Raw genomic sequence first — 72,089 nt, forward strand, 5'->3', positions numbered from 1 at the left:
GTTGGAGATGTATCAGCCCCCCAGGACGTGATTTTTCCACCGGTGCCTAAAACCCCCCAATATGCCGAATTGCGCCGGTTCGGCCCATTTTTTGGCCCGACGATCCCAAGCTGAACCCAGCAGACTGGGGGCGCTTGGGGGATCCGGCGGAAGGAAAAGTGGCACGTGGGCCACCACTGTTAGGCGAAAAACAACTTTTCCCCACCCACATTCGCCCCCGCGCGTTGTAGGACGACACTTTCCCTTTCGCCGCTGTGCCGATCCCGGCGTCGCCCTCCTTCCCTCGACCGCTGGTTTGCTGCTAGAAAGGCCATTTCCCCACCGGAAAGAGAGGGTTTTGATGCGGCAACCTCCATCCTGCTCCTTTACAGCGCTTTGGCCACGCAGGCGAGGGATACCGGCGGATGCGCACCTACCATGCTCGTCTTGTGTTTGGCTATGGACTCCGACGACGAGGAGGCATTCGCGGCGCTGTTGGAGGACAAAGCCAAGGCCGACACCTAGGATGAAGAGCACCTCACGGTCCTCGCCACTCTAGCCAGCCTGTCGCGAGCAATGCAAAGCCACGACAAGGTGGCTCGGTGCCAGGACGCCATAAGAGCAAGAAGAGGCATCGACTGAAGGGATACTGCTTGCTCTACACCGACTACTTTGTCGATGCTCTACTGCACGGCGAGAAAGTATTTCAGCGCCATTGTCGGATGAGCCGAAAGCTCTTCCTCAGGATTGTGAATTCCATCCTGGAGTTTGACAACTACTTCATTTGCAAGATGGATTGCACCGGCACACTTGGATTCACCTCACTCCAGAAGTGCACGATAGCTATGAGGATGCTTGCATACAGAGCTCCCGGTGATATACTCGAAGACTATGGATGCATGGTCGAGTCCACCACCATTGAGTGTTTGTACAAGTTCTGCAGGGCAGTGGTGACCGTGTTTGGACCACAATACTTGCGATTGCCCAATGCTAAAGACACTGCTCGGATTCTAGCACAGAATGTAGCAAGAGGATTTCCTGGGATGCTTTGGAAGCATCGACGGCATGCATTGGGCATGGAAAAATTGTCCATTTGCTTGGCAGGGGATGTACAAAGGCGCCAAAGGAGCTTGCAGTGTGGTACTTGAGGCGGTGGCCACACATGACCTCTTGATTTGGCACTCCTTCTTTGGTACGCCAGGAACTCACAATGACATCAACGTACTGCAGCGCTCAAATGTCTTTGGCAAGCTTATTGAAGGTCATGCTCCTCCGGTGAACTTCGAGGTCAATGGGTGCCACTACAACAAGGGATAAAACCTAGCAGATGGCATTGATGTCACTTGAAGCTACGTCGGTATTTCCCTAAAGAGGAAAGGATGATGCAGCACATCGGCGGTAGGTATTTCCCTCAGATATGAAACCAAGGTTATCGAACCAGTAGGAGAACCAAGCAACACAATGTAAACAGCACCTGCACACAAATAACAACTACTCTCAACCCGATGTGTAAAAGGGGTTGTTAATCCCTTTCGGGTAGCGGCGCCCCAAGATGGGCAAACGGACATGAGAGAGTTGTAAATATTGATAGATCAAATGCCAAATAAAATAAATTGCAGCAAGATATTTTTGTATTTTTGGATTTAATAGATCTGAAAATAAAAGGCAAATAAAATAGATCGTGAACGCAAATAATATGAGAAAGAGACCCCGGGGCCATAGGTTTCACTTGTGGCTTCTCCCGAGAAAAATAGCAAACGGTGGGTAAACAAATTACTGTTGGGCAATTGATAGAACTTAAAATACTCACGACGATATCCGGGCAATGATCATTACATAGGCATCACGTCCAAGATTAGTAGACCGACTCCTGCCTGCATCTACTACTATTACTCCACACATCGACTGCTATCCACCATGCATCTAGTGTATTAAGTTCATGGAGAAACGGAGTAATGCAATAAGAACGATGACATGATGTAGACAAGATCTATCTATGTAGAGATAGACCACATCGTTTTATCCTTAGTAGCAACGATACATACGTGTCGGTTCCCCTTCTGTCACTAGGATCAAGCATCGTAAGATCGAACCCACTACAAAGCACCTCTTTCCATTGCAAGATAAATAGATCAAGTTGGCAAAACAAAACGCAAATATCGGAGAAGAAATAAGAGGCTATAAGAAATCATGCATAAAAGATATCAAATAAACTCAAATACTTCCATGGATATAAAAAGATAGATCTGATCATAAACTCAAAGTTCATATGATCCCAACAAACATATCGCAAAAGAGTTACATCATATGGATCTCCAAGAGACCATTGTATTGAGAATCAAACGAGAGAGAGGAAGCCATCTAGCTACTAACTACGGACCCGAAGGTCTACAAAGAACTACTCACGCATCATCAGAGAGGCACCAATGGAGGTGGTGAACCCCATCCGTGATGGTGTCTAGATTGGATCTGGTGGTTCTGGACTCTACGGTGGCTGGAATTGATTTTCGTCGACTCCCCTAGGGTTTCTAGAATATTGAGGTATTTATAAAGCAAAGAGGTGGTCCGGGGGCACTCGAGGTGGGCACAACCCACCAGGGCCCGCCTGGGCCTCCTGGCGGGCCCTGGTGGGTTGTGCTCTCCTCGGAGCACCCCAGACATAGCCTTGGCCCATTAGGTGTCTTCTAGTCCATAAAAAACCTCTCTAAAGTTTCGTGGCATTTGGACTCCGTTTGGTATTGAATTTGTACAATGTAAAAAACATACAAAAAACAACAGCTGACACTGGGCACTATGTCAATAGGTTAGTACCAAAAAATGATATAAAATGACTATAAAATGATTATAAAACATCCAAGATTCATAATATAGCAGCATGGAACAATCAAAAATTATAGATACATTGGAGACGTATCAGCATCCCCAAGCTTAAATCCTACTCGTCCTCGAGTAGGTAAGTGATAAAAACAGAATTTTTGATTTGGAATGCTGCCTATCATGTCATATCATATTCTTATCTTCATAGCATGGACATTTGGACTTTTATAATGTTCAAAGCAATAGTCTAGTTTTGACATGATAAGTTAAATACTCAAGCATATAAACAAGCAACCATGTCTTCCAAAATACCAACGCTAAAATAAGCTATCCCTAGCCCATCATGCTTGTCGGTGTCAAAACCGGCGGATCTCAGGTAGGGGGTCCCGAACTGTGCGTCTAAGGCGGATGGTAACAGGAGGCAGGGGACACGATGTTTACCCAGGTTCGGGCCCTCTTGATGGAGGTAATACCCTATGTCCTGCTTGATTGTTCTTGATGATATGAGTATTACAAGAGTTGATCTACCACGAGATCGTAGAGGCTAAACCCTAGAAGCTATCCTATGGTATGATTGTATGTTGTCCTACGGACTAAACCCTCCAGTTTATATAGACACCGGAGGGGGCTAGGGTTACACAAGGTCGGTTACAAGGGAGGAGATTTACATATCCATATTGCCTAGCTTTCCTTCCACGCCAAGGAGAGTCCCATCCGGACACGGGACGAAGTCTTCAATCTTGTATCTTCATAGTCCAACAATCCGGCCAAAGGATATATTCTGGCTGTCCGGAGACCCCCTAATCCAGGACTCCCTCAATGCTAATCATTGATCCATTCATGAAACACACTCGCATATTAACTACACTCAATGCTCAAGTACGATCATAGTGTCTCCTAGTTTGTGCTTTTGTAAGAGAAGATGGAGACTCAAATTCATCTTTTTGCATAAAGTAAAAGAAAGGCCCTTCGTAGAGGGAACTAGGGATTTGTAGAGGTGCCAGAGATCAAAGCGAAAAACTTAGAGATAAAAACATTTTGGGAGGTGTATCCATCCCACCAACGAAAACGACTTAAAGTTCCCAACACTTTTCATGCTAGATATATCATAGGCGGTTCCCAAACAGAAAATAAAGCTTATTCCTTTTTCCACCATACTTTCACTTTCCATGGAAAACCGTATCCATGGGTGCCTTCCATACCAACACTTTCCAAGGAATTTATTATTTGACAACATAAAGTAAATTCATTTTTCATTTCGGGACTGGGTATCCCTGATACCTTTGCCTTACTCTCGTGCAATGACAAGTGAATAACCAATCATCGTGAGAATAACACATCTAGCATAGAAAATATTAGCCACCCCTCACCGCTCTGCGAGCGAAACAAGCACACAAAAGAGAAGTTTATTTTGAAAACTAGAGATTGCACATACAAATTTGCTTAGAATGGCAAAAGAATACTGCATATAGGTATATATAGTGGACTCATGTGGCAAAACTGGTTTGAAGGGTTTTGGATGCACAAGTAGTGATCATACTTAGTGCAAAATGAAGGCTTGCAAAAGAGTGAGAAGCGACCAACCACAGAATGAATAATCTCGTAAGCGAGAATTAAGCATAACTAACACCAAATAATGCACCACATGTAGGATATAATTTCATTGCATAATTATTGACTTTCGTGCTTGCATAGGGAATCACAAAACCTTAACACCAATATTCTTACAAAAGCATAATTACTCATCAACATAACTCACATATCACGTCATCATATCTCAAAACTATTACTAAGAATCAAGTTTATTTTGTCCAATGATATTCATGAAAGTTTTTATTATATCCTTCTTGGATATCTACCATTGTGGGACTAATTTTCATATGTTGCTTTTGACAAGCTCAAACAAGTATAAGTGAAGATCATGAGCATAATTTTTTTCTTTCTCTCAAATTAATTTAAGTTAAGCAAGAGAGAATTTCTTGAAAATTTTACTAACTCTCAAATAAATCTAAGTGAAGCAAGAGAGCATTTCTTCAAAAATACTAAAGCATACCGTGCTCAAAAAGATATAAGTGAAGCACTTTGATACGTCCCCAATGTATCTATAATTTTTGATTGTTCCATGCTATTATATTATCCATCTAGGATGTTTTATATGCATTTATATGCTATTTTATATGATTTTTGGGACTAACCTATTAACCTAGAGCCCAGTGCCAGTTTTTGTTTTTTCCTTGTTTTTGAGTATCGCAGAAAAGGAAAACCAAACGGAGTCCAATTGACCTGAAATTTCACGGAGATTATTTTTGGACTAGAAGAAGCCCACGGAGTATCGGAGATGGGCCAGAAGAGTCCCGAGGCACCCACGAGGGTGGGGGTGCGCCCTACCCCCAGGGCGCGCCCCCTACCTCGTGGCCGCCTCGGGGACCCCCCTGACTTGCTCCCGACTCCAACATCTCTTATATATACCCAAACTTCCAGAAAGAAACCTAGATCGGGAGTTCCGCCGCCGCAAGCCTCTGTAGCCACCGAAAACCAATCTAGACCCGTTCCGGCACCCTGTTAGAGGGGAGAACCCCTCTCCGGTGGCCATCTTCATCATCCTGGCGCTCTCCATGACGAGGAGGGAGTAGTTCACCCTCAGGGATGAGGGTATGTACTAGTAGCTCTGTGTTTGATCTCTCTCTCTCTCTCTCTCGTGTTCTTGATTTGGCACGATCTTGATGTATCGCGAGCTTTGCTATTATAGTTGGATCTTATGATGTTTCTCCCCCTCTACTCTCTTGTAATGGATTGAGTTTTCCCTTTGAAGTTATCTTATCGGATTGAGTCTTTAAGTATTTGAGAACACTTGATGTATGTCTTGCATGTGCTTATCTGTGGTGACAATGGGATATTCACGTGATCGACTTGATGTATGTTTTGGTGATCAACTTGCGGGTTCCAAGACCTCGTGAACTTATGCATAGGGGTTGGCACACATTTTCTGCTGGACTCTCCCGTAGAAACTTTGGGGCACTCTTTGAAGTTATTTGTGTTGGTTGAATAGATGAATCTGAGATTGTGTGATGCATATCATATAACCATACCCACAGATACTTGAGGTGACATTGGAGTATCTAGGTGACATTAGGGTTTTGGTTGATTTGTGTCTTAAGGTGTTATTCTAGTACAAACTCTAGGATAGATTGAACGGAAAGAATAGCTTCATGTTATTTTACTACGGACTCTTGAATAGATCGACCAGGAAGAATAACTTTGAGGTGGTTTCGTACCCTACAATAATCTCTTCATTTGTTCTCCACTATTAGTGACTTTGGAGTGACTCTTTGTTGCATGTTGAGGGATAGTTATATGATCCAATTATGTTATTATTGTTGAGAGAAATTGCACTAGTGAAAGTATGAACCCTAGGCCTTGTTTCAACGCATTGCAACACCGTTTTCGCTCACTTTTATCATTAGTTACCTTGCTGTTTTTATATTTTCAGATTACAAAAACCTATATCTACCATCCATATTGCACTTGTATCACCATCTCTTTGCCGAACTAGTGCATGTATACAATTTACCATTGTATTGGGTGTGTTGGGGACACAAGAGACTCTTTGTTGTTTGGTTGCAGGGTTGCTTGAGAGAGACCATCTTCATCCTACGCCCCCACGGATTGATAAACCTTAGGTCATCCACGTGAGGGAAATTTGCTACAGTCCTACAAACCTCCGCACTTGGAGGCCCAACAACGTCTACAAGAAGAAGGTTGTGTAGTAGACATCACACTACAGCAAGTCCATAGCTCATAAAAATTTAAGTGAAGCATAGAGAGCAATTCTAACAAGTCATGACATAATTTTGGCTCTCTCAAATAGGTGTGTCCAGCAAGGAATCAAGACTTAAAACACAAAATACAGCAAGCAAAGACTCATATCATACAAGATGCTCCAAGCAAAACACATAGTACGTGACAAATTAAAATATAGTATCGAGTAAAATACCGATGGTCATTAGAAGAAAGAGGGGATGCCACTCGGGCATCCCCAAGCTTAGTTGCTTGCTCTCTTTTGGATAACAGCTTGGGATGCCGGGGCATCCCCAAGCTTAGGCTCTTCTTACTCCTTATTCCTTCATCCATCGTAAGATAACCCAAAACTTGAAAACTGCAATCACACAAAACTCAACAAAACCTTCATGAGATCCATTAATATAAGAAAATAAATCACTACTATAAGTGTTGTATAAAACCAATTCATATTTTGTTCTTGCATTATATCTACTTTATTTCAAATTTTCTATGGAAAAAACCCATCAAAGAAAATCATAGAGCCATCAAAACAAGCACACAACGCAAAGAAAATAGAATCTGTCAAAAACAGAACAGTCTCAAGTAATCTAGGTATTTCGAATACTTTTGTAACTCCAAAAATTCTGAAAAATTAGGATGGTCTGAGTAATTTTTATATTGATCTACTGTAAAAGGAATGTTTATTTTATCGTTCTCTGGTTAAACATTAGAATTATTTTCGTGAGCGCAAAAGTTTCTACTTTTGTTTTCAGCAAGATGAAACAACTATCACCCAAGAAGATCCTAAAGGCTTTACTTGGCACAGACACTAATTAAAACATAAAAAAACACAATCATAACAGCAACATAATTGTGCTAACACTAAAAAACAAGAAGCAAAAAGAAAAAATAAATTTTATTTATTGGGTTGCCTCCCAACAAGTGCTATAGTTTTATGCCCTTAGCTAGGCATAAAGCAAGGATCTAAGTTTTGTCATCTTTGTTCAACTCTTCAGTCAAACACTTATAATTCTTCAAGGATTTAGCATAAAGATTTTCCATGACAATACTTCTAGGAACAATTTTGAAGAATTCATTTTTGCCCAAGGGATCTCTTATAACTTCAACAAAATCCGGGTGGATACTAATCATCTTAAGATCCCCTTTACTAGAAGTTGCACCCTTGGTCTGGGTAACTTGGGTAGTCTTTCCAATTTTTACGGGAGTTTTTTCAATAGTTTTAGCTGAAGCAAAAGCCGTGCTAAAATTACTAAAGATTTCTTCTAGTTTATCAATCCAAGACGGACTTTCTTCCATTCTTTCATGAATTACGGTTCCCTTTTCTTTTAACAACTTGAAAACTTCTCCCGCTTTTGACCCAATTTTAGTGGAAAAATTATGCATCTTTTTATCCAAGTTTTCAATATGCTCTTCAGTAATCATTTTCTTTTCAATAGCATCTAATCTTTCCATAACATGCTCAAGAGTCAAAGTTGTTTCATTAATCATAAGAGATGGTGATCCCACTAAATTTCCCAAAGCATTGAAAGCATCAAGAGAGGGACACATCAAGAAATTTCCATCGGTAATCGTATCAAGGACGAATCTATACCAAGAGGTGATGCCCACATAAAAGCAACGAAGAAGAACAATGGTAGATTGCTTACAGATAGATCTATTATGAGCATTGCAAATTCTATACCAAGCATCTTTTAAATTTTCTCATCCCCTTTGTTTAAAGTTGAGAACCTTGTTCTCGGGAGTGCACACAATAGAGATAGAACTATCCATGATGATAACAATGGTAAACAAGATTGCACACAAAAACATATCCGGCAAAAAAACGGTGAACGAAAAAGAGGGGCGAATAAAACGACAAATTTTTGTGAAGTGGGGGAGAGGAAAACGAGAGGCAAATGGCAAATAATGTAAATTACGAGGAGATCAGATTTGTGATTAGGAACCTGGTATATGTTGAAGATCCTCCCCGGCAAAGGCGCCAGAAATTGGCACGTGGCTGGGAGACTATCTTGACTTGATCCTCCCCGACAATGGCGCCAGGCACATGGTCGGGAGATTATCTTGACTTGATCCTCCCCGGCAACGATGCCAGAAGTTCCTTTTGATGTCGCTTGAAGCTACGTCGGTATTTCCCCAGAGAGGAAGGGATGATGCAGCACAGCGGCGGTAGGTATTTCCCTTAGATATGAAACCAAGGTTATCGAACCAGTAGGAGAACCAAGCAACACAAAGTAAACAACACCTGCACAGAAATAACAGCTACTCGCAACCCGACGTGTAAAAGGGGTTGTCAATCCCTTTCGGGTAGCGGCGCCCCAAGATGGGCAAACGAACGTGAGAGAGTTGTAAATATTGATAGATCGAATGCCAAATGAAATAAATCGCAGCAAGGTATTTTTTGGATTTAATAGAAATGAAAATAAAAGGCAAATAAAATAGATCATGAAGGCAAATAATATGAGAAAGAGACCCGGGGGCCGTAGGTTTCTGATACATCTCCGTCGTATCTACTTTTCCAAACACTTTTGCCCTTGTTTTGGACTCTAACTTGTATGATTTGAATGGAACTAACCCGGACTGGCGCTGTTTTCAGCAGAATTACCATGGTGTTGTTTTATGTGCAGAAAACAAATATTCTCGGAATGACCTGAAACTCCACGGAACATCTTAGAAAAAACAATAAAAAATCCTCGCCAAAAATGAAGACCAGGGGGCCCACACCCTTCTCACGAGGGTGGGGGGCGCCCCCCCCCTAAGGCGTGCCCCCTACCTCGTGGGCCCCCTGGAAACCCTCTGACGCCAACTCCAACTCTATATATTTGCTTTCGGAGAGAAAAAATAAAAGGAGAAGAAATCATCATGTTTTACGATCCGGAGCTGCCACCAAGCCCTAAAACCTCTCGGGAGGGCTGATCTGGAGTCCGTTCGGAGCTCCGAAGAGGGGGATTCGCCGCTGTCGTCGTCATCAACCATCCTCCATCACCAATTTCATGATGCTCACCGCCGTGCGTGAGTAATTCCATCGTAGGCTTGCTGGACGGTGATGGGTTGGATGAGATTTATCATGTAATCGAGTTAGTTTTGTTAGGGTTTGATCCCTAGTATCCATTATGTTCTGAGATTGATGTTGCTATGACTTTGCTATGCTTAATGCTTGTCACTAGGGCCCGAGTGCCATGATTTCAGATCTGAACCTATTATGTTTTCATGAATATATGTGAGTTCTTGATCCTATCTTGCAAGTCTATAGTCACATACTATGTGTTATGATCCGGCAACCCCGAAGTGACAATAATCGGGACCACTCCCGGTGATGACCATAGTTTGAGGAGTTCATGTATTCACTATGTGCTAATGCTTTGTTCGGGTTCTTTATTAAAAGGAGGCCTTAATATCCCTTAGTTTCCAATAGGACCCCGCTGCCACGGGAGGGTAGGACAAAAGATGGCATGCAAGTTCTTTTCCATAAGCACGTATGACTATATACGGAATAAATGCCTACATTACATTGATGAATTGGAGCTAGTTCTGTGTCACCCTATGTTATGACTGTTACATGATGAACCGCATCCGGCATAATTATCCATCACTGATCTGGTGCCTACGAGTTTTCCATATACTGGTTTACGCTTATTTCCTTTCCCGCTGCTACTGTTATAATCACTACAAAATACCAAAAACATTACTTTTGCTATCTTTACTTTTGTTGCCGCTACCACCACTATCATATTACTTTGCTACTAAACACTTTGCTGCAGATACTAAGTTTCCAGGTGTGGTTGAATTGATAACTCAGCTGCTAATACTTGAGAATTTTCTTTGGCTCCCCTTGTGTCGAATCAATAAATTTGGGTTGAATACTCTACCCTTGAAAGCTGTTGCGATCCCCTATACTTGTGGGTTGTCAAGACTAATTTCTGGCGCCGTTGCCGGGGAGCATAGCTCTATTCTTTGAGTCACTTGGGATTTATATCTGCTGGACACTATGATGAACTTGAGAGATCCAAAAACCAAGATCTATCCCTCAACTATGAGGGGAGGTAAGGAACTGCCATCTAGCTCTGGACTTGATTCACCTTCTGTTATGAGTAAGTTTGTGACACCTACACCTACTTCTGCTATTCGTTCTGATATGTCGCATGTTATTGATGATGCCACTTCTGCTATGCATGATACTTATGATGAAACTGCTTCTATGCCTGATACTACTGTGCCCCTTAGTGAGTTTCTTGATGAAAAAATTGCTAGGGCTAGAGAAAAAGAAATTATTGAATCTGAATACGATGGTGATAGTGATGATGAAAATATGCCAGTTATTCCTGAGGGCTATCTTTTTGATATGAAATCCTCTGCCGCTATTTTTGCTTGCAAAGATAGATATGAGCTTAAGAGGTTATTAATTAAATGGAACAAAGAATCACTTAGAGATAAAATGAGACCCGACCCTGCTTTTGCTACTTCACCTATATGTGTTCCTGATAAGGATTATGAATTCTCTGTTGATCCTGATATAATTACTTTGGTTGAATCTGATCCGTTTTATGGCTATGAATCTGAAACTGTTGTGGCACATCTTACTAAGTTAAATGATATAGCTGCCCTGTTCACTAATGATGAGAGATCACGTTACCTTTATATACTTAAAATATTTCCGTTCTCATTAAAGGGTGATGCTAAGATATGGTTTAATTCTCTTGATCCTGGTTGTGTGCGTAGTCCCGAGGATATGATTTATTACTTCTTTGCTAAATATTTCCCTGCTCATAAGAAACAAGCTGCTTTGAGGGAAATATACAACTTCATGCAAATTAAAGAAGAGAGTCTCCCACAAGCTTGGGGGAGGCTTCTCAAGTTACTTAATGCTTTGCTTGATCATCCTCTTAAGAAACCTAAAATACTTGATATCTTTTATAATGGACTAACCGATGCTTCCAGAGATTACCTGGATAGTTGTGCTGGTTCTCTTTTCAAGGAAAGAACATCGGATGAAGCTGAAATACTATTGAATAATATGTTGACAAATGAAAATAATTGGGCACCTCCTGAGCTAGCTCCGGAGCCATCTCCTGCTCCAATTACTAAGCCTATTCCTAAACCAACTCTAAAGAAGAGAGGTGTTCTATTTCTCAGTCCCGAAGATATGCAAGAGGCAAAGAAATCTATGAAAGAAAAAGGTATTAAAGCTGAAGACATTAAGAATTTACCTCCTGTTGGGAATATTACTATTGGGCGTAAACCGGTCTATGTGGGCCGGATTAACTTCATCAGTAACTCAAGAGTGTTAAAGCCCAAGAAGATAGATGAGGGCCTGAGGCCCATAGTCGGTTTAAGACTTGTAGCCGTAAACCGACATCTGTATGTAAAATTGTATTGTAAGATAGGAATAAGGAGAGACCAACCCGGATACGAATATGAACCGGTGTTAGGACTCTGTGAACCGATGGGCGTCACCCGTATATATAAGGGGACGACCCGGCGGTGGTTTAGAAGGACAGAAAACAGCTCGAGACTTAGGCGAAGCTTGTTTTCTCCCTAGTCATCGAAACCTCATCAATCCCATCACAACTAGACGTAGGCTTTTACCTTCATCGAAGGGGCCGAACTAGTATAAACCCTCTTGCTTCCCTGTGTCCGCTTTAACCCCTTCGAGCTAATCCGTTGCGATGGCCTCACGACTAAGTCCTTTCTCTAGGACGTCTGCCGTGACAAAACCACGACAGTTGGGGCCCACCGTGGGGCTATCGCACGATGGTTTCAAGTTCTTGGAGGGCCGCTTTGAAAGACTCGAGGGCTACGCTGTGGGCCGGATGACTAAGAGTCGTCGCGGCAAGCTCTACATCGACGACGCAGGATGGGGCCCTGAGGCCGGCTCAGTTGAGTATGGGTACCGGGTCCCCTTTGGTGGCATACACGTTTTCATCGGCAAGATCGGTGAACCGGGCCCTGAGCCGGACATCTGCACCGACCCCGTCGAAACGGCTCAGCGTGCGCGATCCGCCCGGGTTAAACCGGCCATGAAGCGTGCCTTCGTGGGAGTCATCCATGGAGGAACTTATGAGGATGGATCGGAATCTCGCGGCGAGACCGTCGTTTATTCCGGCGATGAGTCATCAACCAGAGAAACTGAATCTCTATATCAGCTACAAGATGGCCGGAATGGGGGCTGTTCCAATGGCGACAGTATTCCGGACCCCTCTGATCTACCCAACCGAGTTGGAATATTCATGGCCGGCACACAAGCAGCGCTTCATTCTTTGACCGCTGCGCCAATAACCTCCGGTTCAGTAGCAGCGACGGCTACCGGGGCAGGAGGCTCTGTACGCCCGCCGGCTCAAGTTCTATCAGATCTATTTGATGCACTGGCTGTTCTTATGGCAGAAGCTAACCCGGCGGATCAGGACGTCCACAACGTGGAGATTGCAAAGGTGAGGGAACAGATCACCCAGGCCAAGGCGGACCTGGTAGCTGAGAATGCCAGGATGACCGCAGAGCGGGCCGCCTTAGACGCACAAGCCTACAGGCTCATGTTGGACCAGAACGCGTCGCATGAAGTCATGAAGAGGAAGTACCGATCCCGTTTGCCTTCGGTTTTCGAGGCCAGAGTCCTTTTCAACACCCCAGGAGCAGGAACTAGTAATCCGCTGGAGGTAAACCGGGCGGAAGCTCCTGGGACCGGCGCGCCGGTTCAGCCCCATCTGATGGATCTCCCTCGTCAAAACACTGTTATACCTCAGGCTGTTTCAACACCTCCGGGTCACTACTCCAACCTGATGGACAATCTCGTTGCCGCTGCTGCACGGCTGGAGGCCATTCCAATTGAAGGTGACTCGCCGCAGGCGGTAGAGACACGACGGGTCAAGGAGCTTCTTAGGACAGCTTTGGTCCAACAGGAAGCATACTCGTACAGCCACGACCGGATCCACTCGACGCCTCGCCCAAGCCGGAGCTATAGCAGGCATATGGATGAACCGGCAGTGTCAAGTAATGAACGACGTGGAGCACCCCGCGGCAACAACCCGGCGGGTGGTGCTGATAACACTCAGGAAGTGGTGGACCAGGCCCGAGCGCGCAGGGAGGCCGAGTTAGCCGCACAGTATCAGGCTCGGCAGCTTACGCTGGTTTGTCCAACTATCTCGGTCGAACCTGGTGTTACTTCTAGTTCTTTGGGGGTGCCTTGCCTTGTCCCCGCTTTACGCAATGTGCGCCCGCCCAAGGATTTCAAAGGCCCGCGCAAGGTACCAAATTACACGGCGGATCAACCTCCAGAGACATGGGTGGAGAGCTATGAGATGGCCATGGAGATGCTTGATGTGGATGATGCGGCATGTGCGAAATAATTCACCATGATGCTCGAAGGAACGGCCCGTACTTGGCTAAAAAGCTTACCGGCCAATTCTATCAGTTCATGGGCCCAATTACGAGCCCGGTTTATCAGTAATTTCAAGGATACATGTAAGAAGCCTATGTCGATAGTGGACTTAGCTGCCTGCGTCCAGGAGGAAGGAGAATCGACGACTCATTGGGTGCGCCGGGTCTCACAAGTGTTGCATTCATCAGACCGCATCAACGCTGACACTGCAGTCATAACCCTAGAAGGCAACTACCGGTTTGGGCCCCTAAAGCTGAAGTTGGGACGGATGAAGCACCATTGCACTGACATGGGGACCCTCATGGCTGCTTTGGTAAAGTATGCTGATTCTGATAGTACCAAGGATCTCGAATCTGATGATGACAAGGCAGGGAAGGGAAAGAGGAACAGCAACTCCAAAGGTCAGCAGCATCACTCGGCAGGCAATGGTAGCGGAGGCAAGCGTAAAGCGGATGGTAACATGGACTTTGTGGCTAATACCAACGCGCAGGACAAGGGCCAGCGACGCAAGGGTAAACCGCCAAATTGCAGTGGGGCACCCAACCCTAACCCGGACCGCCTAAATTATCTACTGAACCAGCCCTGTCCAAGACATGGGACGAAGGAGGTGGCAGCAAACCACCTTTGGAAGGATTACTACATTATGCAAGAGTTCAAGAATTCTAATGCTTTCCGGTATGATCCCGGCTCCGGCGGTGGCTCAGGATCTGGGCCGGGATACGGTGGAGGAAATTCCGTTTCAGGATTTAACGGTAATCCGGGCGGACATAACAATCAAAATAATCAGAACAACCAGGGTGGTTACAACCAGCAGCAGCAACAGTCGGGTTACCAGAGCAACCCAAACCAGTTGAATAGTGGGCAGTACAATGTCTTCACCACTAGCTTGGACAAGCGAGACCGGAAGGTTCAGAGGCAGGCAGTCAACTCTGTTGAACCGGCTGTGCCTCGTTATCTATGCTGGTCTGAACAGCCAATCATATGGAGCAGAGAGGATCACCCTCCCCAGGTTGATAATCCGGGTCAGTTGGCTCTGGTGGTGGCGCCTCAGGTGGGAGGTTACAAGTTCACCAAGGTGCTCATGGATGGAGGGAGCAGCATTAATATCTTGTACTATGAGACCTTCCATCGTATGGGACTAACAGATAAAATCTCAAACAGTCCAATACGGTGTTCCACAGTGTGGTACCTGGCAAGTCAGCATATCCTATTGGTAAGATAGCTCTGGAAGTGGCCTTTGGAGATGATCATGATTCCAGGTCGGAAACATTGACGTTTGAAGTGGTGAAAATCCAAAGTCCATATCACGCCCTGTTTGGGCGACCGGCCTACGCCAAGTTTATGGCACAACCCTATTATGTGTATTTGCAGCTCAAGATGCCGGGTCACAAGGGGACAATAACGGTTCACGGAAGCCATAAAATCGCTTTGGAGTGCGAGGAAGGAGATGCGGCCTACGCAGAGTCGGTTTGTGCCACCAAGGAGCTGAAGTATTATAAGGACAATGTTGATCCGGCGGACATAACTCCATTAAAGAAGCCAACTACGGAGCATGATCCAGCCCTAAAGTTCAAATCGGCAGCTGAAACTAAGCTTGTTGACTTCGTACCTGGCGATTCATCCAAGCAGTTCAGCATCAGTGCCAACTTGGATCCGAAATAGGAAAGCACGCTCATCGAGTTCATCCGTGAGAATCGGGACATTTTTGCATGGAAGCCCTCTGACATGCCAGGTGTACCGAGGCAACTCGCTGAGCACACCCTTAATGTGGATCCTAAATACAAACCGGTGAAACAATTCCTCCGCCGGTTTAGCGAAGAAAGACGCAAGGCGATTGGAGAAGAGGTAGCCAGGCTCTTAGCAGCTGGCTTTATTATTGAAGTTTTCCACCCTGAGTGGCTTGCCAATCCGGTGCCGGTCCTTAAGAAAAACGGCACCTGGCGCATGTGTGTGGATTACACAGATCTTAATAAGGCTTGTCCAGCAGATCCTTTTGCCCTCCCCCATATTGATCAAATTATTGATGCTATGGCGGGTTGTGAGCGTTTGAGTTTTTTGGATGCATATTCTGGCTATCATCAGATCAAAATGGCAGTTAAGGACCAGGAGAAGACGGCATTCATAACTCCCTTTGGAGCCTTCTACTATGTGTCTATGCCCTTTGGGCTCAAGAGTGCCCAGGCAACTTATCAACGGTGTGTACAAAATTGTCTTCACAAGCAGATTGGCCGTAATGTACATGCTTACGTGGATGATATCGTGGTTAAGTCAAGGGAGAAGGAGACTCTGGTTGACGACTTGAAGGAAACCTTTGATAACCTGAGGACATACACGATGATGCTTAATTCGGCCAAGTGTGTCTTTGGTGTACCGGCAGGCAAGTTATTGGGTTTTCTGGTGTCCAACAGGGGAATCGAGGCTAATCCGGAGAAGATCACAGCCATCACCTCCCTGGCTAAACCGAAGTGTATCAATGATGTTCAACGCCTGGCAGGCCGGATTGCCGCGTTAAGCCGGTTTATCAGCCGCCTTGGTGAGAAGGCAATCCCTTTGTATCAGATGTTGAAGAAGACGGATCAATTTGTCTGGAGTTCTGCTGCTAATAAAGCATTTGAGGACTTAAAGCGGCAATTGGCCAATCCGCCTGTGCTCGCCGCTCCCATTGACAAGGAGCCGTTGCTGCTATATGTTGCTGCCAATGCTCGTGCGGTCAGTGTGGCTATTGTGGTGGAGCGAAAAGAGGCAGGCAAGGAGCATCCGGTTCAACGTCCGGTCTATTATATCAGTGAGGTACTCATTGAGTCCAAGCAAAGGTATCCGCATTGGAAGAAGCTAGTATATGGAGTTTTTATGGCAAGCCGGAAGCTTAAGCAATACTTCCAAGGGCACCCCATTACGGTGGTCAGTTCTGCTCCCTTGGGGGATATCATCCAGAACCGGGAAGCGACTGGCCGGATTGCCAAGTGGGCTATAGAGCTTGGGCCGCACGGGTTGAAGTATGTGCCTCAGATGACGGTTAAGTCTCAAGCACTTGTTGATTTCATCAATGATTGGACGGAACTACAAGCACCTGAAGAAAAGCCAGATCACACATATTGGACCATCCATTTTGATGGATCCAGGCAATTGGAAGGCTCGGGGGCTGGAGTCGTATTAACTTCCCCACGAGGTGATAAGTTTCGTTACGTTCTCCGCTTAATGTTCCCTTGTACTAACAATGCAGCTGAGTATGAAGCCCTGCTCCATGGTCTCCAGATGGCTAAGGAGATGAATCTAAGTCGAGTTAAGTGCTTCAGTGACTCGGACCTCGTGGCTCAACAAGTGTCTGGCACTTGGGATTCCAAGGACCCACTCATGGCAGCATATCATCGTGAGGTGGATATTGTTGCAGGTCACTTTAAAGGCTATCAGGTGGACCACGTGGACCGACGGAAGAATGAAGCGGCGGACGCTTTAAGCCGGCTGGGCTCTCAGCGCAAACCGGTCCCGCCCAATGTTTTTCTAGATGTGCTGCACAACCCGTCGGTCAAGCTCCCTGGTGAAGCGGATTTGGCTATTCTTGATCGGAGGCTCAATTGGTGGCAGCTCTTCATGTCATTCTGGATTGGACGCTTCCTTACCTGGAGTACATGAACCGGGGCGAGTTACCAGAGGATGAGACTCTGGCCCGACAGATAATCCGGCGGTCCAAGTCCATGACTATTGTCAATGGCGAGTTGCATCATTGTAGTGTATCAGGGGCATTTCAATGTTGTGTGTCTCCTGAAGAAGGCTGTGAAATTTTGCGTGAGATCCACGAAGGAGATTGTGGTCACCACGCCGGTTCAAAATCTTTGGTGGCTAAAACGTTCCGCCATGGCTTCTATTGGTTAACTGCTCATGCTGATGCGGAGGATCTGGTCAAACAATGTGACGGTTGCCAAAAGTTTTCAAGACGTGCTCATGTGCCGGCTCAAGAATTGAGAATGATTCCAATTACTTGGCCGTTTGCGACTTGGGGGCTGGATATGGTTGGTCCTTTCAAAAGGTCCAAAGATAAGAAGACCCACCTCCTGGTGACGGTTGACAAGTTTACAAAGTGGGTGGAGGCAGAACCTGTTAGCAAGTGTGATGTGGCCACGGTGGTTCAGTTCATCAAAAAAGTGATTTTCCGGTTTGGCTTCCCACACAGTATCATCACAGATAATGGTACCAATTTGTCCAAGGGTGCCATGAAGGAGTTCTGTGAACGGGAGCACATCCGGCTTGACGTTTCATCCGTAGCGCACCCACAGTCCAATGGTCAAGCAGAAAGGGCTAATCAAGAGATCTTGAGAGGCATCAAGCCCCGGCTGATGGTTCCTTTGCAGAGAACACCGGGTTGTTGGGTAGAAGAGTTACCATCTGTGTTATGGAGCATCAATACCACACCCAACAGATCAACAGGATACACACCATTCTTCATGGTCTATGGAGCAGAGGCGGTTCTCCCTAGTGATATCCGTCATGATTCACCTCGTGTGGCGGCTTATGTTGAAGCGGACAACGAGACAGCACGACAAGATGCTTTGGACTGGTTGGATGAAGAGCGTGACATAGCAGCTGCTCGCTCGGTGATTTACCAACAGGATCTTCATCGTTATCACAATCGCCGAGTTAGAACCAGAACCTTTCAAGAGGGAGATTTGGTGCTTCAGCTCATCCAAGATCAGACTGATATGCATAAGTTATCCCCACCCTGGGAGGTACCTTTTGTGGTCAGCAAGAATCTGCACAATGGGTCATACTATCTGATCGATATTCGAGAGCATAAAGACTCACGTAGATCAGAGGAGGAGACCAACAGGCCGTGGAACATAGCTCATCTTCGGCCTTACTATACCTGAGCCATTGGCTCTACTTATGTACATATTACGACGATGTATATATTATGATTAATATAATAAACCGGAACCTCAGCTAAAGCGGGGTATCTGTTCTTTTACATCATGTGTGGTTACACGGAGTTGTTCTAAAGCGGCCTCCGGTTTACCCCTTGAGTTAGCTTTTCAAAGCATCATGTAATATCACTTGGGGGTTTGGTCGTATCCGAACCAATGCAACACCTTTTGATAGGCGAAAGCCACCAGATCACTTGGGGACATGGTCAAGTCTGAACCAGTCACGCCTCTTGATCGGCCTAAGGCCACAGAATCACTTGGGGGCTTGGTCGAACCCGAACCATTGCCACGCCTCTTGATCGGCATAAATGCCACAGTTTCATTTGGGGACCTGGCTGACTTGAACCATAGCTACACCTATCGGGAGCTTGGTCGTGTCCGACCATGGTAATGCCATCTGATCGGCTCAAATAAGCCTCTTTTTGCAAACGGTTTTATCATTGCCTTTGCTTCACAATTTTCTTTGATAGATATTTCTTTCTTTTTCTTGCATTTTTTAAACCGACAAAGTTTTAAACCGGTTCAAACTGTCAATTGACGGAACACGGTCCATTTTTAATCCGGAGACTATTTACCCGGTTTGATTTTTTATTAACATCTTATTACGGAGTAACACTGTGTTTTATTATAACCCGGCATGGTTTACATGGTAAACCAGCATTATATATATACAGGAGCTGCTATCTCCTCCAACAGTGTGGGTTTATAAACCTCCGCTTCAAGATTGGCCAAGCCAACTTCATGCCCAACGATGGCAGGTATTATGTATCCCAAAGATTTGATCGTATGCTTAAATTTCAGATATTTTGATTTCACATATGCAGACATCATACTCCGCCTAACGGTACAACCGTGGTGGCACTTTAAGATTTTTTGTATTGCAGAAAATACTTTGGAAAGTTCATCACCCAAAGGAAGAACAAGTTGCAGTAATTATGCAAGTAGGCGTATCAAAATCAAGAGTATCGGCTAGCCTATTACAAGGCAACATGGTGCCCAAAATAAGATCATTGTTTTTTCGCAAAGGAGAAGCAGTTTAAACCGGCTTTCGGTTCAAGCTTGGTCACCAGCCTGGCCTGATGGTTGTGGGTCATCCCGCGCCGCTTCAACTTCAGCTTCTCTACCCAGTGGCTGGAAATCAACAGTTGTCCAGTCGATTCCCATTAATGCTTGAAAGACAGCTTCATCATGGATCAGCAACGATGGTTCAATATCGGGAGCATAAGTATGCTTACGGATTGGAGGGATAAGATTTTCCGCTTCAAGAATTGGTGCAACTACTCGCTTGTTTTGGTTGTCATATTGGGCTTGATAATGAGACAAGTCTGCTTCTTCAACCAATTCACAAGCTAGCGGACGCACCTCCCGGTTTATTGCTCGCAGATCCGCTTCACTAAACTCTAACCCGTCTTCCTTCAAGCTGGGATAGCGCTGAGCCACTTCAATAGGATCAAAATCCGGCACCCAAGCTTTTGCCCGGATTAAGGCATTGATCGCACCGGTTCGAGAAGCAGATTTCTTCAGCTCTTCAACCTGGGTAGGAAGCATCGACAATCTCTTCAGAGTGTCCTGAATCAAAGTGGGCGCCGGATTGTTGTGGGATGCAGTAGAGATGATCCGCTGTGCACCAGTGTATAGTTGTTCGATCAATGTGTAGGCGGCTTTCAATTTCTTCCGCACATCTGACCCCAAGTGACCAATGCGTGTCCCTGAAATATTACAAAGGGTTAACAAACCGGCAGCTCTATAAGACGGCCGAATCAATCCAGAAATCAAACCAGCTTACCAAAGATAGCAGCGGTCATGGCATGCACTTTCCGCTTTATGCTGGTCAGTTCGTCCACCACAGGTTTCAGTGCAGCCTCGTCATCTTCTGCTCGTTTGGTTAAAGCGGATTTTTCAGTGGCCCAATCCGCCCGCTCCTTCTTGAAGCCCTCCTTAAGCTGTTCCATGGCGCTTAAAGCGCTGGTTAATTCCTCTTTTGCTTTGGAGGTTTCAGCTTGTTGGCACTTCAGATTTTCTTGCAGATCAGCGATTTGGTTTTCCCTTTTGTTCAGCTCAGCATGCATATAGACAGTCATACGATTCAGATAACGGTACAAGAATTGAAGTACCAACCACATAACAAGTTATGCCCTTGGTACTTGGGGGCTAATGAATATTTGCTCTTCAATTATTCAGAAAAGTCCCAAGCTCAATACAAGTATTCAACTTGGCACTTGGGGGCTAATGGCTATTTGTTCAGCTAATACTGCTGCTACAACCTTGATTACCTAAAGTCCCGGTTTAACTACACTAAGTTGAAATGGCCCTTGGGGGCTATATCAACAAATTCAGAAAACATTGAAGTCTGCATTGACAAGTTCCGGTTTGAACAGAGATTCTAAACCGGCCCTTGGGGCTAGGAGAGTTGACAGATTGAAGTACATACGCAGATAAGCATATGGAAGTTACCTCATATTTCTCTTTCATCATATTAACCAGACCAGCTTCATAGTCACGGCTGGTGTACAGCCGGTTCAGATAGCCGGAATGGAGATCTTGGGCGTTCAGAGCGGCATAAGTTGTCAGATCGGCATTCCATTTTCCCTTGCCAATGGCAGCAAATTCTTCCTTGGCAGTGTGTCTGGATAAAGCAACGGGATTGCCTGGCTCTGTGCGACCAATGCCAGTAATGACAACATCATCATCCTTGGCATTACCGGTTTGCACTGGGGCCGTTGGCTTATCAGTAGGCTTTGATGGACTGGTGGATTTCTCAATCCGGATGGGGCTTGTGGGCTGGTTGACAGGGCCTGAGGTGTCAGTAGGCCTTTCTTCAGCAATAAAATCGTCATCCTGCTGTGGTGGATCATTGGGTATATCTTCATGAATAGCCGCTTCAAGATCTGGTGTTTTACCCGGTTCAGGGACGGCGTCCTCCCCGGCCGCTTTATCCAGGCGAGCCTTCTTGCTCGGCCTAGGCTTGGCCCTGAAAGGAATAACAAAGTCAAATACAGCATATGTTCCAAGGTGATGTACCAGAAATATTATGATAAGTATAGCTTACCCAAGCACCGTTTTGAGCGGTGGCAGCTGAGTAGCCGATGACTCGCCAGAGGATGAGTGGGAAGTAACCTGATAATCGGAGTCAGATGGATTAAGAGATTGACGAAAATAGCCCGCTTTAGGACAAGCACTGACAAGCAAATTAGAGACCTCTGAACGGCGTTTCCGAACATGACTGTTCGGTAAACCGGCGGAGGTAACAACATGGCCGCTATGCCGGGTTGTGCGGCGAGCTTCGTGCTATTGGGTCTTCATAAGAAATTTGGGATCCAAGTAAGCAAGAGGATGAGAAAATTTAACCTTCCGGTTTGCCTGACGGGTTTTTAGCAAAGGCAAAGGGTTTGAATCGGAAGAGAGAGTAATTACCTCTGCAGCATCAGCATGGCTGGTTTCGGCATCATCCTAACAAATATCATCATCAATAAGGCGTGTGAAAAATAAGCCAAGTGAGTCAAGCTCTACCTCAAGGTCCGGATTACCCACATCATCATCAGCGGCCGGATCAGAAGATGCAGTGGTTTTCTTCTTATGAGCAGGCCGTTTCATGACTTTAGTCTTTGGCCGGGTTGGTCTTTCCGGTTTGTCTGTTTTTTCTGGCTTCTCCTGTGGAAGCTTCTTGCTCCAAAACGGATCATTGCCCTGTTTAAACAGACATTGATATTAAACAATGACCAGATATATCAATAACAGGTTCAGTAAAAAGAAAAATCAAACTCTTACAGCTGGCGGTTTGTTGGTGGCACAGAAGGGAAGCAGGCCAGTTCGAGCACAGATGTGTTCCGGTTCATTCAGCATTTTATTCATAGCCTCTGTGATTTCTTCGTCGGTGAGCTGGATGTTAGCATGTCGCAGTGGGTCATCAACACTGCCAGTATACTCGCACATCAAACCGGAGCGCTGACTAAGGGGCAGTATGCTCCACGATATCCAACAGCGAGCGAGATCAACCCCTATTAAACCGTTGGCCATGAAGGCTCTGAGCTTGGATAGTTGAGGAGCGTATTTGCTTCTCTCCTTGGCAGTCAACCTTTGCGGAAAGGGGTGTGTATTGCTAAGACGCTCCGGACGAAAGCCAGGCAAAGGATTTTCATCAGCAGGGGAGGTGTCTTTGCAATAGAACCATGTTTGATTCCACTCTTTGGGGTGGCTGTGCAGTTTGGCGTGAGGGTATGTGACCTCTTTCCTTTTCTGAATCGCCACACCACCCAATACCGTATTGGAACCGTCAGTAAACTCAGTGCGGCAGTTTAGATGGAAGCAGTCTCTGAACAACTCAACTGTGGACTCCTCTTGAAAGAACACCTCACAGAGCACTTGGAAGTGACACATGTTTGTAACAGAGTCGGGGCCAGTGTCTTGTGGGCGGAGTTGAAAATTGGCTAAAACATCCCGGTAAAATTTAGAACCGGGCGGCTTAAAGCCCCGGGCTAAGTGATCTACGAAAACGACAACCTCTCCTTCTTGAGGTGTGGGAGGGCATTCTTTGCCAGGGACCCTCCAATGGATGGTATTTTTGCTGCCTAAGGCGCCGATCAGGACTAAATTGTTCAGTTGAGTCTTTGTGATGGGAGAAGGAACCCAGTTGCACTCATATACTTGCTTGGCCATGATGAAATCTACAAGATAGGTGATTCCGGTTCAAGAATGCATTGATTAAAGTACACTGGTATGTACAATGTTAAACCGGAGACAGCTCTATCTAAACCGGAGTTTTATGAAGCAACAGCATCTGGCGGTTCAACAAGGGGACTAATGGTATATACCGGTTTGTTAATTTTTTCTACACCAAGTTAAACCGCCGGATCTAAGCATTGAAACAGTTGAGATTGCGGATGGGTAAGTGTACAGAAACAGATTTCACAAGATTTCTCTACAGCGATGGATCTGAAGCAAGCTCAGAAAAGAAGGAAAATATTCAAAAGCTCAAAGCAGAACAATATTGAATCAATGGGCGGAAATATATGTGAGATCTATGGTTTTAGGCATGAAACTAAAGGCGGATACTAAAAGTTATCACTACACAGAGAAGGGTTTCACAGATGTATCCAGGAGCTAGCATACGAACATGAACAGGTGATGAACACAGCAAGAACACGAACCCCTAGAACAGATCTATGTTGAGAAGAGCAGAAGACCTACCAGAGCTGAGGAAGATGCGGAAGGTCGCCACAGTTTTCTGGTACGCTCAGGTTGATGCAGCGGCCAAAGTCGATGCAGAAGACGACAGCGGCGGCGGAGCTCTGAGACTGGCGATGCGAGGAAGACGAAGAGGAAGGGCATGAAGGGGAGAAAAGAAATGACCCTTCGGCCCTATTTATAAGGCAAAAAGACATGTGTCAGGCGCGTGAATCCAGGAACTGAAAATTTCGGAAGCGGAGCTGTCGCCTCGGTTGTTGTGAGTTTATTAAACAAGGAGATATCATGGATGTTTTCTTTATGACAGATGACGTCATGTCGGCTTACAGCAACTGGAGAGGATGACATCATGGCGGTTCAGCAACTACGAGAAGATGTTGAAGATGAAGATTTTGCTAAGGATTGACATGAACCCGTTTAAATAATCTGGGGCCTAATGTTGGGAATATTACTATTGGGCGTAAACCTGTCTATGTGGGCCAGATTAACTTCATCAGTAACTCAAGAGTGTTAAAGCCCAAGAAGATAGATGAGGGCCGGAGGCCCGTAGTCGGTTTAAGACTTGTTGCCGTAAACCGGCATCTGTATGTAAAATTGTATTGTAAGATAGGAATAAGGAGAGACCAACCCGGATACGAATATGAACCAGTGTTAGGACTCTGTGAACCGACGGGCGTCACCCGTATATATAAGGGGACGACCCGGCGGCGGTTTAGAAGGACAGACAACAGCTCGAGACTTAGGCGAAGCTTGTTTGCTCCCTAGTCATCGAAACCTCATCAATCTCATCACAACTAGACGTAGGCTTTTACCTTCATCGAAGGGGCCGAACTAGTATAAACCCTCTTGCGTCCCTGTGTCCACTTTAACACCTTCGAGCTAACCCATTGCGATGGCCTCACGACTAAGTCCTTTCTCTAGGACATCTACCGTGACAAAACCACGACACCTTCTATTGAAGAAATACATGGTCTTAATTCACCGCCTGTTGAAGAAACATATGATCTTAATTATTTATTTACTGAAGAACCTCCTGATCCCAATATCCCGACACAGGTAGTAAAGGTAAATTCTCTCTATAGATATGATAAAGCTGAAGTCCCTCCTACTAAAATTGCTAGTCAGCCCTTGGATGAGTTTGATAACTTTATGTTTAAGCAAGACGACTTCAATGCTTATTTTGGTAGACAATTAAAAGAAAATGCTTATATGATTAGGCGCTTGGGTGACTATATGGCTGATATTAAAGGTGAATTTAAACTTGTTAGCAAACATGCTTCTATGGTTACCACTCAAGTAGAACAAGTACTTAAGGCTCAAAAAGAAGTGCTTGATGAAATGAATAGTAAGAAAAATGATTATGCTGTTAGAGTGGCTACTAGAACTGGTAGAATGACTCAGGAACCTTTGTATCCTGAAGGCCACCCTAAGAGAATCGAGCAAGATTCTCCAAGAAATAATATTGATGTTCCTAGTTCTTCTAAAAAGAAGAAGAAGAAGAAGAAGAAGAAGAAGAAAAATGATAGAACTGTGCAAACTTCTAGTGAACCTATTGCTGAACCACCTGATAATCCAAATGATATTTCTATGTCTGATGCTGAAACACAATCTGGTAATGAACATGAACCTAGTAAAAATATTAATGATGATGTTCATGATGATGCTCAACCTAGTAATGGTAATGATGTAGAAATTGAACCTGCTATTGATCTTGATAACCCACAATCAAAGAATCAACGTTATGATAAAAGAGATTTTATTGCTAGGAAACAGGGTAAAGAAAGGGAACCTTGGGTTCAGAAACCCATGCCTTTTCCTCCGAAACCATCCAGGAAAAAGGATGATGAGGATTTTGAGCGCTTCGCTAAAATGATTAGGCCTATCTTTTTGCGTATGAGATTAACTGATGTGCTCAAAACAAATCCTTATGCTAAATATATGAAGGATATCATTACTAATAAAAGAAAGATACCGGAAGCTGAAATTTCCACCATGCTTGCTAATTATACTTTTAAGGGTGGAATGACAAAGAAACTTGGAGACCCCGGAGTACCTACTATACCTTGCTCCATTAAAAGAAATTATATTAAAACTGCTTTATGTGATCTTGGAGCCGGTGTTAGTGTTATGCCTCTCTCTTTATATCGTAGACTTGACTTGAATAAGCTAACACCTATTGAAATATCTTTACAAATGGCCAATAAATCAACTGCTATACCTGTCGGTATTTGTGAGGATGTGCCTGTTGTAGTTGCAAACGTTACTATTTTAACGGACTTTGTTATTCTTGATATTCCTGAGGATGATAGTATGTCTATTATTCTTGGAAGACCTTTTCTTAATACTGCAGGGGCTGTTATTGATTGCAACAAAGGCAATGTCACTTTTCATGTTAATGGTAATGAGCATACGGTACACTTTCCGAGGAAACAACCTCAAGTTCATAGTATCAACTCTATTCGGAAAATTCCATCGATTATATTTGGAGGTTTTGAATTTCCTCTTCCTACTGTCAAAAAGAAATATGATATTCTTATTATTGGGGATGTGCATATCCCCGTTGAGGTAACTTAGTGTTATTCAAAATTTATCCAGTTTCATGACTATTGGAATGAGTTTGTTAACAAGACTTGATCAACCTTGTTAGTGGATTCTTTTTGATGAGCATGAGAAGGATGAAACTAGAAGCACAAACCTTCTGTACCCCACTTTTAATTTTTGTTATTTATATTAAATAAAGTAAAAATAGTATTTTTTCTGTCTGTTTCCTGACTTATCCGTGCAATATAAAAATATCCCGAAAATAAAAGTCCTCAGAATGCCATGCCAATTTAATATGATTTTTCGAGAATATTTGAGGATTTACTGTGCACAAATTACCGCGGAGGAGCTGCCACCTGGTCACGAGGGTGGTGGGCGCGCCCCCCCTATAGGGCGCGCCCCGCTGCCTTGTGGGCCCACGGTGGCCCTCCTCCACTTATCCCAGCACCCATCTTCTTCCTCTGTCTCACACAAACCCGAAAAACTAACTCAAGCACGAGTTCCAGCCACTTTTGTTGTGATTTTCGATCTCCTTGCTCAAAGCACCTCTCGCAAAACTGCTTGGGGAGATTGTTCCTTGGTATGTGACTCCTCCATTGGTCCAATTAGTTTTTGTTCTAGTGCTTTATTCTTTGCGAATTTGTGTTGCATAGGTGACCATGTTCTTGAGCTTGCATGTCAAATTTATATGGTTCCAAGTAGTTCTAATGCTTGATATAGGCTCTAGGCACTTGTAGGAGTAGATGCTATCAATATTATTGAGTTTGGTTTACTTTTCTTTTGAAGTTACTAAAAATTTCAGATTGTTTCAGAAAAATAATGAGGAGATTTTTTAGGGGCTCGTCGAGCCAAAGCTCGAAGGAAAAGGCACCGAAGCCTAAGTATAATTTGTCGCGCACCGCGGAGATTCGGGCGTGTGAATGGCCTTCTGAAGATTTCTTGAGAGCAGCCGGTATCTATGAAGATTTTCATGAATTGGCTCACAATGCAGGCCTCACCGCTTTCCTCCACGACCAATGCGATCAGTATCTCTTACTCACAAATACTTTTGTGCAAAACTTTCATTTTCATTCTAGGAACTCACCACCTACGGTGGAGTTTCATTTATATGATGAGCATAAGGAGATGTCACTTTATGATTTCTGTCGGATTTGTTTAATCCCTTTTGAGGGCAAGACAGAAGAACCACATCATGATGATATGGCTGGGTTTATTGATACCATCACTATAGGAGAAACTAGAAAGGTTTCTGATGCACGAATCACTAGCATACATTTTCCTATTTTACGTTACTTTGCAATATTTGCTAGTCATTGTTTAATTGGACGTGGAAACAGTGGAAACCTTAGTATCCCTGATATAATTATTCTGCACCATGGTTTATACAGTGATAACACTTTTAGTATGGGCGGTATTATTGCTAGACGGTTAAGTATGAACCGTACTAAGGGTCCCATCTTCGGAGGCGTCTATGCCACACGCCTAGCCGCACATTTTAACATACCTATTAGGCATGCTGAGAAGGAAGAAAAGGTGTTGCCCGTGTTTATCTAGATCATAAAAGTATGGTGGCACATGATTTTATTGTTAAGAATAGGGCAGGAGAACTTAAATATCAATTGTTCTTTAACAAACATCATCCTGAGACAATTACCCTGCCTGCTCCTTCTTTGTTTAATTTTGTAGGACCCTACCTCGTTACGTGGGCTGCCGTACAAGCTTACAAGAATCCTGCACCAACCCCGGAACAGGAACCACAAGATGAACCTCCACGACAATCTGTTTATTCTTGGGATCCATAGATGACTGTCAGCCAGTGGCAGTCAGAGTCTTCTTCTTCATCACAGTATGATCCAAACTATTCCTCCTCATCACAGTACGACCCCAACAACTATTATTATGGATATCCGCCAGGCCAGCCGTGGCCATAAACCAACTTAGGCCAAAAGCCTAAGCTTGGGGGAGTACGTATTTCTCACTAACATTACATTTATATTCACACACACTCATTGCTAGATGTCGGTGCTCATACTTTTTCATTGTAATATCCATGCTAGTTTATTTTCTTTTTCCTGCTTTCTTCTTTTGTATTTGTTAAACCTTAAGAAAAACAAAAAATTAAGTAGTAGTTTATTTTTCTGCTGTAGTAGTAATAATTAAAAAGAAAACCCAAAAATATTTCCCGTTCTTCTTTTGCTTGTTGGGAGCTTTCCCGTGTAAATAGTTTTATTTCTTTTCTTTTCTTTGGGGGTCGGTAGGAGAAGACCATAATTAAATTGTTGAAGTGGCTCTTATATGCATTATTGTTGATTTAACCAAGAGCCCGTATTGCCTTGTCTTCTCTAGTTTATTGAATGCTCGCAGATTCCAGCTTAGTCCAATGCACGTGCACTCTTATTATTATTCACACCATTCGGTCGTGCAAGTGAAAGGCAATTATGATGATATATGATGGACTGACTGAGATGAGAAAAGCTGGTATGAACTCGACCTATTTTGTTTTTGTAAATATGATGAGTCCCTCGTTCTTGATTCAGCTTATTATGAATAAACATGTTTGCAATGACAATTAGAGATCATAGTTGCTTATGCCATGCTTGATTAGCTATGAGTTATAATGGTTTACCTTGTGTGCTAACATGCTATTGAGATGATTATGATGTGGTATGATGGGGTGGTATCCTCTTTTGAATGATTTAAGTGACTTGACTTGGCACATGTTCACGCATGTAGTTGAAACAAAATCAACATAGCCTTCATGATATTTATGTTCATGGTGGATTATATCCTACTCATGCTTGCATCCAATGTTTATTAATTTTAATGCATGTACATGGCTATTGTCGCTCTCTAGTTGGTCGCTTCCCAGTCTTTTGCTAGCCTTCACCTGTACTAAGCGGGAATACTGCTTGTGCATCCAATCCCTTAAACCCCAAAGTTATTCCAGATGAGTCCACCATACCTTCCTATATGCGGTATCTACCTGCCGTTCCAAGTAAATTTGTATGTGCCAAACTCTAAACCTTCAAATAAACATTCTGTTTTGTATGCTCAAATAGCTCATGTATCAACAAAGGATGTCCTTATCTTCCGTGTTAGGCGGGTTATTCTCAAGAGGAGTGGACTCCGCTCCTCACTCACGAGAAAATGGCTAGTCACCGGGATGCCCAGTCCCATGCTTTATGCAAACTAAATCAAAATTAATTGCAAACAAAACTCCCCCTGGGACCTGATGTATGTTGGAGGCACTCGTTGTTTCGAGCAAGCCATGGATTGATGCTTGTTGGTGGAGGGGGAGTATAAACTTTACCATTCTGTTTGGGAACCGCCTATAATGTGTTTAGCATGGAAGATATCATCATCTCTTAGTTGTTACGTTGACAATGAAAGTATATCGCTCAAAATGCAATTTATCTCTATTTCAAAACCGAGCTCTGGCACCTCTACAAATCCCTGTTTCCCTCTACGAAGGGCCTATCCGTTTACTTTTATGTTGAGTCATCACCCTCTTATTAAAAAGCATTAGCTGGAGAGCACAACCATCATTTGCATTCATTACTGTTAATTTATATTGGGTATGACTATGATTGGATCTCTTTTACCATGAATTACAATTTCTAGTCAGTCCTTGATCTTTAAAGGTGCTCTGCATTTATGTTTTGTGGTCTCAAAAAGGGCTAGCGTGATACCATCTTGTTATATCATATTATGATTGTTTTGAGAAAGTGTTGTCATCCGAGATTCATTATTATGACTTGCTAGTTGATTATGCTATTGATATGAGTAATTGTGAGACCTAAGAATTATTGCAAATGTGGTTAGTTATGATCTATGCTGAAAACTTGAATGCTGGCTTGACATAGTTACAACAACAAGAGCAAACAGAGTTTGTAAAAGTTTTTATTTCTTTCTTTCAGTTTGTCAACTGAATTGCTTGAGGACAAGCAAGGGTTTAAGCTTGGGGGAGTTGATACGTCTCCGTCGTATCTACTTTTCCAAACACTTTTGCCCTTGTTTTGGACTCTAACTTGTATGATTTGAATGGAACTAACCCGGACTGACGCTGTTTTCAGCAGAATTACCATGGTGTTGTTTTATGTGCAGAAAACAAATATTCTCGGAATGACCTGAAACTCCACGGAACATCTTATAAAAAACAATAAAAAATCCTCTCCAAAGATGAAGACCAGGGGGCCCACACCCTTCTCACGAGGGTGGGGGGCACCCCCCCAGGGCACGCCCCCTACCTCGAGGGCCCCCCTAGAAACCCTCTGACGCCAACTCCAACTATATATATTTGTTTCGGAGAGAAAAAAATAAAAGGAGAAGAAATCATCACGTTTTACGATACGGAGCCGTCGCCAAGCCCCAAAACCTCTCGAGAGGGCTGATTTGGAGTCCGTTCGGGCCTCCGGAGAGGGGGATTCGTCGCCGTCGTCATCATCAACCATCCTCCATCACCAATTTCATGATGCTCACCGTCGTGCGTGAGTAATTCCATCGTAGGCTTGCTGGACGGTGATGGGTTGGATGAGATTTATCATGTAATCGAGTTAGTTTTGTTAGGGTTTGATCCCTAATATCCATTATGTTCTGAGATTGATGTTGCTATGACTTTTCTATGCTTAATGCTTGTCACTAGGGCCCGAGTGCCATGATTTCAGATCTGAACCTATTATGTTTTCATGAATATATGTGAGTTCTTGATCCTATCTTGCAAGTCTATAGTCACCTACTATGTGTTATGATCCGGCAACCCCGAAGTGACAATAATTGGGACCACTCCCGGTGATGACAATAGTTTGAGGAGTTCATGTATTCACTATGTTCTAATGCTTTGTTCTGGTTCTCTATTAAAAGGAGGCATTAATATTCCTTAGTTTCCAATAGGACCCCGCTGCCACGGGAGGGTAGGACAAAAGATGGCATGCAAGTTCTTTTCCATAAGCACGTATGACTATATACGGAATACATGCCTACATTACATTGATGAATTGGAGCTAGTTCTGTGTCACCCTATGTTATGACTGTTACATGATGAACCACATCCGGCATAATTATCGATCACTGATCCGGTGCCTACGAGTTTTCCATATACTGGTTTACGCTTATTTACTTTCCCGCTGCTACTGTTATAATCACTACAAAATACCAAAAACATTACTTTTGCTGTCTTTACTTTTGTTGCCGCTACCACCACTATCATATTACTTTGCTACTAAACACTTTGCTGCAGATACTAAGTTTCCAGGTGTGGTTGAATTGACAACTCAGCTGCTAATACTTGAGAATATTCTTTGGCTCCCCTTGTGTCGAATAAATAAATTTGGGTTGAATACTCTACCCTCGAAAGCCGTTGCGATCCCCTATACTTGTGGGTTATCAGTTTCACTAGTGGCTTCTCTCAAGAAAAATAGCAAACGGTGGGTAAACAAATTACTATTGGGCAATTGATAGAACTTGAAATACTCATGATGATATTTACGCAATGATCATTACATAGGCATCACGTCCAAGATTAGTAGACCGACTCCTACCTGCATCTACTACTATTACTCCACACATCGACCGCTATCCAGCATGCATCTAGTGTATTAAGTTCATGGAGAAATGGATTAATACAATAAGAACGATGACATGAAGTAGAGAAGATCTATCTATGTAGAGATAGACCCCATCGTTTTATCCTTAGTAGCAATGATACATACGTGTCGGTTCCCCTTCTATCACTGGGATCAAGCACCGTAAGATTGAACCCACTACAAAGCACCTCTTCCCATTGCAAGATAAATAGATCAAGTTGGACAAAAAAAAACCAAATATCGGCGAAGAAATACGAGGCTATAAGCAATCATGCATAAAAGATATCAAAGAAACTCAAATACTTTCATGGATATAAAAAGATAGATCTCATCATAAACTCAAAGTTCATCCGATCGCAACAAACACACCGCAAAAGAGTTACATCATATGGATCTCCAAGAGACCATTGTATTGAGAATCAAACAAGAGAGAGGAAGCAATCTAGCTACTAACTATGGACCCGAGGGTCTATAAAGAACTACTCACGCATCATAGGAGAGGCACCAATGGAGGTGGTGAATCCCATCCGTGATTGTGTCTAGATTGGATCTGGTGACTCTACGGCGGCTGAAATTGATTTTTGTCGACTCCCCTAGGGTTTCTGGAATATTGGGGTATTTATAGAGCAAAGAGGCGGTCCGGGGGTACCTGAGGTGGGCACAACCCACCAGGGTGTGCCTGGGCCTCCTGGCGTGCCCTGGTGGGCTGTGCTCTCCTCGGAGCACCCCAGGTGTAGCCTTGGCCCATTTGGTGTCTTCTGGTCCATAAAAAATCTCCGTAAAGTTTCGTGTCATTTGGACTCCGTTTGGTATTGACTTCCTGCGATGTAAAAACATGCAAAAAAAACAGCAAATGGCACTTGGCACTATGTCAATAGGTTAGTACCAAAAAATGATATAAAATGACTATAAAATTATTATAAAACATCCAAAGTTGATAATATAACAACATGGAACAATAAAAAATTATAGATATGTTGGAGACGTATCAGGCATCTATTCGAGATGGTCCACATTTGTGAAGACTATCTCAAACCCTGTTCTAGGAGGCAAGAACTTCTACTTTGCCAAGTGTAAGGAGGCTTGCAGGAAGGATGTTGAGCGGGCATTTGGTGTGCTACAATCTTGATTTGCTGTTGTCCGGTACTCCGCCCTGACCTTGTCGAAATATCAAATGTGGGAAGTCATGACTTGCTGTGTCATCTTGCATAACATGATCATTGCTAGCGAGCAAGAAGAGCTAGTGTTTGACACTGAACCATATTACATGCAGGGGCCTCTTGCCCAAATTGATCACCAGCTACCAGCATCATGAACTTCCTGATAACCCACAAATATAGGGGATCACAACAGTTTTCGAGGGTAGAGTATTCAACCCAAATTTATAGATTCGACACAAGGGGAGCCAAAGAATATTTGAAGGTATTAGCAGCTGAGTTGTCAATTCAACCACACCTGGAGATTAATTATCTGCAGCAAAGTGATCAGTAGCAAAGTAATATGATAGTTTTGATAATAGTGACAGCAGTAGTTTTGTAACAAGTGCAATAGTGATGATAGCAGTAGTAACTTAGCAAGAATAATATAAGATAAATTCGTAGGCATTGGATCGGTGACTTGTTGGATGATATTCATCATGAGACAGTTATAACCTAGGGCGATACAACACTAGATCCACTTCATCAATATAATGTAGGCATGTATTCCGTAAATAGTCATACGTGCTTATGGAAAGAACTTGCATGCCATCTTTTGTCCTACCCTCCCGTGGCAGCAGGGTCCAATTGGAAACTAAGGGATATTAAGGCCTCCTTTTAATAGAGTACCGGAACAAAGCATTAACACATAGTGAATACATGAACTCCTCAAACTACGGTCATCACCGGGAGTGGTCCCGACTATTGTCACTCTGGAGTTGCCGGATCATAACACGTAGGTGATTATAACTTGCAAGATCGGATCTAGAACATGGATATAATGGTGATAACATAAATGGTTCAGATCTGAAATCATGGCACCCGGGCCCAAAGTGACAAGCATTAAGCATGTCAAAGTCATAGCAACATCAATCTTAGAACATAGTGGATACTAGAGTTTGTCGACAAGACACTGTACAGAAGAAGACTCAACGGTGTGAAATTGAAGTGTATTCACCGGGAAGACGGACAAAAGCTGTTGGCGGAGATACATGGAGGCATATGTGGACACCACATTGGCGCAAGAGCACTTGTCAGCAAAGCATTCGGGCAAGGTTTCTTTTGGCCGACAGCCCTCCAGGATGCAACTGCACAAGTAACCAAGTGTGAAGCGTGCCAGTTCCATTCCAAGCAGATACATCAACCAGCTCAAGCTCTCCAGACGATCCCTTTATCCTGGCCATTTTCGGTCTGGGGGCTCGACATCCTCGGTCCCTTCCCCCGAGCAGTCGGGGGCTTTGAGTACTTGTACGTAGCAATCGACAAGTTCACAAAGTGGCCGGAAGTGGAACCAGTGAGGAAGGTGACAGCACAATCAGCAGTCAAGTTCTTCAGGTCGATTGTTTGCCGCTTCGGGATCCCTAACAGGATAATCACCGACAACGGTACGCAATTTACGAGCCGCACCTTCATGCAGTACGTCCAAGATCTTGGCGCCAAGGTCTGCTTCGCTTCTGTTGCCCACCCGAGAAGCAACGGTCAAGCGAAGAGGGCAAATGCTGAAGTGCTGCGCGGGCTCAAGACCAGAACTTTCGACAGGCTGCACAAGTGCGGAAGAAACTGGATCAAGGAGCTGCCGGTGGTTCTTTGGTCGATCAGGACGACGCCAAATCGAGCCACTGGCCAGACACCTTTCGCTTTCGTCTATCGAGCAGAGGCAGTTATCCCCATGGAACTCGTATACGGGTCACCTCGAGTGCTCGCTTATGATGAGCTTGAGCAAGAGCAGCTGCGACAAGATGACGCGCTGCTCCTTGAGGAAGATCGTCTTAAGGCTGTTGTGCGAGCTGCTCGCTACCAGCAAGCTTTGCGCCGCTACCATAGCCGCAAAGTTAATGCCAGAAGTCTCGAGGAAGGCGACCTTGTTCTTCGGCATGTTCAGTCCGCCAAGAATTCCAACAAGTTGACGCCAAAGTGGGAAGGCCCTTACCGGGTGAAACGAGTCACTAGGCCTGGCGCTGTCCGCCTTGAGACCGAAGATGGCATTCCGGTGAGCAACTCCTGGAACATTGAGCATCTTCGTAAGGTTTACCCATAAGGCGCAGTTGCCGGAACCCGTTCCGGCAACCACCTTTTGTACAAGTCTTGCCGCTGTTGCATGTAATCCTTTGTACAAAGCCGGGCGCAGACCCCGTGCATAAGTAAAGCTCATGTGCTCCGCACATTTTGTCGATTTCATGCTTTTTATTTTTGGCACATATGATCTGACACTTTGTGCAGCACCTACTCCACGGTAAGCAATAACGAGCCGTAAGGCTCCATATCTTTATTTTCTCTTCTTTCTTCTTTCTCAAGGAAAGGAAGGTTCCCTCGCCCACAAGTTTGCCGGGGGGAAAGGAGAAGATAATGGTATGGACCAGGCGTCGTTCAAGAAAATCTTGCCTTGCCGGGAAGCAGACAACAGAAAAGCTAAGTTGCCAAAATTTGAGCAATCAGATTTTTAAAATTTTTAAAGTTATCTTCCTTGAACGACCGTGCTTTGTATGGAAAACCTGTGCGCGGAGGAACCAGCTCGTAGCTAGTGGCGCCCTTACTTTGTTTCGAGTCCGCTCAACAACTTAAGTGAGCTGCGACTAGTTGTCGCGCCCTTACTTTGTTTCGAGTCCGCTCAACAACTTAAGTGAGCTACGACTAGTTGCGACAAGGTTTCTTGTCGGCAGCGGCACCGCCAGCAGGCTGCTGACGTCCCGCACTCAGCGCTCGCGGCTAAGGTGCCTGCGCCGGCAAGTTCCCTAAAAGCGTAGGGTAAAAGCATACAAAGAAAGGAGTCAAGTAAAGGGAATAACATTGCAATGGCTACCCAAAATAGAGTCATATTACAAAATAGATTGTCGCAACTCTAACAGATCGTTTTCATAACTTGATCGACAGCGACAAGAAAAAGGAGGAAACAGGCGGCCTAGTCTGCACGATCACCCTCAATCCTCTTGATCCCGCTCACCTTGTCCACAATGGGTGCGACAAGGGCCTTGAGCTCCTCCAGATCGGCATCCGGCGGCAAGGTCCTGAGGACATTGGTGAGGCGGAGGCCCGGGTTGCGGAAGGCCACCTTCATCAACACCTTCTGAAGGGCTCCCGCGCAGATCTTGCGCGACTCGTCGGCCATCTTCTTTGGGATCCTCTCCCGGAGTCGCTGGAGGGTCGTCGCCACGCCCTTGAAGAACAAGACGAGCTTGGCGCTGGGCTGGAGGTTCTCGTCGGAGGGATACCCGAGATCCTCCATCCCCAGCTACGCCAGCTCCTTGTCGATGTCTGTGGCGGCATTCACAAGACTCTCCGTCCAGTGCTCCACAGTTTCCCTGAAGGCATTTTCGGTGGTGGCAACACTTTCTAGCAGCGCCTTGTCGGCCTTGATCTCCTCCCTCAAGGCCGCCTCCTGCTTCTTGGCGCCGTCCAGAGTCTTGGTCAGAGCAGTCAGCTTCAACTCAAGATTCGCATTGGAGTCCTTGGCGGCGCTGAGCTCTTTGCCCTTCTCGGCGAGATCGGCCTCCAGCTGCGCCACCTTCGTCTCCAGCTCCTTCTTGGCGGCCTCGGCGGCGGCGACAGCGTCCTCTGCTTGCCTGAGGGCTCCGCCAAGTCTTTCCTCGCGCGCGGCAAGCTCCTCCTCATGGGCGTCAAGATTGACCTTCCGCTGCGCCAGATCGCCCTCCTCCGTGGATAGCTTCACAGCAGCAAGCCGCTGTTGCTCTTCGACTTCAGCTTTTTCGAGGAGGAAGGCCTTCTGCGCTTCGTCGAGTTGCTCCCGCTCCTCCGCCAGGGACCGGAGAGCTTCCCGGTGGAAACCCCCGAGCTCTTCCGCGCGCTTCTCGATGTCTGCTCCCGCCTTCGCGACAAGAGCCTCGCGGGACTCCAGCTTGGCTTGCCGCGCGCGGTAGAGCGACACCAGCTTCCGCAGCAGCCGCTCCTCCTCAGGCTCGTTGCTGCTGCTACTCGGCGCGTCGACCAGCGTCAGTCCCGTGGAGGCGAGCACTTCCCCGTCGAAGATCTCTCCCTCGACCGGCGCCCTGGAGCTTGAAGCCCAGGGGAGGTTGATGAAGACGTCGTCACCGGCCTTCAAGTAGACGCCAGGCTGGGGCTCTTCAGAGCCGGGCGCTGCGGCAGCGGCGGACGGGTCGGCGGTCGATGTAGCGCCTGGCGCTCCTGTGGCCTCAGGGCTGTCAGTGCGATCGCCAGACCCCTCGCCAGCTGCTGCGGCGGCAGCCTTGGCGGCCTCTGTGCCGGCGGGATCGCCAGCGCCGGCTGCTTCTTCGGCGGCAACCTCGGTCTCCATCGGCTCCGTAGCAGATGGATCTGACAGCCGGAAAGGGGAGAAGAGTCAAGCAAAAATCCAATAAAAAGAAGATCAAGAGAAGAAGAACCCAAGGGAAGCCTTGAAGCGAAGGGATTACCTATGCCGGGTTTTGCAGTCGCGGTCCCCGCCGTCGGGGGGCCGCTGGTGCTGTCCCTTGCCGGAGAACCCTCCCTTGCCGAGGACTTCTCCCTTACCAGAAAGCCCTCCCTTGCCAGAGAGCTCACCCTTGTCGGAGGATTCTCCCTTGGCTCCTGGTGGGGCTGCTCTGCTCCTACACAAATCAGCAATCAAATGTCAGCAATGACAGAGTACCCATGCGCACCTCACAGCGGAAAGCAAACCATATACTTACGCTGGGGGCTGCTCTGGAGAAGGGTTGCCGGGTCCGGCAAGGTTGTCTCGGGCGCGCCCCCCGCCGTCGCGGTGGGTTCGTCCTCGATGACGATCACCGGGACCTTGGCCCTCTTTGCTGCTCTCTGGGCCAGAGTCCTAAAGAGGAACAAGTTCAGAGAAAAGCAAGTGAGAAACAAGAAAAACAGCAAGGATTGAAGAAACACAAGTATAGCAAGAGAAGCTTACTCTTCTTCTTCTTCCTCGTCGGAGCTGAACGCGGAGAAGTTGAAGTCTGGCGCGCGCCCGGTTCGAGGAGGCGGAGGAGAAGCTTCCCTTGGCCGCTTGGCGGGAGCAGTGGCGGTGGTCTGAGACGACCCCGCTCCGGCTGCCGGCGCGGCATGAGCAGCGGCAGGAACTGAAGCGGTGGTCCGGCTAGACTCCGCTCCAGTTGCCGTCGCAGCATGAGGCGCTCCCGCGGCAACGGTGTTTGCCGCGGTGGAGCGTGTCACGCGGCGTGGCGACTGTTGACCCGCTTGCCGCTCCGCCACGTCACCGGCCTTGCGGAGACGCCTTCTTGGTGGGGATGGAGGCTCTGGTTGCGGCGAGCTGCCTGAAGATGAGGAGGAAGAAGAGTTGATGTCCAGCGAGCCGCTCGTATCCTTGGCGGGCTCGCTCGGCTCGGCGTCACGCCCGGCAAGCTCCTTCTTGCCGGCGGGCTCCCCTCGCTCGGCACGGCTTGCCGCCTCTGCTGCATCTGCCTCCTCCACGGTGAATCCAAAGTCGCCCACAGCTGCGGCTGCCGCCGCCTCTTCCAGCCTAGTGGCGATGAGTGCCATCTCCGCATCGGTGGTGTCGCGGGTGAGGCCATCCTTCTCATCGGAGCGGATCGGCACTTCCACCAAGTCATCGAAGAACTGCTGCACGACGTCGTCTGCGGGCTCCTGCCAAGTTTGCACAATTCCATGCGAGTCGCACTCCGGCATCATTGCACGGATGCGGTCGAGCAAGGAATTGTTGCACAGCGGAACGACGCCCCCCGGCAACCTGAAAACCTCGGGATGTTGGGGGTCATACTTGAACAGCTCCTGCAGCATCGCGTTGAGCTCCAGGACGGTGAAGTTGTAGTTGAGGCCCGGCCGCAGCCTCATGATATCTGCCGCATTCTTGAACTCCCAAGTGGGCCTCCCCGTTCTTGCAGGGGGGCGATGCGGCGGCGAAGAAAGTCTGCGCCAACAGCGCCTACAGTAAGCCCGGCAAGCCTGAGGCGTAGGATCCGAGTGACAGCAATCTTCAGCCTGTCGTCTTCTGGGGCCACGTCACTCCAATCGCTGTCGCGTGCTACTAGGGTTTTGCGCCGGGTGGTGAATGGCTGTGGGTTCTCCTCGTCAATCCAGCACCAGTCTGCTCTCCATTCCTCCCACTTGCCGCGGAATTCTCCCTCCATATACGTTTCCTTCTTGCCGGCCCTTGAGATCCAGGCGATTCCGCCAGATAGAGGCTCTCCTCTCTCTACTCGGGGTATGAAGAAGTGGCGGAAGAGGGCTACGTTGAGATGGACTCCGACAAAGTTTTCGCAGAGATGTGCGAAAACTGCCATCGTCAGAACGACATTGGGGGTGAAGTCAAGGAGGTGGAATCCGTAGGTATTCATGATGTCGCAGAAGAACTCAGAGAAGGGCGGGCAGAGCCCGCAGTAGAAGAACAATGCGAAGAAGGGGTATCCGTTTGGGGCCTTCTTCCAAGCGGCGGCAGGGAGTACCTTTGTGCGCGGATGCGCGCGCGTCTCCGTCGACCAGAAGAGGTAGAATCTCTCCCTCAGCTCCTTCACGGCAAGCTTGGGGGGAAGACGGCCCGCTCCTTCCGCAGCGTCGCAAGCCGCTGCGCCTCGGTCGACTTCACGCCCTTCCCCTTGTCGGCTTTTGGAGCCATGGCGGAAGTGGTGGAGGAGGTCAACGGCGTTGGTGGTGCTGGTGGCGATGGGGGGCGGAGCGCTGCTCTCTCTTTCTCAGCTTTGAGGAGGCGAGGGAGCGGCGGAGATTTCTGAGATTGGAAGCAGCAACTGGCAAATGGGCGAGCTGCCCCTGTTTCCTCTGCTTATAAAGAGGGAGGGGGCGGACGTTTCGCATTTCCGAATAAAGAAACCACCCACGATCTCTCCCACGGCGCCACATTCAACGCCGTAACCTAGGTCGCGCGTGCCCGTGCCCTATTTTGGGCCTGGCCCAACAGCGCTCGGCACCGTGTATGGCCCAGGCCCGGGGGCTCCTGTCGGTGTACTAGAGTAGGGGTACCCTAGTATCCCGAACTTGTGCACGGGCAGTCGCAGCGTCCCGCGGCAAGGCTTGCCGGGTGACCGCCAAGGTCCTCCGTGGTTCCTTTGGAGCCATTCAAGAACAAAGTATCCAAGTCAAGGAGACAAGACCCCGGCAAGAGGAGCTTGCCGGGAAGGGCAACAAAAGCATCTCAAGACCCCGGCAAGAGGAGCTTGCCGGGAAGGCCACCCAAGGCATCTCAAGGAACTTGCCGCGGCGCGCCACGCGCCCCGGCAAGGCCCGGTGAGCGACAAGCTCCCGGACGCGACACGACAACGACCGCGGCAAGGCACTTGCTACGGCAAGGCACTTGCCGCGGCAAGGCACCACCCTGTGCCCGCACTCCAGCACATCCACCAAGGTGTCGCTCTGGGACCCTTCCAGGCGTACGTGGCGGGAGGCTGTGCAGCCAGGGGTGCGCGGTGGCAAGCGGCGCTAACAAGATTACCATCGTGGCAAGCAGTGGCATCCCTGACGGTCCCTTTTGCACTGTTTAGGCGACGCAGACGGGCATTTAATGCCCTTGTCCCCTGCCGTCAGGGTTAGGTATGATACACTGTAGCAGGTAGCTATACCTACCGCAGCACCTTTCCATTTTTACCCTTGTCTACGTTGCCACCTGTTGGTGATCCCTTGAGCATATAAAAGGAGGCCCAGGTGCAACGTAGAGGGGGTTAGCTGGTTGGCTGGTGAACGGGCTAGCTAGTTAGCTAGTTCAGAGAACACTCCCGCTCGGTCTCGTTAGCTGCTGGTGTGTACTGTAGCACTCCGCGCTCCCGAGCAAGAAATCAATACAAACCACAAAGCAGGAGTAGGGTTTTACGCATCCGTGCGGCCCGAACCTGGGTAAACTGCTCGCATGTCTCGCCTCGATCCGCTCTTTGCACGGCCTCCGCCCTCACCGAATCGAAAGGGACTCGGCCCGCCGGTCCCATAGGTGTTCGTGGATCAGTCCCCCGACAAACACCATGGTAGTTCTGCTGAAAACAACGTCAGTCCGGGGTTAGTTTGTTCAAATCATGCAAATTAGAGTCCAACACAAGAGGAAATGTGTTAGGAAAAGTAGATACGTTGGAGACGTATAAACTCCCCCAAGGTTAAACCTTTGCTTGTCCTCAAGCAATTCAGTTGATAATCTAAAAGTGAAAAAGAAAAACTTTTACGAACTCTTTTACTCTTGTTTGCATAAATAAGCTTAAACAACACCCAGGTTTTCAGCCAACATTATAACTAACCATGCCGACAATAACTCTTAAATATTATATTAACTCATATCAATAACATAATCAGCTAGCGAGCAATAATAAGATATCTCAAACGGCAACACATTATCAAAACAACCATGATATAATATGACAATAGTGGTATCTCGCTAGCCCTTTATGAGACCGCAAAACATAAATGCAGAGCACCTCCAAAGTCCAAGCAGCGACTAAACATTGTAACTCATGGAAGAAAAGATCCAGTCATGATGCACCCAACATTAGCTACACACAATGCATAAGTCATGACATCAGTGCTCTCAGGTTCTGGCACTTGTTTTAGAAGGTGATGACACAACATGAAAGTAAATAGATAGTCCCTTCGTAGAGGGAAGCGGTGATTTGCAGAGGTGCTAGAGCTCAAGTTTCTAAAACAGAGGTAAATGGTATTATGAGACATGCACCCTTCTCATTTACTTCATGACTATCAGTTATCAATATCTTCCATGCTAAGCACGCTAGTGGCAATTCCCAAGCGATAAAAGTAAAGGTTTTGATACATCGGGAGTTTTTTCTGATTATTTGTAAGCTTTTTCTATTTGAAGTTAGGCACTGGGCATCCCTATTACTGCCCTTTTCTCATGCGATGGCGAGTGAATAAACACTCGACCTGAGAATAACCTGCTGATACGTCTCCAACATATCTATAATTTTTGATTGCTCCATGCTATATTATCTACTGTTTTGGACATTATTGGGCTTTATTATCCACTTTTATATTATTTTTGGTACTAACCTATTAACCGGAGGCCCAGCCCAGAATTGCTGTTTTTTTGCCTATTTTAGGGTTTTGAAGAAATGGAATATCAAACGGAGTCCAAACGGAATGAAACCTTCGGGAATGTGATTTTCTCACCGAACATGGTCCAGGAGACTTGGACCCTACGTCAAGCAACCAACAGGGAGGCCACGAGGTAGGGGGCGCGCCTACCCCCCAGGCGCGCCCTCCACCCTCATGGGCCCCCTGTTGCTCCATCGACGTACTTCTTCCTCCTATATATACTTACGTACCCCCAAATGATCAGATACAGAGCCAAAACCCTAATTCCACCGCCATAACTTTCTGTATCCACAAGATCCCATCTTGGGGCCTGTTCCGGAGGTCCGCCGGAGGGGGCATCGATCACGGAGGGCTTCTACATCAACACCATAGCCTCTCTGATGAAGTGTGAGTAGTTTACCTCAGACCTACGGGTCCTTAGTTATTAGCTAGATGGATTCTTCTCTCTTTTTGGATCTCAATTCAAAGTTCCCCCCTCTCTTGTGGAGATCTATTCGATGTAATCTTCTTTTGTGGTGTGTTTGTTGAGACCGATGAATTGTGGGTTTATGATCAAGTTTATCTATGAACAATATTTGAATCTTGTCTGAATTCTTTTATGTATGATTGGTTATCTTTGCAAGTCTCTTCAAATTATCAGTTTGGTTTGGCCTACTAGGTTGATCTTTCTTGCAATGGGAGAAGTGCTTATCTTTGGGTTCAATCTTGCGGTGTCCTTTCCCAGTGATAGTAGGAGCAGCAAGGCACGTATTGTATTGTTGCCATCGAGGATAACAAGATGGGGTTTTCATCATATTGCATGAGTTTATCCCTCTACATCATGTCATCTTGCTTAAAGCGTTACTCTGTTCTCTTGAACTTAATACTCTAGATGCATGCTGGATAGCGGTTGATGTGTGGAGTAATAGTAGTAGATGCAGGCAGGAGTCAGTCTACTTGTCTCGGACGTGATGCCTATATACATGATCATACCTAGATATTCTCATAACTATGCTCAATTCTGTCAATTGCTCAACAGTAATTCGTTCACCCACCGAAAAATACCTATGCTCTTGAGAGAAGCCACTAGTGAAACCTATGTCCCCTGTGTCTATTGATGTCTACTACATGACCTTCTTCTTGTAGACGTTGTTGGGCCTCCAAGTGGAGAGGTTTGTAGGACAGTAGCAAATTTCCCTCAAGTGGATGACCTAAGGTTTATCAATCTGTAGGAGGCGTAGGATGAAGATGGTCTCTCTCAAGCAACCCTACAACCAAATAACAAAGAGTCTCTTGTGTCCCCAACACACCCAATACAATGGTAAATTGTATAGGTGCACTAGTTCGGCGAAGAGATGGTGATACAAGTGGTATATGGATAGTGGATAAAGGTATTTGTAATATGAAAATATATAAATAGCAAGGTAACTAGTGATAAAAGTGAGCGTAAACGGTATTGCAATGATAGTAAATAAGGCCTAGGGTTCATACTTTCACTAGTGCAAGTCCTCTCAACAATAACATAATTGGATCACATAACTATCCCTCAACATGCAACAAAGAGTCACTCCAAAGTCACTAATAGCGCAGAACGAACGAAGAGATTGTGGTAGGGTACGAAACCACCTCAAAGTTATTCTTTCCAATCAATCTGTTGGGCTATTCCTATAAGTGTCACAAACAGCCCTAGAGTTCGTACTAGAATAACACCTTAAGACACAAATCAACCAAAACCCTAATTTCACCTAGATACTCCAATGTCACCTCAAGTATCCGTGGGTATGATTATACGATATGCATCACACAATCTCAGATTCATGTATTCAACCTACACATAGAACCTCAAAGAGTGCCCCAAAGTTCCTACCGAAGAATCACGACGAAAACGTGTGCCAACCCCTATGCATAGGTTCATGGGCGGAACCCGCAAGTTGATCACCAAAACATACATCAAGTGAATCACGTGATATCCCATTGTCACCACATATACGCATGGCAAGACATACATCAAGTGTTCTCAAATCTTTAAAGACTCAATCCGATAAGATAACTTCAAAGGGAGAACTCAATTCATTACAAGAGAGTAGAGTGGGGAGAAAAAATCATAAGATCCAACTATAATAGCAAAGCTCGCGATACATCAAGATCGTATCACCTCAAGAACACGAGAGAGAGAGAGAGAGAGAGAGAGAGAGAGAGAGAGATCAAACACATAGCTACTAGTACATACCCTCGGCCCCGAGGGAGAACTACTCCCTCATCATCATGGGGAGCACCGGGATGATAAAGATGGCCACCGGAGAGGGATTGCCCCCTCCGGCAGGGTGCCATAACGGGTCTAGATTGGCTTCCGGTGGCTACGGAGGCTTCTGGCGGCGGAACTCTCGATCTATTGTGCTCCCGGATGTTTTTAGGGTATATGGAGATATATAGGTGGAAGAAGTATGTCAGAGGGGCCACGAGGGGCCCACGAGGGTGGAGGGCGCGCCCTAGGGGGGTGGGCGTGCCCCCCTACCTCGTGGCCTCCTCGAAGCTTCCCTTACATGCACTTCAAGTCTTTTGGGCTTCTTTCCTTCCAAAAATGAGTTCCGTGAAGTTTCAGGTCAATTGGACTCCGTGTGATTTTCCTTTTCTTCGAAAACCTAAAACAAGGTAAAAACAGAAACTAGCATTGGGCTCTGGGTTAATAGGTTAGTCCCAAAAATGATATAAAAGTGTATAAAAAAGCCCATAAACATCTAAAACAGTAGATAATATAGCATGGAGCAATCAAAAATTATAGATACGTTGGAGACGTATCAACATCCCCAAGCTTAATTCCTGCTCGTCCTCGAGTAGGTAAATGATAAAAATAGAATTTTTGCTGCGGAGTGCTACTTGGCATAATTTCAATGTAATTCTTCTTAATTGTGGCATGAATATTCAGATCCGAAAGATTCAAGATAAAAGTTCATATTGACATAAAAATAATAATACTTCAAGCATACTAACAAAGTAATCATGTCTTCTCAAAATAACATGGCCAAAGAAAGTTATCCCTACAAAATCATATAGTCTGGCTATGCTCCATCTTCACCACACAAAATATTTAAATCATGCACAACCCCGATGACAAGCCAAGCAATTGTTTCATACTTTTGATGTTCTCAAACTTTTTCGATCTTCACGCAATACATGAGCGTGAGCCATGGATATAAAACTATAGGTGGAATAGAGTAGTGGTTGTGGAGAAGACAAAAAGGAGAAGATAGTCTCACATCAACTAGGCGTATCAACGGGCTATGGAGATGCCCATCAATAGATATCAATGTGAGTGAGTAAGGATTGCCATGCAATGGACGCACTAGAGCTATAAATGTATGAAATCTCAACAAAAGAAACTAGTGGGTGTGCATCCAACTCGCTTGCTCACGAAGACCTAGGGCATTTTGAGGAAGCCCGTCATTGGAATATACAAGCCAAGTTCTATAATGAAAGATTCCCACTAGTATATGAAAGTGACAACATAGGAGACTCTCTATCATTAAGATCATGGTGCTACTTTGAAGCACAAGTGTGGTAAAAGGATAGTAGCATTGCCCCTTCTCTCTTTTTCTCTCATTTTTTTATTTGGGCCTTTTCTCTTTTTTGATGGCCTCTTTTTTTTCGTCCGGAGTCTCATCCCGACTTATGGGGGAATCATAGTCTCCATCATCCTTTCCTCACTGGGACAGTGCTCTAATAATGATGATCATCACACTTTTATTTACTTACAACTCAAGAATTACAACTCGATACTTAGAACAAAATATGACTCTATATGAATGCCTCCGGCGGTGTACCGGGATGTGCAATGATGCATGAGTGACATGTATGAAAGAATTATGAACGGTGGCTTTGCCACAAATACAATGTCAACTACATGATCATGCATAACAATATGACAATGATGAAGCATGTCATAATAATGGAACAGTGGAAAGTTGCATGGCAATATATCTCGGAATGGCTATGGAAATGCCATAATAGGTAGGTATGGTGGCTGTTTTGAGGAAGGTATATGGTGGGTGTAAGATACCGGCGAAAGGTGTGCGGTATTAGAGAGGCTAGCAAAGGTGGAAGGGTGAGAGTGCGTATAATCCATATACCTTCCTCCAAAAATTATGAAAGAAAATTCAAACTCTAGTAAATTTATCATATCTTAATATGCAAAAGGTTTCAACGTGTTATCACATTCTAACTTTTCTAGGGATTATTGCAACAGCGGTAAACTTTCTGTTTTCAAACAACAACATGAAGACTTGTAAAATAGGCATAGTAAAGGCTATTAATGCCACTTTTATTGAAATAAAAGATGCAAAACAATTTTATAAATAACAGAAAGCAAATCCTAACAAAATAAATTGACGCTCCAAGAAAAACACATATCATGTGGTAAATAAAAATATAGCTCCAAGTAAAGTTACCGATGGAAGTAGACGAAAGAGGGGATGCCTTCCGGGGCATCCCCAAGCTTAGGCTCTTGGTTGTCCTTGAATATTACCTTGGAATGCCTTGGGAATCCCCAAGTTTAGTCTCTTGCCACTCCTTATTCCATATTCCATCGAATCTTTACTCAAAACTTGAAAACTTCACAACACAAAACTTAACAGAAAACTCGTAAGCTCCATTAGTATAAGAAAATAAATCACCACTTAGGTACTGTTGTGAACTAATTCTAAATTCATAGTGGTGTAATATCTACTTTATTACAACTTCTCTATGGTTTATAAACTATTTTACTAGCCATAGATTCATCAAAATAAGTAAACAACACATGAAAAACAGAATCTGTCAAAAACAGAACAGTCTGTAGTAATATGTAACTAACGCAAACTTTTGGAACCCCAAAAATTCTAAAATAAATTGCAGGACCTGATTAATATATCTATTAATCATCTGCAAAAAGAATTAACTAAATATCACTCTCCAATAAAAAATTGCAGCAATTCTCGTGAGCGCTAAAGTTTCTGTTTTTGACAGCATGATCAACAAGACTTTCCCCAAGTCTTCCCAACGGTTCTACTTGGAACATACACTAGTTAAAACATAAAAACTCAATCATAACAGAGGCTAGATAAATTATTTATTACTAAACAGGAGCAAAAAGTAAGGAACGAAAATAAATTTGGGTTGCATCCCAACAAGCGCTATCGTTTAACGCCCCTAGCTAGGCATGATGGTTTCAATGATGCTCACATAAACGATAAGAATTGAAACATAAAGAGAGCATCATGAAGAATATTACTAGCACATTTAAGTCTAACCCACTTCCTATGCATAGGGATTTTGTGAGCAAACAACTTGTGGGAACAATAATCAACTAGCATAGGAGGGCAAAACAAGCATAACTTCAAAACTTTAAGCACATAGAGAGGAAACTTGATATTATTGCAATTCCTACAAGCATAAGTTCCTCCCTCATAATAATTTTCAGTAGCATCATGAAATAATTTCAACAATATAACCAGCACCTAAAGCATTCTTTTCATGATCTACAAGCATAGAAAATTTACTACTCTCCACATAAGCAAAATTCTTCTCGTGAATAATAGTGGGAGCAAACTCAACAAAATAATTATCATGTGAGGCATAATCCAATTGAAAACTAAAATCATGATGACAAGTTTCATGGATATAATTATTCTTTATAGCATACATGTCATCACAATAATCATCATAGATAGCAACTTTGTTCTCATAATCAATTGGAACCTCTTCCGGAATAGTGGATTCATCACAAAATAAAGTCATGACCTCTCCAAATCTAGTTTCATCAATATAATCATCATAAATAGGAGGCATGCTTTCATCATAATAAATTTGCTCATCAAAACTTGGGGGACAAAAAATATCATCTTCATCAAACATAGCTTCCCTAAGCTTGTGGCTTTGCATATAATTAGCATCATGGATATTTAAGGAATTCATACTAACAACATTGCAATCATGCTCATCATTCAAATATTTAGTGACAAACATTCTAATGCATTCTTCTTCTAGCACTTGAGCACAATTATCGGAATCCTTATTTTCATGATAGATACTAAAAAGATGAAGCATATGAGGTAACCTTAATTCTATATTTTTTATAATTTTCTTTTATAAACTAAACTAGTGATAAAACAAGAAACTAAAAGACTCGATTGCAAGATCTAAAGATATACCTTCAAGCACTCACCTCCCCGGCAACGGCGCCAGAAAAGAGCTTGATGTCTACTACACAACCTTCTTCTTGTAGACGTTGTTGGGCCTCCAAGTGCAGAGGTTTGTAGGACAGTAGCAAATTTCCCTCAAGTGGATGACCTAAGGTTTATCAATCCGTAGGAGGCGTAGGATGAAGATGGTCTCTCTCAAGCAACCCTGCAACCAAATAACAAAGAGTCTCTTGTGTCCCCAACACACCCAATACAATGCTAAATTGTATAGGTGCACTAGTTCGGCGAAGAGATGGTGATACAAGTGGTATATGGATAGTGGATAAAGGTATTTGTAATATGAAAATATAAAAACAGCAAGGTAACTAATGATAAAAGTGAGCGTAAACGGTATTGCAATGATAGTAAACAAGGCCTAGGGTTCATACTTTCACTAGTGTAAGTCCTCTCAACAATAACATAATTGGATCACATAACTATCCCTCAACATGCAACAAAGAGTCACTCCAAAGTCACTAATAGCGCAGAACAAACGAAGAGATTATGGTAGGGTACGAAACCAGCTCAAAGTTATTATTTCCAATCAATCTGTTGGGCTATTCCTATAAATGTCACAAACAGCCCTAGAGTTCGCACTAGAATAACACCTTAAAACACAAATCAACCAAAACCCTAATGTCACCTAGATACTCCAATGTCACATCAAGTATCCGTGGGTATGATTATATGATATGCATCACACAATTTCAGATTCATCTATTCAACCTACACACAAAACCTCAAAGAGTGCCCCAAAGTTCCTACCGGAGAATCACGACGAAAACGTGTGCCAACCCCTATGCATAGGTTCATGGGAGGAACCCGCAAGTTGATCACCAAAACATACATCAAGTGAATCACGTGATATCCCATTGTCACCACAGATACGCACGGTAAGACATACATCAAGTGTTCTCAAATCTTTAAAGACTCAATCCGATAAGATAACTTCAAAGGGAGAACTCAATTCATTACAAGAGAGTAGAGGGGGGATAAAACATCATAAGATCCAACTATAATAGCAAAGATCGCGATACATCAAGATCGTATCACCTCAAGAACACGAGAGAGAGAGAGAGAGAGAGATCAAACACATAGCTACTAGTACATACCCTCACCCCCGAGGGAGAACTACTCCCTCCTCGTCATGGAGAGCACCGAGATGATGAAGATGGCCACCGGAGAGGGATTGCCCCCTCTAGCAGGGTGCCGGAATGGGTCTAGATTGGCTTTCGGTGGCTCCGGAGGCTTCTGGCAGCGGAACTCCCGATCTATAGTGCTCCCGGATGTTTTTAGGGTATATGAAGATATATAGGCGGAAGAAGTACATCAGGGGGGCACGAGGGGCCCACGAGGGTGGAGGGCGCACCCTAGGGGGGTGGGCGCGCCCCCTACCTCATGGCCTCCTCGAAGCTTCCCTTACGTGCACTTCAAGTCTTCTCGGCTTCTTTCCTTCCAAAAATGAGTTCCGTGAAGTTTCAGGTCAATTGGACTCCGTGTGATTTTCCTTTTCTTCGAAACCCTAAAACAAGGTAAAAACAAAAACTGGCACTGGGCTCTGGGTTAATAGGTTAGTCCCAAAAAATGATATAAAAGTGTATAATAAAGCCCATAAACATCCAAAACAGTAGATAATATAGCATGGAGCAATCAAAAATTATAGATACGTTGGAGACGTATCATCTATCTTCATCATATTAATCTTCCAATACTTAGTTATTTTCATTGCTTTTATTTTACTTTGCATCTTTATCATAAAAATACCAAAAATATTATCTTATCATATCTATCAGATCTCACTCTCGAAAGTGACAGTGTAGGGATTGACAACCCCTTATCGCGTTGGTTGCAGGATTTATTTGTTTTGTGTAGGTGCGAGGGACTCACGCATAGCCTCCTACTGGATTGATACCTTGGTTCTCAAAATCTAATGGAAATACTTACGCTACTTTGCTGCACCACCCTTTCCTCTTCAAGGGAAAACCAACGCAAGTGCTCAAGAGGTAGCAAGAAGGATTTCTGGCGCCGTTACCGGGGAGGTCTACGCAAAAGTCAAACATACCAAGTACCCATCACAAACCCTTATCTCCCGCATTACATTATTTGCCATTTGCCCCACTTCACCCTTGCCGTTTTATTCGCCCTCTCTCTCTATCCTCCCTCTGTTTCCCGTTTGCCTCTTTTTGCCCATTTCTTGTTTGCTTGTGTGTTGGATTGCTTGCTTGTCACGATGGCTCAAGATAACACTAAATTGTGTGACTTTACCAATACCAACAACAATGATTTTATTAGCACTTCGATTGCTCCTCTTACCGATGTTGAATCTTGTGAAATTAATGCTGCCTTGCTGAATCTTGTCATGAAAGATCTGTTTTCCGGCCTTCCTAGTGAAGATGCCGCTACCCATCTAAATAGCTTCGTTGATTTGTGTGCTATGCAAAAGAAGAAAGATGTTGATAATGACATTGTTAAATTGAAGCTATTTCCTTTTTCGCTTAGAGATCGTGCTAAAGCTTGGTTTTCGTCTTTGCCTAAAAATAGTATTGATTCATGGAATAAGTGCAAAGATGCTTTTATCTCTAAGTATTTTCCTCCCGCTAAGATCATCTCTCTTAGAAACCATATTATGAATTTTAAGCAACTTGATCATGAACATGTTGCACAAGCTTGGGAGAGGATGAAATTAATGATACGTAATTGCCCTACTCATGGTTTGAATTTGTGGATCATTATACAAAAATTTTATGCCGGATTGAATTTTGCTTCTAGAAATCTTTTAGATTCGGCCGCGAGAGGCACTTTTATGGAAATCACTTTAGGAGAAGCTACTAAACTCCTAGATAATATTATGGTTAATTATTCTCAATGTCACACTGAAAGATCTACTAATAAGAAAGTGCATGCGATAGAAGAAATTAATGTTTTGAGTGGAAAGATGGATGAACGTATGAAATTATTTGCTAATAAAAGTGTTTCTTCTGATCCTAATGATATGCCTTTGTATACTTTGATTGACAATAATAATGAATCTATGGATGTGAATTTTGTTGGTAGGAACAATTTTGGTAACAACGCGTATAGAGGAAACTTTAATCCTAGGCCTTATCCTAGCAATTCCTCTAATAATTATGGTAATTCCTACAACAATTCTTATGGAAATTATAATAATATGCCCTCTGATTTTGAATCTAATATTAAAGAATTTATTACTTCGCAAAAGAATTTCAATGCTTTGATTGAAGAAAAATTGCTTAAGATTGATGAGTTGGCTAGGAACGTTGATAGAATTTCTCTTGATGTTGATTCGTTGAAACTTAGATCTATTCCACCTAAGCATGATATGAATGAGTCTCTCAAAGCCATGAGAATTTCCATTGATGAGTGCAAAGAAAGAACCGCTAGGATGCGTGCTAAGAAAGATTCCTTTATAAAAGCGTGTTCTTCTAGTTACCATGATAATAAAGATGAAGATCTAAAAGTTATTGATGTGTCCCCTATTAAATCCTTGTTTTGCAATATGAATCTTGATAATTATGGGACTGAATATGATCCACCTTTACCTAGACGGCATTCCAAAAATTCGGAGTCTTTAGATCTTGATGCTAAAATTGTTAAAAGTGGGATTGAAGAAGACAAAACTTTAAATATTTATGAACCCACTATTTTGGATTTCAAGGAATTTAATTATAATAGCTGCTATTTGATAGATTGTATTTCCTTGTTACAATCTGTGCTAAATTCTCCTCATGCTTATAGCCAAAATAAAGCTTTTACCAAACATATCGTTGATGCTTTGTTGCAATCTTATGAAGAAAACCTTGAGTTGGAAGTTTCTATCCCTAGAAAACTTTATGATCAGTGGGAACCCACTATTAAAATTAATATTAAAGATCATGAATGCTATGCTTTGTGTGATTTGGGTGCTAGCGTTTCCACGATTCCAAAGACTTTGTGTGATTTGTTAGGTTTCCGTAATTTTGATGATTGCTCTCTAAACTTGCACCTTGTGGATTCCACTATTAAGAAACCTATGAGAAGAATTAATGATGTTCTTATTGTTGCCAATAGGAATTATGTGCCCATAGATTTTATTGTTCTTGACATAGATTGCAATCCTTCATGTCATATTATTCTTGGTAGACCTTTCCTTAGAACGATTGGTGCAATTATTGATATGAAGGAAGGAAATATTAGGTTTAAATTTCCGTTAAGGAAAGGCATGGAACACTTTCCTAGAAAGAAAATTAAATTACCTTATGAATCTATTATGAGAGCCACTTATGGATTGCCTACCAAAGATGGCAATACCTAGATCTATCCTTGCTTTGTATGCCTAGCTAGGGGCGTTAAACGATAGCGCTTGTTGGGAGGCAACCCAATTTTATTTTTATTCCTTGCTTTTTGATCCTGTTTAGTAATAAATAATTTATCTAGCCTCTGTTTTGGTTGTGTTTTTTGTGTTTAATTAGTGTTTGTGCCAAGTAGAACCGTTGGGAAGACTTGGGGAAAGTCTTGTTAACCTTGCTGTAAAAAATATAAACTTTAGCGCTACCGAGAACTGCTGCCATTTTTACTTGGAAAGTGATATTTAGTTAATTATTTTTTCAGATGATTAATAGATACATTACTCACGTCCAGAATTTATTTTAGAATTTTTGGGGTTCCAGATCTTGCGCTAGCTACATATTACTACAGACTGTTATGTTTTTGACAGATTCTGTTTTTCGTGTGTTGTTTGCTTATTTTGATGAATCTATGGCTAGTAAAATAGTTTATAAACAATAGAGAAGTTGGAATACAGTAGGTTTAACACCAATATAAATAAAGAATGAGTTCATTACAGTACCTTGAAGTGATCTTTTGTTTTCTTTCGCCGACGGAGCTCACGAGATTTTCTACTTTAAGTTTTGTGTTGTGAAGTTTTCAAGTTTTGGGTAAAGATTTGATGGATTATGGAACAAGGAGTGGCAAGAGGCTAAGCTTGTGGATGCCCATGGCACCCCCAAGATAATCTAAGGACACCTAAAAGCCAAAGCTTGGGGATGCCCCGGAAGTCATCCCCTCTTTCGTCTACTTCTATCGGTAACTTTAGTTGGAGCTATATTTTTATTCACCACATGATATGTGTTTTGCTTGGAGCATCTTGTATGATTTGAGTCTTTATTTGTTAGTTTACCACAATCATCCTTGCTGTACACACCTTTTGAGAGAGACACACATGATTCAGAAATTATTAGAATACTCTATGTGCTTCACTTATATCTTTTGAGTTATATAGTTTTGCTCTAGTACTTCACTTATATCTTTTAGAGCACGGTGGTGGATTTGTCTTATAGAAACTATGATCTCTCATGCTTCACTTAGATTAATTTGAGAGTCTTAAATAGCATGGTAACTTGCTTAAATAATCGTAATATGCTAGGTATACAAGATTAATAATAAAATTCTCTTATGAGTGTGTTGAATACTATGAGAAGTTTGATACTTGATAATTGTTTTGAGATATGGAGATGGTTATATTAGAGTCATGCTAGTTGAGTAGTTGTGAATTTGAGAAATACTTGTGTTAAAGTTTGTGATTCTCGTAGCATGCACGTATTGTGAACCGTTATGTGATGAAGTCGGAGCATGATTTATTTATTGATTGTCTTCCTTATGAGTGGCAGTCGGGGACGAGCGATGGTCTTTTCCTACCAATCTATCCCCCTAGGAGCATGCGCGTGTCGGTGTACTAGAATAGGGGTACCCTAGTACCCCGAACTTGTGCACGGGCAGTTGCAGCACCCCGCGGCAAGGCTTGCCGGGTGAACGCCAAGATCCTCCATGGTTCCCTTGGAGCCATTCAAGAACAAAGTATTTAAGCTCAGGAGACAAGGCCCCGACAAGAGGAGCTTGCCGGGAAGGCCAACCAGGACACTCCAAGGAACTTGCCGCGACGCGCCTCGCGCTCCGGCAAGGCAACAAGGCCCCGGCAAGAGGAGCTTGCTGGGAAGACCAACCAAGGTACCTCAAGGCCCGGTAAGCGACAAGCCTCCGGACCAGACAAGATAACAGTAGCAGCAAGGTGCTTGCCACGGCACGCGGCCACTCTGTGCCCACGCTCCAGCGCATCCACCAACGTGTCGCCCTGGGGGCTTCTCCAGGCGTGTGTGGCGGGAGGCTGTGCAGCCAGCGGTGCGCAGGGACATGCGAAGCTGACAAGATCGCCATCGTGGCGAACGGTGGCGCCCCTAACGGTCCTTTTCTGCACTGTTTGGGCGATGCAGACGGGCACTTAATGCCCTTGTCCCCTGCCGTCAGGGTTAGGTAGGGTGCACTGTACAAGTAGCTGTACCAACCACCTCACTTTTTACATTTGTACCCTTCTCTACGTTGCCACCTGTCGGTGACCCCTTTGGCGTATAAAAGGAGGCCCATGCGCAACGTAGGGGGGGTTCGGGGGGGTTGGTTTTGACTCATTTGTAACCCAGAAAGACACTACGCTCTCTCTCTAAAGCAAGAACAGAATAGAACCAGACAAGCAGCAGTAGGAGTATTATCTCTCCGGAGAGCTCCGAAGCTGGGTAAACTGCTCGTGTGCTTCGCCTCGATCTGCTCTTCGTGCGATCTCCGCCCCCCGCCGAACCGAAAGGGGCCCGGTCTGCCGGCCCCATAGGTGTTCGAGGATCAGTTTCCCCGACATCTGTGGCGCGCCAGGTAGGGGGCGTTGAGATTGTGTGAACCTGATCCGGCATTCACACGAGCTAGATCTTCATTCCCTTCATCAACATGCCACCGAAGAAGAAGACTTCGGTGGCAACCGCTCCATCCACGTCACTTCCGCCACCGTTGGAGCAAACGGGTGGTGGAATGGACGCCGGCGGAAGAATGGACGTCGACGAGGAAGCCCATGATGCCGCCAGGTCCAAGAACAAGGCTGCACAAACATCGGCGACTGTACATGTTCCACGCCACACTCAGGAGGCGCAAGACCAACAGCGTCATGGCACTAGCAGTGCCATACGCATGATAGGCCAAGACCAAGCTGGTGGATCTCGGGGCGCTCAAGACCAGCATGCATGCCAGCGTGCTGGCACGAGCGGGGCACGGTCACCTGGACGGGATACTGCTCCTTCCAACATAGTTAGAAGTCCGAGCACGTCCCGCTCCTCGCGCCGTCCGCCACTGCCACCCACCACTCCAGCAGAAGCTTTGGCGCGAGCTCAACTTCTCCTAGATTACCCTCCAACGTCGGACAAGATCGACGAATGGAGGGCCACGATTCAGAGTCTCATCGGCTACGCCAACGACGACACTCCACAGCGGCCGAGCGCGTCACCGCCGCGGCAGGGTTGCCAGGCGCGACCGGTGGCGACGAAACGGGTGGAGGTGCAACTACCATGCAATCACCGCCCCGAAGGCCAAGATCTCTGACTCGCCGGATCCACCTCGACAGCGACTCCACTGCATCGTCGGATCCACGAGCTCGTCGCGATCAGCGCCAAGTCCTTCATGATCGGCAACAAGAAGACGCTCGAACTCGCATCGAGCGCCGAAGAGAAGCGCGACGTCAATCCGACAAGCGCGCTGGGCCCTCTGATGACATGCATGCGCCAGGGGAACCAGGCGATCTGCCGTACGCGGTAGGTTGCCCTGCGTTCACTCGTGAGCTGCGGCAAGTCCAGTGGCCCAGCACGAAAAACTTCAAGCCAGACGTACCGGAGAAGTACGACGACAAGACGCATCCATCAGAGTTCCTCGGCATCTACACCATCGCGGTGCAGGCTACCGGGGGACGGGATGACAAGATCCTTGCCAGCTACTTCCCGCTGGTGCTCAAGCCCAACGTCAGATCTTGGCTCATGCACTTGCCGGACAACTCAATATCCTCTTGGGCTGATCTGTGCCATCAATTCGTCGGCGCCTTCACAGGCGGACACAAGCCTCATGGTCAGGAGAGTGTGAAGGAAATATGCCCTAGAGGCAATAATAAAGTTATTATTTATTTCCTTATTTTATGATAAATGTTTATTATTCATGCTAGAATTGTATTAACCGAAAACATAATACATGTGTGAATACATAGACAAACATAGTGTCACTAGTATGCCTCTACTTGACTAGCTCGTTAATCAAAGATGGTTATGTTTCCTAACCATGAACAAAGAGTTGTTATTTGATTAACGAGGTCACATCATTAGTAGAATGATCTGATTGACATGACCCATTCCATTAGCTTAGCACCCGATCGTTTAGTATGTTGCTATTGCTTTCTTCATGACTTATACATGTTCCTATGACTATGAGATTATGTAACTCCCGTTTACCGGAGGAACACTTTGGGTACTACCAAACGTCACAACGTAACTGGGTGATTATAAAGGAGTACTACAGGTGTCTCCAATGGTCGATGTTGGGTTGGCGTATTTCGAGATTAGGATTTGTCACTCCGATTGTCGGAGAGGTATCTCTGGGCCCTCTCGGTAATACACATCACATAAGCCTTGCAAGCATTACAACTAATATGTTAGTTGTGAGATGATGTATTACGGAACGAGTAAAGAGACTTGCCGGTAACGAGATTGAACTAGGTATTGGATACCGACGATCGAATCTCGGGCAAGTAACATACCGATGACAAAGGGAACAACGTATGTTGTTATGCGGTCTGACCGATAAAGATCTTCGTAGAATATGTAGGAGCCAATATGGGCATCCAGGTCCCGCTATTGGTTATTGACCGGAGACGTGTCTCGGTCATGTCTACATTGTTCTCGAACCCGTAGGGTCCGCACGCTTAAGGTTACGATGACAGTTATATTATGAGTTTATGCATTTTGATGTACCGAAGGTTGTTCGGAGTCCCGGATGTGATCACGGACATGACGAGGAGTCTCGAAATGGTCGAGACATAAAGATTGATATATTGGAAGCCTATGTTTGGACATCGGAAGTGTTCCGGGTGAAATCGGGATTTTACCGGGTTACCGAGAGGGTTACCGGAACCCCCCGGGAGCTATTTGGGCCATAGTGGGCCTTAGTGGAAAAGAGAAGGGGCTGCCCTAGATGGGCTGCGCGCCCCCCCCCTTCCCCTAGTCCTATTAGGACTAGGAGAGGTGGCCGGCCCCCTCCTCCTCTTTTCCCCTCCGAGGAATCCTAGTTGGACTAGGATTGGAGGGGGAATCCTACTCCCAGAAGGAGTAGGACTCTCCTGCGCCTCCCCCCCTTGGCCGGCCAGCCTCCCCTCCTCTCCTCCTTTATATACGGAGGCAGGGGCACCTCTAAACACACAAGTTGACACAAGTTGATCCACGTGATCAATTCCTTAGCCGTGTGCGGTGCCCCCTGCCACCATAATCCTCAATAATATTGTAGCGGAGTTTAGGCGAAGCCCTGCTGCTGTAGTTCATCAAGATCGTCACCACGCCGTCGTGCTGACGGAACTCTTCCCCGACACTTTGCTGGATCGGAGTCCGGGGATCGTCATCGAGCTGAACGTGTGCTCGAACTCGGAGGTGCCGTAGTTTCGGTGCTTGATCGGTTGGATCGTGAAGACGTACGACTACTTCCTCTACGTCGTGTCATCGCTTCCGCAGTCGGTCTGCGTAGGGTACGTAGACAATACTCTTCCCCTCGTTGCTATGCATCACATGATCTTTCGTGTGCGTAGGAAATTTTTTGAAATTACTACGAAACCCAACAGTGGTATCAGAGCCAGGTTAATGATGTTGATGTTACATGCACGAGTAGAACACAAGTAAGTTGTGGACGATACAAGTCATACTGCCTACCAGCATGTCATACTTTGGTTCGGCGGTATTGTTGGACGAGACGACCCGGACCAACCTTACGCGTACGCTTACGCGAGACCGGTTCCCTCGACGTGCTTTGCACAGAGATGGCTTGCGGGCGACTGCCTCTCCAACTTTAGTTGAACCAAGTATGGCTACGCCCGGTCCTTGCGAAGGTTAAAACGGAGTCTATTTGACAAACTATCGTTGTGGTTTTGATGCGTAGGTGAGATTGGTTCTTACTTAAGCCCGTAGCAGCCACGTAAAACATGCAACAACAAAGTAGAGGACGTCTAACTTGTTTTTGCAGGGCATGTTGTGATGTGATATGGTCAAGGCATGATGCTGAATTTTATTGTATGAGATGATCATGTTTTGTAAACAAGTTATCGGCAACTGGCAGGAGCCATATGGTTGTCGCTTTATTGTATGCAATGCAATCGCGATGTAATGCTTTACTTTATTACTAAACGGTAGTGATAGTCGTGGAAGCATAAGATTGGCGAGACGACAACGATGCTACGATGGAGATCAAGGTGTCGCGCCGGTGACGATGGTGATCATGACGGTGCTTCGGAGATAGAGATCACAAGCACAAGATGATGATGGCCATATCATATCACTTATATTGATTGCATGTGATGTTTATCTTTTTATGCATCTTATCTTGCTTTGATTGACGGTAGCATTATAAGATGATCTCTCACTAAATTATCAAGAAGTGTTCTCCCTGAGTATGCACCGTTGCCAAAGTTCGTCGTGCCCAGACACCACGTGATGATCGGGTGTGATAAGCTCTACGTCCATCTACAACGGGTGCAAGCCAGTTTTGCACACGCAGAATACTCAGGTTAAACTTGACGAGCCTAGCATATGCAGATATGGCCTCGGAACACGGAGACCAAAAGGTCGAGCGTGAATCATATAGTAGATATGATCAACATAACGATGTTCACCATTGAAAACTACTCCATCTCACGTGATGATCGGTTATGGTTTAGTTGATTTGGATCACGTGATCACTTAGAGGATTAGAGGGATGTCTATCTAAGTGGGAGTTCTTAAGTAATATGATTAAATTGAACTTAAATTTATCATGAACTTAGTCCTGGTAGTATTTTGCAAATCATGTTGTAGATCAATAGCTCGCGTTGTTGCTTCCCTGTGTTTATTTTGATATGTTCCTAGAGAAAATTATGTTGAAAAATGTTAGTAGCAATGTTGCGGATTTGATCCATGATCTGAGGTTAAATCCTCATTGCTGCACAGAAGAATTATGTCCTTGATGCACCGCTAGGTGATAGACCTATTGTAGGAGCAGATGCAAACGTTATGAACGTTTAGCTAGCTCAATATGATGACTACTTGATAGTTTAAGTGCACCATGCTTAACGGCTTAGAATCGGGACTTCAAAGACGTTTTGAACGTCATGGACCATATGAGATGTTCCAGGAGTTGAAGTTAATATTTCAAGCAAATACCCGAGTTGTGAGATATGAAGTCTGCAACAAGTTCTATAGCTAAAAGATGGAGGAGAATCGCTCAACTAGTGAGCATGTGCTTAGATTGTCTGGGTACTACAATCGCTTGAATCAAGTGGGAGTTAATCTTCCAGATAAGATAGTGATTGACAGAATTCTCTAGTCACCATCACCAAGTTAGTAGAACTTCGTGATGAACTATAGTATGCAAGGGATGACAAAAATGATTCCCGAGCTCTTCGTGATGTTGAAATCGACGAAGGTAGAAATCAAGAAAGAGCATCAAGTGTTGATGGTTAACAAGACCACTAGTTTCAAGAAAAGGGCAAAGGGATAGAAGGGAACTTCAAGAAGAACGGCAAGCAAGTTGCTACTCAAGTGAAGAAGCCCAAGTCTGGTCCTAAGCCTGAGACTAAGTGCTTCTACTGCAAAGGGATTGGTCACTGGAAGCGGAATTACCCCAAGTAATTGGCGGATAAGAAGGATGGCAAAGTGAACATAAGTATATTTGATATACATGTTATTGATGTGTACTTTACTAGTGTTTATAGCAACCCCTAAGTATTTGATACTAGTTCAGTTGCTAAGATTAGTAACTTGAAACGGGAGTTGCAGAATAAACAGAGACTAGTTAAGGGTGTAGTGACGATGTGTGTTGGAAGTGGTTCCAAGATTGATATGATCATCATCGCACACTCCCTATAATTTTGGGATTAGTGTTGAACCTAAATAAGTGTTATTTTGTGTTTGCGTTGAGCATGAATATGATTTGATCATATTTATTGTAATACGGTTATTCATTTAAGTAAGAGAATAAATTGTTGTTCTGTTTACGTGAATAAAACCTTATATGGTCATACACCCAATGAAAATAGTTCGTTGGATCTCAATCGTAGTGATACACATAATCATAATATTGAAACCAAAAGATGCAAAGTTAATAATGATAGTGCAACTTATTTGTGGCACTGCCGTTTAGGTCATATTGGTGTAAAGCGCATGAAGAAACTCCATGCTGATGGATTTTGGAATCACTTGATTATGAATCACTTGATGCTTGCAAACCATGCCTCATGGGCAAGATGACTAAGACTCCGTTCTCCGGAGCGAGCAACTGACTTATTGGAAATAATACATACTGATGTATGCGGTCCGATGAGTGTTAAGGCTCACGGCAAGTATCGTTATTTTCTGTACTTCACAGATGATTTGAGCAGATATGGATATATCTACTTAATGAAGCATAAGTCTGAAACATTTGAAAAGTTCAAAGAATTTCAGAGTGAAGTTGAAAATCATCGTAACAAGAAAATAAAGTTTCTACGATCTGATCGTGGAGGAGAATATTTGAGTTACGAGTTTGGTGTACATTTGAAAAACTGTGGAATAGTTTCGCAACTCACGCCCCCCGGAACACCACAGCGTAATGGTGTGTCCGAACGTCGTAATCGTACTTTACTAGATATGGTGCGATCTATGATGTCTCTTACAGATTTACCGCTATCATTTTGGGGATATGCTTTAGAGACGGCCGCATTCACGTTAAATAGGGCACCATCAAAATCCGTTGAGACGACGCCTTATGAACTATGGTTTGGCAAGAAACCGAAGTTGTCGTTTCTTAAAGTTTGGGGCTGCGATGCTTATGTGAAAAAGCTTCAACCTGATAAGCTCGAACCCAAATCGGAGAAATGTGTATTCATAGGATACCCAAAGGAAACTGTTGGGTACACCTTCTATCACAGATCCGAAGGCAAAACATTCGTTGCTAAGAATGGATCATTTCTAGAGAAGGAGTTTCTCTCGAAAGAAGTGAGTGGGAGGAAAGTAGAACTTGACGAGGTAACTGTACCTGCTCCCTTACTGGAGAGTAGTTCATCACAGAAAACTGTTTCAGTGACACCTACACCGGTTAGTGAGGAAGCCAATGATAATGATCATGAAACTTCAGATCAAGATACTACTGAACCACGTAGATCAACCAGAGTAAGATCCGCGCCAGAGTGGTACGGAAATCCTGTTCTGGAAGTCATGCTACTAGATCATGATGAACCTACGAACTATGAAGAAGCGATGGTGAGCCCAGATTCCGCAAAGTGGCTTGAAGCCATGAAATCTGAGATGGGATCCATGTATGAGAACAAAGTATGGACTTTGGTTGACTTGCCCGATAATCGGCAAGCAACTGAGAATAAATGGATTTTTAAGAAGAAGACTGACGCTGATGGTAATGTTACTGTCTACAAAGCTCGACTTGTCGCAAAAAGGTTTTCGGCAAGTTCAAGGGATTGACTACGATGAGACCTTCTCACCCGTAGCGATGCTTAAAGTCCGTCCGAATCATGTTAGCAATTGCCGCATTTTATGATTATGAAATTTGGCAGATGGATGTTAAAACTGCATTCCTGAATGGATTTCTGGAAGAAGAGTTGTATATGATGCAACCAGAAGGTTTTGTCGATCCAAAGGGAGCTAACAAAATGTGCAAACTCCAGCGATCCATCTGTGGACTGGTGCAAGCATCTCAGAGTTGGAATATACACTTTGATGAGTTGATCAAAGCATATAGTTTTATACAGACTTGCGGTGAAGCCTGTAGTTACGAGAAAGTGAGTGGGAGCACTACAACATTTCTGACAAGTATATGTGAATGACATATTGTTGATCGGAAATAATGTAGAATTATTCTGTAAAGCATAAAGGAGTGTTTGAAAGGAGTTTTTCAAAGAAAGGCTTCAGTGAAGCTGCTTACATATTGAGCTTCAAGATCTATAGAGATAGATCAAAACGCTTGATAAGTTTTTTCAATGAGTACATACCTTGACAAGATTTTGAAGTAGTTCAAAATGGAGCAGTCAAAGAAAGAGTTCTTGCCTGTATTACAAGGTGTGAAGTTGAGTAAGACTCAAAGCCCGACCACGGCAGAAGATAGAAAGAGAATGAAAGTCATTCCCTATGCCTTGGCCATAGGTTCTATAAAGTATGTCATGCTGTGTACCAGATCTATTGTACACCCTGCACTGATTTGGCAAGGGAGTACAATAGTGATCTAGAAGTAGATCACTGGACAGCGGTCAGAATTATCCTTAGTGAAATAAGGATATGTTTCTCGATTATGGACGTGACAAAAGGTTCGTCGTAAAAGGATTACGTCGATGCAAGTTTTTGACACTGATCCAGATGATTCTAAGTCTCAATCTGGATACATATTGAAAGTGGGAGCAATTAGCTAGAGTAGCTCCGTACAGAGCATTGCAGACATAGAATTTTGCAAAATACATACGGATCTGAATTTGGCAGGCCCGTTGACTAAATTTTTCTCACAAGAAAAACATGATCACTCTTTGGGTGTCAATCACATAGTGATGTGAACTAGATTACTGAATCTAGTAAACCCTTTTGGGTGTTGGTCACATGATGATGTGAACTATCGATGTTAATCACATGGTGATGTGATCTAGATTATTGACTCTAGTGCAAGTGGGAGACTGAAGGAAATATGCCCTAGAGGCAATAATAAAGTTATTATTTATTTCCTTATTTTATGATAAATGTTTATTATTCATGCTAGAATTGTATTAACCGGAAACATAATACATGTGTGAATACATAGACAAACATAGTGTCACTAGTATGCCTCTACTTGACTAGCTCGTTAATCAAAGATGGTTATGTTTCCTAACCATGAACAAAGAGTTGTTATTTGATTAACGAGGTCACATCATTAGTAGAATGATCTGATTGACATGACCCATTCCATTAGCTTAGCACCCGATCGTTTAGTATGTTGCTATTGCTTTCTTCATGACTTATACATGTTCCTATGACTATGAGATTATGTAACTCCCGTTTACCGGAGGAACACTTTGGGTACTACCAAACGTCACAACGTAACTGGGTGATTATAAAGGAGTACTACAGGTGTCTCCAATGGTCGATGTTGGGTTGGCGTATTTCGAGATTAGGATTTGTCACTCCGATTGTCGGAGAGGTATCTCTGGGCCCTCTCGGTAATACACATCACATAAGCCTTGCAAGCATTACAACTGATATGTTAGTTGTGAGATGATGTATTACGGAACGAGTAAAGAGACTTGCCGGTAACGAGATTGAACTAGGTATTGGATACCGACGATCGAATCTCGGGCAAGTAACATACCGATGACAAAGGGAACAACGTATGTTGTTATGCGGTCTGACCGATAAAGATCTTCGTAGAATATGTAGGAGCCAATATGGGCATCCAGGTCCCGCTATTGGTTATTGACCGGAGACGTGTCTCGGTCATGTCTACATTGTTCTCGAACCCGTAGGGTCCGCACGCTTAAGGTTACGATGACAGTTACATTATGAGTTTATGCATTTTGATGTACCGAAGGTTGTTCGGAGTCCCGGATGTGATCACGGACATGACGAGGAGTCTCGAAATGGTCGATACATAAAGATTGATATATTGGAAGCCTATGTTTGGACATCGGAAGTGTTCCGGGTGAAATCGGGATTTTACCGGGTTACCGAGAGGGTTACCGGAACCCCCCGGGAGCTATTTGGGCCATAGTGGGCCTTAGTGGAAAAGAGAAGGGGCTGCCCTAGATGGGCTGCGCGCCCCCCCCCCCCTTCCCCTAGTCCTATTAGGACTAGGAGAGGTGGCCGGCCCCCTCCTCCTCTTTTCCCCTCCGAGGAATCCTAGTTGGACTAGGATTGGAGGGGGAATCCTACTCCCAGTGGGAGTAGGACTCTCCTGCGCCTCCCCCCTTGGCCGGCCAGCCTCCCCTCCTCTCCTCCTTTATATACGGAGGCAGGGGCACCTCTAAACACACAAGTTGACACAAGTTGATCCACGTGATCGATTCCTTAGCCGTGTGCGGTGCCCCCTGCCACCATATTCCTCGATAATACTGTAGCGGAGTTTAGGCGAAGCCCTGCTGCTGTAGTTCATCAAGATCGTCACCACGCCGTCGTGCTGACGAAACTCTTCCCCGACACTTTGCTGGATCGGAGTCCGGGGATCGTCATCGAGCTGAACGTGTGCTCGAACTCGGAGGTGCCGTAGTTTCGGTGCTTGATCGGTTGGATCGTGAAGACGTACGACTACTTCCTCTACGTCGTGTCATCGCTTCCGCAGTCGGTCTGCGTTGGGTACGTAGACAACACTCTCCTCTCGTTGCTATGCATCACATGATCCTGTGTGCGCGTAGGAAAATTTTTGAAATTACTACGAAACCTAACAAGAACATCCTAAAATACCTGAAAAGGACTAAGGATATGTTTCTCGTATATGGAGGTGACAAAGAGCTCACCGTAAAAGGTTACGTTGATGCAAGCTTTGACACTGATCCGGACGATTCTAAATCGCAAACCGGATACGTGTTTACATTAAACGGTGGAGCTGTCAGTTGGTGCAGTTCTAAACAAAGCGTTGTAGCGGGATCTACATGTGAAGCGGAATACATAGCTGCTTCGGAAGCAGCAAATGAAGGAGTCTGGATGAAGGAGTTCATATCCGATCTAGGTGTCATACCTAGTGCATCGGGTCCAATGAAAATCTTTTGTGACAATACTGGTGCAATTGCCTTGGCAAAGGAATCCAGATTTCACAAAAGGACCAAACACATCAAGAGACGCTTCAACTCCATCCGGGATCTAGTCCAGGTGGGAGACATAGAGATTTGCAAGATACATACGGATCTGAATGTTGCAGACCCATTGACTAAGCCTCTTCCACGAGCAAAACATGATCAGCACCAAGGCTCCATGGGTGTTAGAATCATTACAGTGTAATCTAGATTATTGACTCTAGTGCAAGTGGGAGACTGAAGGAAATATGCCCTAGAGGCAATAATAAAGTTATTATTTATTTCCTTATAATCATGATAAATGTTTATTATTCATGCTAGAATTGTATTTACCGGAAACATAATACATTGTGAATACATAGACAAACATAGTGTCACTAGTATGCCTCTACTTGACTAGCTCGTTAATCAAAGATGGTTATGTTTCCTAACCATGAACAAAGAGTTGTTATTTGATTAACGAGGTCACATCATTAGTAGAATGATCTGATTGACATGACCCATTCCATTAGCTTAGCACCCGATCGTTTAGTATGTTGCTATTGCTTTCTTCATGACTTATACATGTTCCTATGACTATGAGATTATGCAACTCCCGTTTACCGGAGGAACACTTTGGGTACTACCAAACGTCACAACGTAACTGGGTGATTATAAAGGAGTACTACAGGTGTCTCCAATGGTCGATGTTGGGTTGGCGTATTTCGAGATTAGGATTTGTCACTCCGATTGTCGGAGAGGTATCTCTGGGCCCTCTCGGTAATACACATCACATAAGCCTTGCAAGCATTACAACTAATATGTTAGTTGTGAGATGATCTATTACGAAACGAGTAAAGAGACTTGCCGGTAACGAGATTGAACTAGGTATTGGATACCGACGATCGAATCTCGGGCAAGTAACATACCGATGACAAAGGGAACAACGTATGTTGTTATGCGGTCTGACCGATAAAGATCTTCGTAGAATATGTAGGAGCCAATATGGGCATCCAGGTCCCGCTATTGGTTATTGACCGGAGACGTGTCTCGGTCATGTCTACATTGTTCTCGAACCCGTAGGGTCCGCACGCTTAAGGTTACGATGACAGTTATATTATGAGTTTATGCATTTTGATGTACCGAAGGTTGTTCGGAGTCCCGGATGTGATCACGGACATGACGAGGAGTCTCGAAATGGTCGAGACATAAAGATTGATATATTGGAAGCCTATGTTTGGACATCGGAAGTGTTCCGGGTGAAATCGGGATTTTACCGGGTTACCGAGAGGGTTACCGGAACCCCCCGGGAGCTATTTGGGCCATAGTGGGCCTTAGTGGAAAAGAGAAGGGGCTGCCCTAGATGGGCTGCGCGCCCCCCCCCCTTCCCCTAGTCCTATTAGGACTAGGAGAGGTGGCCGGCCCCCTCCTCCTCTTTTCCCCTCCGAGGAATCCTAGTTGGACTAGGATTGGAGGGGGAATCCTACTCCCAGAAGGAGTAGGACTCTCCTGCGCCTCCCCCCCTTGGCCGGCCAGCCTCCCCTCCTCTCCTCCTTTATATACGGAGGCAGGGGCACCTCTAAACACACAAGTTGACACAAGTTGATCCACGTGATCAATTCCTTAGCCGTGTGCGGTGCCCCCTGCCACCATAATCCTCAATAATACTGTAGCGGAGTTTAGGCGAAGCCCTGCTGCTGTAGTTCATCAAGATCGTCACCACGCCGTCGTGCTGACGGAACTCTTCCCCGACACTTTGCTGGATCGGAGTCCGGGGATCGTCATCGAGCTGAACGTGTGCTCGAACTCGGAGGTGCCGTAGTTTCGGTGCTTGATCGGTTGGATCGTGAAGACGTACGACTACTTCCTCTACGTCGTGTCATCGCTTCTGCAGTCGGTCTGCGTAGGGTACGTAGACAATACTCTTCCCCTCGTTGCTATGCATCACATGATCTTGCGTGTGCGTAGGAAAAATTTTGAAATTACTACGAAACCCAACAGAGTGATCTTCATCTGTTCGCCTAGAAGGAAGGAGAGCCCCTGCGTAAGTACATTCAGAGATTCAGCAGTGTGCAGCACAACATCCCAGACGTCCACCCTGCCGCGGTGATCAGCGCGTTCCATCAGAACATGCGGAACCGCAGGATGCGGGAGGAAATGGCGATGTGCAAGATCAGGGACGTCAGTGAGTTATATGCACTGGCCGACAAGTGTGCACGCGCTGAGTAAGGGAGGAGACTCCCCGGAGAGAATGTAGGAGCGGGAGGATCTGACAGTGAAGATGCTGCCCCGTCAAGGAAAAACCGGCGGCGGAACAACAGAAGGAGGAAAGGCAAAGAGGTGCTAGTTGTTGAGCAGTCCGGCAACGGTGGTGGCGCCAAGGAAGCCAAAGCTGGTGACTCCAGCAAGGAGGTTGCCGCGGAGGTGGCGGTCGCCGACAAGCAGGACGGCACCAACAAGCAGTATTGCAAGATCCACCGCACCAAGGGCCATGATCTCCAGAACTGTAAGAAAGTCGAGCAGCTTGTTGAGCAACAGAAAGCTGAATACGAGCGGTGCGACAAGGAGAAGGCCCAGGAAGGTGCTGGGGGATCCGGCAAGAAATGTCCCGGCCGAGGAGGACGCCGCGGCAAGGCCAAGCAGCGGCAAGGAGACAGACCTCCCCGCGGCCGCGACAAGGATGAAGATGACAACGACGATGAAGACATGGATGACGAGGAGACTGATGAGCAGGAGTTCCAAAAAGCCACAGAGGTCCTGTGCGTTGACGGTGGTGCTTCTCTGCATACCTCGCACCGTCAGCTCAAGCAGTGGGTGCGGGAAGTTAATGCAGCAGAACCACCCGTCGAGTCACGCAAGCCTCTGAAATGGTCCGGCACGCCTATCATCTTTGATATTGAGGACCACCCGGATCGCATAACTGCGGTCGGGTGCTTGCCGATGTTGGTTTCACCAACAATCCGCAACCTCAAGGTCACTAAGATGCTAGTTGACGGCGGGGCCGGCTTGAACCTGATCTCCTCCGCGGTGCTCCAGAAACTCCAGATCCCCGACAGCGAGCTCGAAGAGACCGGTACATTTCAAGGAATCAACCCGGGAAGGAGCAAGCCGAAGGGAAAGATCACATTGCCGGTAACATTTGGTAGCGAACTGAACTTCAGGACTGAGAGGGTCACTTTGATGTTGCTGACTTTCCATTACCTTACAATGGAATCCTTGGCCGTCCGGCACTCGCCAAGTTCATGGCAGCCTCTCACTATGCGTACAACGTACTGAAAATGCCAGGCCCGATAAGTGTCATCTCTGTCCCTGGTGACAAGAAGGATGCTCTTATCTGTGCCGACAAGATCTACCGGGAAGCAGCAGCCGCAGCAGAATGCAAGACACTTGCCGCTGAAGCTCCCGGGGGGAAGAAGAAGACCAAGTCCGGCAAGAGCTCTGATGCCCACTCCGGCAAGCGCACCTCTTCGGAGTGCTGCGCTACCGTCGAGGACGCACCATCGAGCTCCACCGGCAAGTGTAAGAAGGCAATGGCAGCTCCACCTGAGACCAAGAAGGTGTCCGCCAAGGAGGATGGCGCTAGTGGTACCTTCACCATCAGCGCCACTCTTGACCCCAAATAGGAAAGCGCACTCGTTGCTTTCCTGCGGGCGAATGTCGACGTGTTCGCATGGTAACCGTCTGATATCCCCGGTGTTCCCAGGAAAGTAATTGAGCACCACCTTGCCGTATGTCCTCATGCGCGGCCCGTCAAGCAGAGAGTCAGGAAGCAGGCAGTGGAGCGCCAAGAATTCATCGCAGAAGAAATCAAGAAGTTGGAAGCAGCAGGCCTTGTCAGAGGAGTGCTCCATCCCACGTGGTTGGCCAATCCTGTTGTTGTGTGCAAGGCTAACGGGAAATGGAGACTTTGTATTGACTTCACTGATGTTAATAAAGCTTGTCCCAAAGACCTATTTCCCTTGCCGCGCATTGACCAGATTGTTGACTCCACAGCCGGATGTGATTTGCTTTCATTTCTTGATGCATACTCAGGATACCATCAGATCTTCATGGCAGAAGAGGATGAAGAGAAAACCGCATTTATCACCCCGTGTGGCACGTACTGCTTCGTACGGATGCCTTTCGGTTTGAAGAATGCTGGTTCAACATTCGCAAGGGTATTCCACCACGCTTTTGAGCCGCAAATGCACAGAAATGTGGAAGCTTACATGGATGACATACTGGTCAAGAGCAAGAACAGGGCGACCCTGATTCAAGATTTAGACGAGACATTTGCAAATCTGTGCAAGATCAACCTCAAGCTTAACCCCGAGAAGTGTGTGTTTGGAGTCCCTTCCGGCAAGCTTCTCGGGTTCTTCGTGTCTCAGCGGGGAATTGAAGCCAATCCCGACAAGATCAAGGCCATTGAGCAGATCGAAGCACCAAAGCGCGTCAAGGATGTATGAAGGCTTGTCGGTTGCGTGGCTGCTCTCAGCAGGTTTATCTCTAGATCTGCTGAGCGCGCCCTGCCATTTTTCAAAATTTTGAAAAAGGTAGGTCCAATGAAATGGACTCCGGAGGCGGAGGCTACGCTGCAGGACTTGAAGAGATACCTGTCCTCCACTCCAACACTTGTCGCACCTAAGCCGCAAGAGAAGTTGCTGCTGTATATAGCGGCAACCAATCAAGTGGTTAGTGCTGCGTTAGTGGCGGAGAGAGAGGCAGATGATGAGCCAGCAACCACGGCAGATGCATCCAGCGACAAGCAGGGGGCATCGCCGACAAGCTCTGGTCCCGACAAAGATGGATCTGCACAGGAGCATGATAAGATGCAGAAGAGAATGGTGCAGCGTCTAGTTTACTTTGTCAGTTCCCTTATGCAGGGGGCTAGATCAAGGTACTCTGGTGTGCAGAAGTTGCTTTTCGGCCTCCTCATGGCCTCGAGAAAGCTGCGCCATTACTTCCAAGCACATGAAATCACAGTCGTCACTCGCTTTCTGCTGAAGAGGATACTGCAAAATCCAGAAGCAACAGGCAGGATTGTCGAGTGGGCGCTGGAACTGTCAAGCTTTGGCCTCAAGTTTGAGAGCACTTCAACTATCCAAAGCAGAGCATTGGCAGAGGTCATAGCAGAGTGGACGCCAACCCCAGATGAAGAAATTCGAGAGACGTGCATCCCCGTTAAAGAGGCAAGCAGAGAGTGGCTGATGTACTTTGATGGTGCCTTCTCGCTGCAAGGCGCTGGTGCAGGCATGCTGCTTGTCGCACCCACCGGAGAGCACCTCAAGTACGTAGTCCAGATGCACTTTCCCAAGGAGCAAGCAACCAACAATACTGTAGAGTATGAAGGATTGCTTGCCGGTCTCAGAATCGCAGCAGACCTTGGGATCAAGAAGCTCATTGTCAGGGGTGACTCACAGCTTGTCGTTCGCCAAGTGAACAAGAACTAGCAGAGTCCATTGATGGAATCATATGTTGATGAAGTGAGGAAGCTAGAAGAGCACTTTGACGGCCTACAGATGGAACATATCCCGAGAGCTCAGAATGACATTGCCGCACTAAAGTTACCTGTGGAACCAGGGATCTTTGTGCTCAAGTTGACTCAACCATCCGTAACACCCTCAACTGGACAAAGCAAGAAGAGGAAGTTGGTTTCTGGCGACTACTTTCCGGCAGAGCTCCCCGAAGCCGCCGCCAAGAAAGTCCCCAAGATCAACACCAAGAATGCTGAGGGGCAGTCTACTCCGGCAAACCTTATGGTTTGTTTTGTTGAAGCAGACGCTCCCGACAAGTTTTGCTCCGGCAAGCTTGCCGGGGAACATCAAGCTCCGGCAGGGCCGCAAGTCCTTGCCGTAGAAGCGGATGTTCTCGCAGTAGCAGATGTGCCTTTAGTCCTTGTTGTCGAGCCACAAGCTCCAGCATGGGCACAGCAGATTGTCCATTTCCTTCAGACAGGAGAACTTCCCGAAGAGCAAGAAGAAGCGGAAAGAGTAGCCCGGCAGTCAAGTATGTACCAGTTTGTCGATAACATACTGTACAGAAGAAGACTCAACAGTGTGAAATTGAAGTGTATTTGCCGGGAAGATGGACAAAAGTTGTTGGCAGAGATACATGGAGGCATATGTGGCCACCACATAGGCGCAAGGGCACTTGCCGGCAAAGCTTTCCGGCAAGGCTTCTTTTGGCCGACAGCCCTCCAGGATGCAACTACACAAGTAACCAAGTGTGAAGCGTGCCAGTTCCTCTCCAAACAGATATACCAGCCAGCTCAAACTCTCCAGACGATCCCTTTATCCTGGCCATTTTCGGTCTGGGGGCTCGATATCCTCGGCCCTTTCCCCTGAGCTGTTGGGGGCTTTGAGTACTTGTACATCGCAATCGACAAGTTCACAAAGTGGCCGGAAGTGCAGCCAGTGAGGAAGGTGACAGCACAGTCAGCAGTCAAGTTCTTCAGGTCAATTGTTTGCCGTTTCGGGATCCCTAACAGGATCATCACCGACAACGGCACGCAATTCACGAGCCGCACCTTCATGCAGTACGTCCAAGACCTTGGCGCCAAGGTCTGCTTCGCTTCTGTTGCTCATCCGAGAAGCAACGGTCAAGCAGAGAGGGCAAATGCTGAAGTGCTGCGCGGGCTCAAGACCAGAACTTTCGACAGGTTGCGCAAGTGCGGAAGAAACTGGATCGAGGAGCTGCCAGTGGTTCTTTGGTCGATCAGAACGACGCCAAATCGAGCCACTGG

The sequence above is a fragment of the Triticum aestivum genome, chromosome 2A (genome assembly GCF_018294505.1).
Source record: "Triticum aestivum cultivar Chinese Spring chromosome 2A, IWGSC CS RefSeq v2.1, whole genome shotgun sequence".
Taxonomy (NCBI): Eukaryota; Viridiplantae; Streptophyta; class Magnoliopsida; order Poales; family Poaceae; genus Triticum; species Triticum aestivum.